At 43.5% G+C, this 63,653-nt stretch overlaps 1 protein-coding gene across 2 annotated transcripts; it reads right to left on the minus strand.

Annotated features, from left to right (window-relative positions):
- Positions 1-22,340: 22,340 nt before the first annotated feature.
- Positions 22,341-58,403, minus strand: SCARA3 (scavenger receptor class A member 3). 2 transcript variants are annotated; one of them, XM_077291797.1, is made up of 7 exons: positions 58,182-58,403; positions 45,163-45,237; positions 43,708-43,827; positions 42,831-42,929; positions 36,636-37,679; positions 24,358-28,242; positions 22,341-23,229 (listed from the first exon to the last, which is right to left on the minus strand). In XM_077291797.1, the coding sequence occupies exons 1-6, from the start codon at positions 58,186-58,188 to the stop codon at positions 27,788-27,790; spliced, it is 1,800 nt and encodes a 599-aa protein (XP_077147912.1). In that variant the 5' UTR covers positions 58,189-58,403; the 3' UTR covers positions 22,341-23,229; positions 24,358-27,787. The 2 variants fall into 2 exon arrangements, with proteins under 2 accessions (XP_077147912.1, XP_077147913.1); XM_077291798.1 differs by having other exon boundaries at positions 45,163-45,219; positions 58,182-58,375.
- Positions 58,404-63,653: the final 5,250 nt, after the last annotated feature.

Consider the following 63,653-nt stretch of genomic DNA (forward strand, 5'->3'; position numbering starts at 1 on the left):
GGACAGGAGGAGTGGTGCTGTGCAGTGTATATATACAGGACAGGAGGAGTGGTACTGTGCAGTGTATATACAGGACAGGAGGAGTGGTACTGTGCAGTGTATATATACAGGACAGGAGGAGTGGTACTGTGCAGTGTATATATACAGGAGGAGTGGTACTGTGCAGTGTATATATACAGGACAGGAGGAGTGCTACCGTGCAATGTATATATACAGGACAGGAGGGGAGTGGTACTGTGCAGTGTATATATACAGGACAGGAGGGGAGTGGTACTGTGCAGTGTATATATACAGGACAGGAGGAGTGGTACTGTGCAGTGTATATATACAGGACAGGAGGAGTGGTGCTGTGCAGTGTATATATACAGGACAGGAGGAGTGGTGCTGTGCAGTGTATATATACAGGACAGGAGGAGTGGTACTGTGCAGTGTATATATACAGGACAGGAGGAGTGGTACTGTGTAGTGTATATATACAGGACAGGAGGAGTGGTACTGTGCAGTGTATATACAGGACAGGAGGAGTGGTACTGTGCAGTGTATATACAGGACAGGAGGAGTGGTACTGTGCAGTGTATATATACAGGACAGGAGGAATGGTACTGTACAGTGTATATATACAGGACAGGAGGAGTGGTACTGTGCAGTGTATATATACAGGACAGGAGGAGTGGTACTGTGCAGTGTATATACAGGACAGGAGGAGTGGTACTGTGCAGTGTATATATACAGGACAGGAGGAGGAGTATTGTACAGTGTACATATACAGGAGTGGTACTGTGCAGTGTATATATACAGGACAAGAGGAGTGGTACTTTGCAGTGTATATATACAGGACAGGAGGAGTGGTACTGTGCAGTGTATATATACAGGACAGGAGGAGTGGTGCTGTGCAGTGTATATATACAGGACAGGAGGAGTGGTACTGTGCAGTGTATATACAGGACAGGAGGAGTGGTACTGTGCAGTGTATATATACAGGACAGGAGGAGTGGTACTGTGCAGTGTATATATACAGGAGGAGTGGTACTGTGCAGTGTATATATACAGGACAGGAGGAGTGCTACCGTGCAATGTATATATACAGGACAGGAGGGGAGTGGTACTGTGCAGTGTATATATACAGGACAGGAGGGGAGTGGTACTGTGCAGTGTATATATACAGGACAGGAGGAGTGGTACTGTGCAGTGTATATATACAGGACAGGAGGAGTGGTGCTGTGCAGTGTATATATACAGGACAGGAGGAGTGGTGCTGTGCAGTGTATATATACAGGACAGGAGGAGTGGTACTGTGCAGTGTATATATACAGGACAGGAGGAGTGGTACTGTGTAGTGTATATATACAGGACAGGAGGAGTGGTACTGTGCAGTGTATATACAGGACAGGAGGAGTGGTACTGTGCAGTGTATATACAGGACAGGAGGAGTGGTACTGTGCAGTGTATATATACAGGACAGGAGGAATGGTACTGTACAGTGTATATATACAGGACAGGAGGAGTGGTACTGTGCAGTGTATATATACAGGACAGGAGGAGTGGTACTGTGCAGTGTATATACAGGACAGGAGGAGTGGTACTGTGCAGTGTATATATACAGGACAGGAGGAGTGGTACTGTGCAGTGTATATACAGGACAGGAGGAGTGGTACTGTGCAGTGTATATATACAGGACAGGAGGAGTGGTACTGTGCAGTGTATATATACAGGACAGGAGGAGTGGTACTGTGCAGTGTATATATACAGGACAGGAGGAGTGGTACTGTGCAGTGTATATACAGGACAGGAGGAGTGGTACTGTGCAGTGTATATATACAGGACAAGAGGAGTGGTACTGTGTAGTGTATATATATACAGGACAGGAGGAGTGGTACTTTGCAGTGTATATATACAGATACTTAGATTTACAGATTTACACCACGCAGGCAATATATATATATCATAACTGAGCAGCACCAAATCTTTAAGGGGTTGTCCGCTACTAGGACAACCCCTAAATGTTTGGCCCTGATAAAATTATAAAGCCTACACTTGCCTCCCGTGCCAGCGTCCAGGATCAAGCAGCTCATCCTGGACTTCCTCTTCATGTTCAGTTTGTCTGAAGGCAGAGACAGTGACACCAGCGCTGATTGGCGCCGGGCATCACGTGTCACAACACATCACAGCCACTGTGGGAACGGCGCTGGCAAAGGAGGTGAGTATAGGCTTTAGTTTAAGAAGAGGTTGTCCTAGTGGGAGACAATCCCTTAAAGCAGTGGACGCTTTATTGGCCCATGTGGCAACATTTCAGTTCCATATCAGAGAAATGCTCTGTTATTGATCCGAAACATTGCCATTTGGGCCAATAAAGAGTCCGCACTTTTTTCACGATTAATCAGAGTGGTGTGTGTCTGTGTATGTATGGGTATAATATACACACACACACATAGACACACACTCATACACTCACACACACATTACATAGGTGAAACTGCGACTATGGTATGTACATTATATAGGTTATACCACTGTAATATACTGCGTCCGCTGTGTATAGCCCATATAGGGCAGCTACAGAGAGTGTGTGTGTGTGTGTCTGTGTGTATATATGCATACACACACACTGCGGCTGGCCTATATGGGCTATACACAGCGGTCGCAGTATATTACAGTGGTATAACCTATATAACGTACATACCGTAGTCGCAGTTTCACCTATGTAATGTATATAGACTGCTGTACATACATTATATAGGTGATACTGCTACTGCGGTATATAATGGCAGTATCACTTATACTGTATATACAACAGTCAATATACATTAGACAGGTCAAACTGCAAATGCTGCATATACAATATATAGGTGATACTATGATTGCAGTGTATAGTTCCAGTATATATATACAGCAGTATCACTTATATAACGTATATACACATCAGCTGCAGTATCACCTATATAATGGATCGGATGCCGGCCGGGGATTGGTGAGGAGAGCGCTGTTCTCTTACACTGGTCCTGGCCAGCGTCAGACACAGTGAGGCTCGGGCGTCTGTGCACGCAGTGGCGGCCTTTTCAATCTTCTGCACAGGCCCAGGTGCATGTGCTTTCCTGTTTTCCCTCACTGACAAAGGCCGCAGCTACATACGCAAGCATGAATGAGGGCTGCCATGGCCTTGGTCAGCGTGGGCACCGAGAGAGTGCGCACAAGGGCCTGTGCAGAGGATTTGAGGGGCGGGCGACCCATTTTGTAGCTCAGAGTGCTCCAGGCCCTTGATAGTTGTATACTATGGGCACAGATACACAACATTATATACACTGGATGGATCCATCCTGCACCTGGCCCTGGACATACATGCACTGTATATATACAGGGCCATGTATACAGCATGTGATGTCCAGTCACCAGGTTCAGGCGTGATCACTCCAGTGCTGGATTCTGCAGACAGTCTCTGGTCACTCTCAGTATAGGGAGATTTATTGCAGGAGACTGAACTTTCCTGGAGCCGATGACCTGGCACTGACAGGGTGACCCTGAAAGTTCAGACTCCTGCAATAAATCTGTGAGCATCAGCAGAGCGCCCGCTAATACTATAGAGGGACCGGCCCTGGACTTATCGGGAGGTGAGCAGCAGCGTCCATCTCCTCACCGCACACAGAGCTGAAGCTCCCCCTGATGTCTGAGTCATCCACCAGATCCTCTCCTGCAGGTAAATGCAGCCATGTTCCCTCTTCAGGAGGCCGCACACAGGGAGCAGGAGGGGGCGTGTCAGCTCCACTGGGAGTGTGATGATGCAGCTGGCCGGACATAGAGAACAGCGCCGGCCAGCAGCAGCCCGAATCGCTGCTAAGTGACCGGCCCGGGGGGCACACGCCCCTTTGCCACCCGGCCCAGCCCGCGCCTGGCGCCGCGCTACCCCGCATTATTAAAAAAAAAAAAAAAAAAAAAACCACCTTGCTCAGGCGCCGCCCCCCCGCATCCTCCCGCGGCCCTGATTACCGGAACGCTGGCAGATAGAAATTTTAGTAAACGGCTGCCCCGTACCGGGTCGTACCGGCTGAATCCCACCCCTGCATACACCCCAAAACAGCATGCACCAATCTCCAGCAGCAACAACGACCTCTAACTCAGCACAGTGACTTCAAGGAGCTGGGAAATAAAACTTTCACTGGTGAGGAAGACAAGGTCTGACCAGATTTTATAGGGAGAGATAATAACCAGTTCCGGAGATGGAGCTACAACTTTCTAACCAATAAAGAAAGGGTCATTAACCTCTTCAGCACCAAAGGAAACAAAATCCATTCACTATGAAGCACAAACGCCCAGACTAAGTGGAAGATCTACGATTCACAATACGTAGTGATTTTCTAACCCCAGATCTCCCAGGAGGACGTGACCCACTCGTGACACATCATTCATAGTCCTTCTTAGGTCCGTTTATTTGATTGAACATTGACACAACCTCCTACCTTTATGAACATTTAGACATTATCCTTGTCTAGAACTAATAGCAGGGAGAGGCACCGAGGTAATAGAAAATTGTTAGAAAGTTTCTGGATTTGAAATTAAAACTGCAAATAAATCTATATATGTAACTAGCTATTGAACCCGTTCTACGCCCGGGTGGCGAGCATTTATATTGGAATATGGTCTCCATCCTGGTATGTGCTGCTCCCATCCTGTCATATGCTGCTCCATCCTGCGCCCCCATTCTGTCATGTGCTGCTCCACCGTGTCATGTGCTGCTCCATCCTGTGCCCCCATCCTGTCATGTGCTGCTCCACCGTGTCATGTGCTGCTCCATCCTGCATCCCCATCCTGTCATGTGCTACTCCACCGTGTCATGTGCTGCTCCATCCTGTCATGTGCTGCTCCACCGTGTCATGTGCTGCTCCATCCTGCGCCCCCATCCTGTCATGTGCCACTCCACCGTGTCATGTGCTGCTCCATCCTCATCCCCATCCTGTCATGTGCTCCCATCCTGCGCCCCCATCCTATCACGTGCTGCTCCATCCTGCGCCCCCATCAGTGCGGGCGGCTGTGCTGAGTGCGGGCGGCTGTGCTGAGTGCGGGCGGCTGTGCTGAGTGCGGGCGGCTGTATGTGGCTGTGCTGAGTGCGGGCGGCTGTATGTGACGTGGCTGTGCTGGGTGCGGGCGGCTGTGCTGGGTGCGGCAGCTGTGCTGGGTGCAGCGGCTGTGCTGGGTGCAGCGGCTGTGCGTGGCTGTAGGCGGCTGTGCGTGGCTGTGCTGGGTGCGGCGGCTGTGCGTGGCTGTGGGCGGCTGTGCTGGGTGCGGCGGCTGTCCGTGGCTGTAGGCGGCTGTGCGTGGCTGTGCTGGGTGCGGAGGCTGTGCGTGGCTGTGGCGGCTGTGCGTGGCTGTGCTGGGTGCGGCAGCTGTGCTGGGTGCGGCGGATGTGCTGGGTGCGGCGGCTGTGCTGGGTGCGGCGGCTGTGGGTGGCTGTGCTGGGTGCAGCGGCTGTGCTGGGTGCGGCGGCTGTGCGTGGCTGTGGGCGGCTGTGCTGGGTGCGGCGGCTGTGCTGGGTGCGGCGGCTGTCCGTGGCTGTGGGCGGCTGTGCGTGGCTGTGGGAGGCTGTGCTGGGTGCGGCGGCTGTGCATGGCTGTGCTGGGTGCGGCGGATGTGCTGGGTGCGGCGGCTGTGGGTGGCTGTGCTGGGTGCGGCGGCTGTGCGTGGCTGTGCTGGGTGCGGCGGCTGTGGTCGGCTGTGCTGGGTGCGGCGGCTGTGCGTGGCTGTGGGCGGCTGTGCTGGGTGCGGCGGCTGTGGTCGGCTGTGCTGGGTGCGGCGGCTGTGCGTGGCTGTGGGCGGCTGTGCTGGGTGCGGCGGCTGTGCGTGGCTGTGGGCGGCTGTGCTGGGTGCGGCGGCTGTGCGTGGCTGTGGTCGGCTGTGCTGGGTGCGGCGGCTGTGCGTGGCTGTGGGCGGCTGTGCTGGGTGCGGCGGCTGTGTGTGGCTGTGGGCGGCTGTGCTGGGTGCGGCGGCTGTGCTGGGTGCGGCGGCTGTCCGTGGCTGTGGGCGGCTGTGCGTGGCTGTGGGAGGCTGTGCTGGGTGCGGCGGCTGTGCGTGGCTGTAGGCGGCTGTGCGTGGCTGTGGCGGCTGTGCGTGGCTGTGCTGGGTGCGGCGGATGTGCTGGGTGCGGCGGCTGTGCTGGGTGCGGCGGCTGTGCGTGGCTGTGCTGGGTGCGGCGGCTGTGGTCGGCTGTGCTGGGTGCGGCGGCTGTGCGTGGCTATGGGTGGCTGTGGGCGGCTGTGCTGGGTGCGGCGGCTGTGCGTGGCTGTGGTCGGCTGTGCTGGGTGCGGCAGCTGTGCGTGGCTGTGGGCGGCTGTGCGTCGCTGTGGGCGGCTGTGCTGGGTGCGGCGGCTGTGCGTGGCTGTGGTCGGCTGTGCTGGGTGCGGCGGCTGTGCGTGGCTGTGGGCGGCTGTGCTGGGTGCGGCGGCTGTGGTCGGCTGTGCTGGGTGCGGCGGCTGTGCGTGGCTGTGGGCGGCTGTGCGTGGCTGTGGGCGGCTGTGCTGGGTGCGGCGGCTGTGCGTGGCTGTGGTCGGCTGTGCTGGGTGCGGCGGCTGTGCGTGGCTGTGGGCGGCTGTGCGTGGCTGTGGGCGGCTGTGCTGGGTGCGGCGGCTGTGCGTGGCTGTGGTCGGCTGTGCTGGGTGCGGCGGCTGTGCGTGGCTATGGGTGGCTGTGCGTGGCTGTGGGCGGCTGTGCTGGGTGCGGCGGCTGTGCGTGGCTGTGGGCGGCTGTGCGTGGCTGTGGGCGGCTGTGCTGGGTGCGGCGGCTGTGCGTGGCTGTGGTCGGCTGTGCTGGGTGCGGCGGCTGTGCGTGGCTATGGGTGGCTGTGCGTGGCTGTGGGCGGCTGTGCTGGGTGCGGCGGCTGTGCGTGGCTGTGGGCGCCTGTGCGTGGCTGTGGGCGCCTGTGCGTGGCTATGGTCGGCTGTGCTGGGTGCGGCGGCTGTGCGTTGCTGTGGGCGGCTGTGCTGGGTGCGGCCATTTTCTTGGTGCTGCTCCCGGAGTCGGCGCCTGCGCAGTCCGCGCTTTCCGGCGCCATTTTCTTGAAGACACTGCAATGTGTCTTCAAGAAAATGGCGCCGGAAAGCGCGGACTGCGCAGGCGCCGATTCCGGGAGCAGGGGGACAGTCACGGCCCGGAAGCGCGTCGGTGGAACGGGTCAGGTAAGTATACTCACCCTCCGCCTCCTGGCTCGTCCCTGCTTGTCCGGTGGAGATCGCGGTGTGCGTTCAGCGCTTACGCATACCGCGATCTCCTGGGAGCGTCGCTCTGTGCGGTCCAGACTGCGCCGGCGCTTGCGCTTGCGCAGTCTATAGAGGCTTCGGACAGAGTGACGCTCCCAGCGTTATATTATAGATTGTCAAAGGTCCACTTTCTTCTGTTTGTCTGTCTGTCCCGGAAATCCTGCGTCGCTGATTGGTCGAGGTCGGCTGGGCGCGACCAATCAGCGACAGGCACAGTCCGGCCGCGAATTGGCCCTTCCCTACTCCCCTCCAGTCAGTGCTCCCTCCATACTCCCCTCCAGTCCGCGCCCACATAGCATTTTAGCAGTCCGTTAACGCTGCCATTAACCCTGTAAGTGTGACCAACTTTTTACTATTGATGCTGACCAAGCAGCATCAATAGTAAAAAGATATAATGTTAAAAATAATAATTAAAAAAAAATAATTATATTCTCACCTTCCGGCGCCTTTCCCGCTCCTCGCGACGCTTCGGTCCCAAGAATGCATTGCGGCAATGACACCAGATGATGTAGCGGTCTCACGAAAGCAGTACATCATCATGTGTTACTGGGAATGGAGCGTCGCGAGGAGCATCGCTAACAGCCTGGGCTGGATCCGGGGGCCGCTGGAAAGTGAGTATATAACTATTTTTCATTTTAATTCTTTTTTTAACAGGGATATGGTGCCCACATTGCTATATACTATGTGGGCTGTGTTATATACTGCGTGGGCTGTGCTATATACTACGTGTGCTCTGCTATATACTACGTGGCTGTGCTATACACTATGTGGGCTGTGCTATATACTGCATGGGCTGTGCTATATACTGCATGGGCTGTGCTATATACTACGTGGGCTCTGCTATATACTACGTGGCTGTGCTATATACTATGTGGGCTGTGCTATATACTACGTGGCTGTGCAATATACTACGTGGCTGTGCAATATACTATGTGGCTGTGCAATATACTACGTGGCTGTGCTATATACTACGTGGCTGTGCTATATACTATGTGGCTGTGTTATATACTACATAGCTGTGCTATATACTACGTGGCTGTGCTATATACTACGTGGCTGTGCTATATACTATGTGGCTGTGTTATATACTACGTGGCTGTGCTATATACTATGTGGCTGTGTTATATACTACATAGCTGTGCTATATACTACGTGGCTGTCCTATATACTCCGTGGCTGTGCTATATACTACGTGGGCTGTGTTATATACTGTGTGGGCTGTGCTATATACTACATGGGCTCTGCTATATACTACGTGGCTGTGCTATACACTATGTGGGCTGTGCTATATACTGCATGGGCTGTGCTATATACTACGTGGGCTCTGCTATATACTATGAAGCTGTGCTATATACTATGTGGGCTGTGCAATATACTACGTGGCTATGCAATATACTACGTGGCTGTGTTATATACTACGTAGCTGTGCTATATACTACGTGGCTGTGCTATATACTACGTGGCTGTGCTATATACTACGTGGCTGTGCAATATACTATGTGGCTGTGCTATATACTATGTGGCTGTGTTATATACTACGTAGCTGTGCTATATACTACGTGGCTGTGCTATATACTCCGTGGCTGTGCTATATACTACGTGGGCTGTGTTATATACTACGTGGGCTGTGAGACTCTTTCGCCCGGGGCCCTCAAAAACCTGGAGCTGGCCCTGGCTTCACTGATTGGTCGCGCCCGGCCGGCAGTGAACAATCAGCAACAGACGCAGTCCGGCCACGAATGGGATTTGAACCACGCTTCGCTAATTGGTCGTGCCCGGCCGGCCGAATCCTGTGTATTCATTGCATTATTCTGAAATCTTCATAAACAAACTACATATATATTCTAGAATACCCAATGCGTTAGAATTGGGCCACCATCTAGTATTTTTATAAAGGTATATTATGAGGTTCCCAAAAGGGAATCTGTCCCCACAGCCTCCCATATTGCCACAATTCAACTTTCAAACCCAATTCCTGATTTTAAATAATCATAAAATAATAGAATGTTAGAGATGGAAGGTCATCGTGTCCAACCCCCTGCTCAATGCAGGATTCACTAAACCATCTCAGACAGATGTCTGTCCAGCCTCTGTTTGACAACTTCCATTGAAGGAGAACTCACCACCTCCCGTGGCAACCTGTTTCACTCATTGATCACCCTCACTGTCAAAATGTTTTTCTTATATCTAATCTGTATCTTCTCCCTTTCAGGTTCATTCCATTGCTCATGTTTCCATGTGCAAATGAGAATAAAGATGATCCCTCTACACTGTGACAGCCCTTGGACCAAATAATGGAAACACCTGGAAACATCAACAAAAGTTAGTCTAATCTGGTGTAGGTCCACCTTTTGCGGCGATTACAGCCTCAATTCTCCGAGGTATGGATTCATACAAGGAGTGAATTGTTTCCAAAGGAATTTTAGCCCATTCTGCAATTAAAACACCCTCCAGATCTTTGAGCGACAATGGCGGCCGAAAATCGACGTCTAACTTGAATATCTGAAATCGACCATAAATTCTCAATAATGTTGAGGTCTGGGGATTGTGGGGGCCAGATGAGATGCTAAACTTCATTAGAATGTTCCTCGTGCCACGCTTTAACGATTCTAGCTGTATGAATTGGTGCATTATCATCCTGAGAGATGGCATCCCCTCCGGGAACAGTGCTTGAACCATGGGATGCACTTGGTCGCCCAAAATGCCTAAATAATCTCGGCTGTTAATTCTTCCATGAAGGGATCATTGGCCCAGAGGATCTCCACGAAATAGCACCCCAGATCACCACAGAACCTCCGCCATGTTTTAAGGTTGGGAGAAGGCAGTCTGGATGGAACGCTTCTTTCGGCTGTCTCCAAACGTACACTCGGCCGGAGGTCGGAAATAGGGTAAACGATGATTCCTCTGAGAATATCACATGTTTCCACTGCTCGAGGGACCAATTCTGGAGGTTTCTACACCACTCTAAACGCTTGGAAAAATTTGTCATTGAGAGCAGCGGTTTTCTAATTTCAGCTCTTCCGTGGAATCCAGATTTGTGCAACTCCCGACGAACAGTTTTCATGGAAACTGAGTTCTGTAGGTGTTCATTGAGCTCAGCAGTGATTTTCGGAGCCGTGGTCTTGTGATCATCTCTCACAATTTGCTTTAGAGTCCAACGGTCTCTCTCAGTCAACTTTGCCTTTTCGGCCGGACCTGTGCTTTGCTGCGGACATTTTTCCTTCTCTTTCAAACGCAGTCATTTTTTTGGAGACAGTACCTCTTGACACCCCAAGCATTCAGGCACTTTCTGTTACACTAGCGTCTGCCATACGAGCACCAACAATTTGGCCTCTTTGAAAATCCGAGAGGTCTGCCATTGGTATCAGGTTCTCATCAATGTTCTTACAATTCTGCAAAACACGCAGTTAATTTACATACACATATCACATAACACAAATAATCAACTACAAATCATTACCATATGTCACGGTTTGCATGTTTATAACATGTTCGAAGATTATGATGCCAAAACGTTAGGTGTTTCCATTATTTGGTCCAACGCCTGTATGTAGACAGCGTTTAAGTTGACTCTTCGCCTTCTTTTTTACAAGCTAAATATTCCAAAATCCTTTAACCGTTCCTTGCAGGACATACACTGCCGTCTGCTCATCATTATAGCTCTTCTCTTAACTTGCTCCAGTTTTTTGATGTCTATTTTAAAATGTTGTGCCCAGAACTGGACAACAGTATTCCAGATGAGGCCTGACCAATGAGGTATAGAGGTGGATAATTACTTCACACGATCTAGACTCTGTGCTTCTCTTAATACGTCCTAGAACTGTGTTTGCGATTTTTGCTGCTGCATCACACTGTTGACTCATGTGCAGTCTGTGATCTATTAGTATACCCATGTCTTTTTCACACGTGCTGTTGCTTAGTTCTTTTCCTCCCATTCTGTGATTTAATTTTGGTTTTTCTTGCCCAGATGTAGAATCTTGCATTTCTCACTGTTAAATACCATTCTATTAGTTGCTGACCATTGTTGAATATTATCTACATCCTTATCTAGATCCTTCTTTCTCTGTCTTCTCCATTGTTAGCTATCCCTACTAGCTTTGGATCGTCTGCAAATGTGATTCATTTACCTTCAGTTTTCTTATATAGATCATTCATAAAAATGTTGAAAAACACTGGGGCCAGTGCAGAGTGGTAGCCACTTGAAACACTTTTCCAACTGGATGTGCAACCATTTATTACTACATTACTACTCTTTGAGTATAATCACTAAGCCAGTTATCAATCCACCTAACAGTTGCCTTGTCAATCCCATACGTGGTAATTTTTTTCAATAAGGATAGTATGAGATACTTTATCAAATGTTTTGCTGAAGTTGAGATATACAATATCGACTGCATTTCCCTGATCCACCCAGTCAGTGATTCCATCATAGAAGGAAATTAGATTACTCTGGCATGACTTGTTTGCTACAAACCCATGCTGGCTCTGGTTAATTACTGTATTCTTATCCAAGTACTTAAATACATGCTGTTTAATAATTTGTTCAATGTTCTTTCCTGGTATAGATGAAGCGGGTCTCAGGGCTGGTGCTGTGGGCCTGCTGCTTCTCTTCACCCTTACACCCCACTAACTATAGTGTCCATTTCCCTCAATGATGTGCTGTGTACTCACGCTCAGGCCCAAGGCCTCTGCTGCATCCAGGTCCATGGGTCCAGTCACACACACATCAGGAGTCACTTTTTTCTTTTGAGCAAAGTTCATGTTGCTGGATAGTTCAGATACAGTATGCAGTATCGGGCACAGCACCCTCCAATTGTGCTTCTATTGACACAGCACTGTCTGCCCGGATTGTCTCTATCACAACAGACTCTGCTGGTCCTAGGGACTCCCCATCCTACAAAGCAGCTTCTCTGAGACTAGCCACTATTCCCGCTTGCCTTTCCCCCTCAGACCTCTTCAGCATCAAAGAGAATAGGGCACACATTTCAATGCCCATTCTGAGCCACAGGCCCCAGATCTCACAGAGATCTCCACAAGACTTCTGGAGTGTCTTCATGCTGCCAGAACAATAAGTGCTTGTGGTGACCGCTGCAGACTATACTCAAACTTCCACTTGAACCCCTCACTCTCTTAGACACTCACTCTAGCTCTTACTATGACTGACTAATCCAGGAAATGCCTTTTCATTTTAAACTGACCCTGCCTCCTCCCATGCTGGGCTGGTCCCAGACATATTAACATTGACCTGTCCTACTGTACCTACAGTAACTGTCTATCTCTAGTCTAAACACACCTTCTTATTCTGCCCACAACTGTATTTTTCCCCAACAATTACCTTGCACATTAATCACATAACATTAGTGTCTATAAGATTTTATACAATATTTCACATTTCTATAAAAACATACAATAAAACCCCAGTTATGCATATATAATATAATCACATGTCCAAACATTCTGTAACAGTTGTCTTACAAGAGAACAGGCACATGACCATCCATTTTACCCCCTTAAATAGAAGTAAGGCTCACTGGCCTGTAATATCCTGGATCCATCTTCTTACCTTTTTTGAAGATAGGGGCAACATTCGCTCTTCTCCAATCTTCTGGGATTTCTCCTGTTCTCCAGGATTTTTCAAAGATTCTGGTTAGTGGTTCTGCAATTTCCTCGGCTAACTCTTTCAGCACCCAAGGATGTAATTCATCTGGACCAGGAGATTTAAATTCATGTAAATTAGCTGAGTTCCCTCACCATCTCTCTGTTTATGGATAGAGTGGGTTCTTTTATTCCTTCGATGGCACCATGAAGATCAGTTGATGTTACAATTGCTTTCTTAGAAAACGCAGATGAAAACTAGGAATTTAAAAGTTTGGCCTTCTCAACATCATTTTTGACCAATTCTCCCTTTTCAAGCTGTAAAAATCCTATAGCATTTTTGACTTTTTTTTTGCTTTTGACATACCGGTCTCCCTTGCAAGCCTCACTTCATTACTGTCTTTAGCTTCTCTAACGCTTGCCCTGCATAAATAATATCTTTGATGTCCCAGGCACATCATTATATGTGAACCAAAGCAACTTATATAGTGTGGATCGCAGTGTGCTAATTAGGTAGGAGAAAGACGTTGTGTAATCCAGAGGAGTTCTGCTTCAGATTCTTTAACCATGTTCCCCAAGGTGTGGTTGACATCCTCTCCACAGTCTATAATAGTGTGGCTAATGGGGAAGACGTGACTCATGCCTAGAGGGTTTGATTAAGGCATCATAGGAAAGAATAGTCTGGGTAACCAACAGAGGAGCATTGCGGCTTTACGTCTCCTCATCTCGACATGCTTAACATGTCACTCTCCACAAGGAGAAACAATACTTCTTGGACCCTGGCACACATATGGAAATGTGACTGAAACATCAAGAACATTAGTTGAAAGCAGGTGTAGGGCTTTAGATGCCACCTTTGAAGTTGAAAAATCACTTTGACATATGCCAGTTGTTTCCTTTGCTTATAAAAATTGTACTAAGTATTAGTCTGAAATCTTCATCACGTCATCCATATTTAGACAGTTTGCAACCTGATTCAAGTTTCAGAATTTTCTTCGATCAGTGCCATGGATGCACAGGTAGGGAGGAGGGGCGGGGGTCATGCATAAGTCCCACCACTGTTACCACTTGATCACAGGTGACACCAAAAGATGACACAGATCCTACCGCTGCCACCGGTTTGTCAGGGGAACACAATTCCGCTGCCTCCAATCATCAGGACAATTACGCAATTGGCTGACGAATGATGGACGAGGCCGCAGCTGCTTCCACTAATAGGCTAGTTATGGGGGAACTAACAGTGAGTGTATGGTATATTCTCCTCCAATTCCAATACATGGAATATATACAGTTGTGCTCAAAAGTTTACATACCTCAGCAGAATTTTTGCTTTCTCAATCTTTTTTAAGAGAATGAATGATAACACCAAAAATGTTCCCAACTTTTTCTTTTTCATCCTCACCTGTGACCTGTTTGCTTGTGTGCATAAAAGCTGAGCGAGTTTCTGGGGTCCAGATAGACTCTTGCATGCTTCATCCAGCCACTGACGTTTCTAGATTGTGAGTCATGGGCAAAGCAAAAGAATTGTCAACGGATCTATGGGAAACCAGGCCCCCCACTGTATACAGTGTGTGTGTGTGTGTGTATATATATATATATATATATATATATATATATATATATATATATATATATTCCCTCCAACCTGGTATTTATGTTTATGTCCCTTATTCTGATATATCTGTCCCTCATCCTGGCCCTATTGTGGTATATATACACCCCATCCTGGTATATATTTCTCTCATACCGACCCCATCATGCCATATATATCCCCCATCCTGGTATATATGTCCCTCATTCTGGTATTTATGTCCTTCATCCTGGTATACGTCTCTTATCCTGGATCCCATCCTGGTATATATATCCTCCATACAGGTATATGTCCCTTATCCTGGGCTCCATCCTGGTATATGTCTCCTGTTTTGTCACTGTTCTTTAATGTATAGAAAAAAATAAACCATTATACTCACCAGAGGCATACATAGAAGTCATGCGTGTTCATAGAAGTATAATTCACTCCCCATAGTCCTCCATAAAATTCAATGCACAGACCATAGGCCTCCATACAGTATAATGTGCCCCCATAGACCTTTGAATAGTATAATGCACCTCTCATAGTCCTTCGTATACTATAATGTGCCCTCCATAGTCTTTCATACAGTATAATGCACTGCCCATAGTCCTTCATATATAATACACAGCCCATAGTCCTCCAAATAGTATAATGCACAGCCAATAGTGATCCATTCAGTATAATGCACATCCCAGAGTCCTCCATATAGTATGATGCATAGCCCTTAGTCATCCTTTCTGTATAATGCACAGCCCTTAGTCCTCCATATAGTATGATGCACAGCCCATAGTCATCCATGTAGTATGATGCACAGCCCATAGTCATCCCTATAAATCCGCTGCCTCGGAGTAACCCTTGACTCTGCCTTGTCCTTCAAACCGCACATCCAAGCTCTCGCCACCTCCTGTGGCCTCCAGCTCAAAAATATTTCCAGAATCCGTTCTTTCCTCAACACTCACTCTACCAAAATGCTTGTGCATGCCCTAATCATCTCCCGCCTCGACTACTGCAACATCATCCTCTGTGGCCTACCTTCTAATACTCTCGCACCTCTCCAGTCCGTCCTTAACTCTGCTGCCCGACTAGTTAATCTCTCTCCTCGCTACACTCCTGCTTCCCCTCTTTGCAAATCCCTTCACTGGCTCCCAATTTCCCAGCGCATCAAGTTTAAATTACTAACACTGATCTACAAAGCCATCCATAACCTTTCTCCTCCGTATATTTCCAAACTAATCTCTCAATATCTTCCCTCACGTTATCTCCGGTCCTCCCAAGACCTCCTTCTCTCCTCCACGCTTATTCGCTCCTCACCCAATCGCCTCCAAGACTTCTCCCGAATAACCCCCATCTTCTAGAATTCTGTTCCCCAACACGTCCGGTTATCCACCACATTTGGATCCTTCAGACGGAACCTGAAAATCCACCTCTTCAAAGAAGCTTACAGCCTGTAAAGACCACATGGCCACCTCAACACCATCGGAGCTACTGCAACCCTCGATCTACTGTCTCCTTCCCCACAATCCTGTAGAATATAAGCCCGCAAGGGCAGGGTCCTCTTCCCTCTGTATCAGTCTGTAATTGTTAGTTTTGTTTACTGTAAGTGATATTTGCATTTTGATGTAACCCCTTCTCATGTACAGCACCATGGAATTAATGGTGCTATATAAATAAATAATAATAATAAAACAATAATCGTATAATGCATAGCCCATAGTCATCCTTATAGTATAATGCACAGCCCACAGTCCTCCATATAATAAAATGCACTGTCCATATTTCTCCATATGGTATAATACACCCTCCATAGTCCTCCCTATAATATAATGCACAACCCATAGTGCTCCATATAGTATAAAACACAACCCATATCTTTCACATAATATAATACACAGCACATAGTCCTTCATACAGTATAATGCACAGCCCATAGTCCATGTAGTAGTAAGGCCACCGTGTACTCTGTCAGCTGGCAGCTGACTTCAGGGTGCAAGAGATGGGAGCGCATGTCACTGCCATGAACCCCCAGTTACATACACAAAAACATCAGCTGCTTGCCTCTGATTGGCCGGCAGTGTGTATCGCCACCTATGGAGCCGACAGGTCTGTGTGCAGCAATACACTACAGCTGAATGTGCGTCTGAGAACCCACATCCATTTGAAGTATTTGCTGGTGTTGGACGACCCCTCACCCACCGGGCCTGGTCGCAGTGGTTACCATGGTAGTTACGTCCCTGCCCATTCCTTCAACAGAAAACAGCCAGCAGTGGATGTTGAGTATATAGCATAGCTGAAATTCAGCTTTTTTCATCCGAGATCGAAAATACATCTAATTTTAAATTTAGCCATGATCATGGCGTACCACTGAGTTGTCAAGGGGCCTGGCAAGTTACGAAAAATGGCCATACACACGAGATAGTTGATGTTAAACCGCTCAATTGACAGACTGCTATCTATCCCAATTCCCCCATATATGTGAGCACTTGGTTTGGCCTAGTGTTCTTGTGTTAAGAGAATGGAGAATGCCACCACCAGACAAATCTGTCTGTCCAAGTCCATGTCAGCTGTGCCTGAGAAGGTCACTCAAATTCGCCACACACAGGAGAGGCAACACAGCTGGTAGACCATCTGATGCATAGCTATCTCTCCCAACCCCTCCATGCACATGACTATTTTTCTCAGCCAAGCATTCTTCTGTTTTTAGTGGACAATGTCACCACCAGACAAATCTAGCATCAGGTGTTGAAATTCCAACTGCCCGCTCCTTCTCTTCCCCAACATAATGTTTCGGCGGAGAGTTGGGGTTACTCACGTCTCCTGGTTCCAGCACAGAGGTTTGTTTCCTTTGGTCGACTCCATCTGTGCTAGTCCATATCACATTATTGTAGTTTCCTTCCAATCAGTTCTGACATCATCAAAAAAGTCAATTTAGGGCCGGCTCAGATAGCTGTTTGCTGCCTGAGTATTCAAGACGGAAAAGACCATTATCACCTTCTTTTCCAGAAGTTTGCCTAACCTTCTACTAGACTCTGATCCAGCCATGTGTCTATTTTTCTTCCCTGCAACTCCTGTCTGCTGTCTAGCAACGGCTATTACTTCCAAGCCCAGTCCTGTCAATCCTAGTACTTATCTCAAGGTACCTGATCATTTGTTTCTGCTATTCTGGTGCTACCACATGTTTTTGACTATGTGTAACTACACCCCTGCTGGAAGATTTTGGATTTCAAATACGGTACATCTCTGTTCTTTTGTCATGTCACCACACTCCAGCTCTTAGATCCACATGAAAGTCCAACTTTGCTGCATCATCTCCTCTAGTCCGTGCCGCTCTCCATGACCTGCACCTTAAGAAAGCCCATAACATTCGCATGGCCGTTCTACCAAAAATCGGTGGGTTCGAACTACTTTCATTTAATGTTTGTGCTGGCCTTAAGTCAGTCACATTTCAGAGATTGTTTTATTGTTGTATTGTATTATACAGGCGATCAAGTCCTATAACAAGACTAAAATATATTAAAAGTTCAACGCAGCAACAACAACAAAAAAAATCAATATAAAATGCTTAACTATGGAAAAAGATGTAAAAACCCCAAAATGTAATTGTTATTGACCTCAACTGTAGAACTAACAAGTTGTATAATGGATCTCCAATGAAAAATGACCTTAAAAAAAATAAATTATAATAAAAATGATTAAAAACAGGAGAATAGTTGTTTTTCTTCTCCCCGTCCCATAAAGATTAATAAAATTTAATGAAGTCCTGGGCACTGCAAAATGGCGCCAGTGAATATTACAGTACAACTTCCTAAAAACAAGCCCTTATTGAAGTTCCCAAAAAATGATGGCTCCCTAAATGCGCTGACTCAAAGATATATATATTTTTAATCAACTCTTTCTGTTGTTCAAAGGTTGTAAAACTTAAAAATCTAAATAAATGTGGTGTCGACATAATAACTCAAAAATAATATCATGAAATTTGGTGTTTTCTTCTATTTAAAAAACAAGCCTGAGCTTGGCTCCGTCGACAAATGAAGCAGTTACGACTCTTGGGAAGTGGGGATAGAGGGACTCCTCTGTGTGGGAGACGTACGTGTGACTATTTGGAGACGTTTCGAAGGGTCAATTGAAAAGAATTTGAACAAGTCCCCAAGTTCTCAGACTGGTAATTACCCCTAATTTGGCAAAATAATATATTGGATAGAATATTGATCGATGATAGGAAATTTGTTGATTTGCTTTCCTGTAAATTTTCACAATTCACTCATCTCTAAGTTGAATCAATCGTTCTGGGCACCCAAAATGGTCTTACGATTGTAACCGAGGTTGGAGGACCAGGACCTTGGATGTATGGCCTTAAAAACAAAAGGAGATGCTTATAGGTGAAAAGTTTGCTGCTAGGATTCCATGTTTGAGGCTACTGACTTTATAGTTGATCCCAAAGGGCAACAAATCGGAGTTTATTATATAATGTTTATTGTAAAAACCCCAAACTATATCCAGCTTCTTCATGGCAGCCGAACATAAAGGATACGATCAGCTCTAGATTGCTTTATTGCCGCTTTACAAATTTGTGTACTCAGCTCCTATGCCAACCTATGTGTATGGTTGACGTTTAAAGGGAACTGACAAATATCCATGGAATGGCGAAACCTATGACTGAGAGCTTAGGCTGGGACTCATGAGAAGTCCTCAGCTCAAGCTCTGTGACCTCACCATAGAGAACATTTATGTTTTTTAATGGATGGCACTTGGATGCGGCTTTCTCTCTTGAAGAGGGCCTTGGCAAGACCTCAATCACTTTTTACACAGGGCCCTGGAGGTTTGGATTTCTTTTGCCCTTAATAATAAAGACCTTCATTTATAAACTGCATTTTGTGATTACTTGTGTTGTCTTTGTCTAATATTTACAGTTGAAACTAGAAGTTTCCATCCACTATTTTAAAAAGACACATCTGCAGGTTTTTCTCAATTTCTGGCCTGAGATCAGAATAAACCTTTCCCGTTTTAGGTCAATTGGTTTCACCATAGTTATTAATATTTGCCAAATGCCAGAATAATGAGAGAGAAGGTTTTAAGGCATTTTTTATTAATTACTGCTTCCATCCATTTCATTAGTATTTGGTGCCATTGCCCTTACACTGAATGACTTGGGTCAAATGTTTGGGACATCCTTCCTCAAGCTTCTCACAATAGTTGGTCAGAATATGGGCCTATTGCTCCTGACAAAACTGGTGTAACAGATTTGTAGGTCGCCTTTCTCGCAACAGCCTTTTTAGCTTTGCCCATAAATTTTCAGTAGGACTGTGATCAGAGCTTTGTGATGGCCGCTCCAAAACATTGACTTTGTTATCCTGAAGCCATGTTGTTACCATTTTGGCAGTATTCTTCGGGTCATTGTCGATTTGGAACACTCGTTTCCGGCCAAGCATTAACTTCCTGGCTGATGTCTTGAGATGTTGCTCCAGTATTGACACATGATCTTTTCTCATGATGCCATCTATTTTGTGAAGTACATCAGTCCCTCCTGCAGCAAAACAACCCCACAACATGATGCTGCCACCACCGTGTTTCTCAGTTTGGATGGAGTTCATAGGCTTCCAAGCATCTCCCTTTTTCCTCCAAACGTAATGATGGTCATTATGCCCAAAAAGTTCAACTTTAGTTTCATCAGACCACAGGACGTGTCTCCAAAAATGAAGGTCTTTATTCCTGTGTTTATTTGCAAACATTAAGTAATCTGGCTTTTTATGATTCTTTTGGCGTAATGGTTTCTTCCTGGGAGAGTGGCTTTTCAGCCCATGATGATACAGTAGCTGTTTCTCTGTGGATATTGACACAATCTTACCAGCTTCCACCATCATCTTCACAAGGTCTTTTGCTTTTGTCCTTGGTTTGATATGCACATGTCGGATCAAAGCACGTCCATCTCTCGGACACAGAACCCATCTCCTTCCTGAGCGGTGTGATGGCTGGACATTCCCATCTTGTTTGCACTTGTGTATAATTGTTTGTACAGATGAACGAGGCATCTTCAGGTATCTTGTAATTGTACCTAGTGATTAGCCAGACTTGTGCAAGTCCAAAATTCTCTTCCTAATATCTTGGCTGATTTATTGAGATTTTCCCATGATGCTACACAAAGAAACAGTGTGTTTCAGGTGTGCATTAAAATACATCCACAGGTGTGTCTCTAATTAACTCACATATTGCCAAAAACCTATCAGAAGCTTCCAAATACATGACATTATCATAGTCCAGAATTGTTTAAAGGCATAGTATTCTTAGTGTATGTAAACTTTTGACTTTGCAGTAAGTAATAAAATGCCTGAAAACATTCTCTCTCTCTCTCATTCTGGCATTTCTTAAATATTAATAATTTTGGTAATCCTAATGTACCTAAAGCGGGAAAGATTTATTCTGATTTCATGTCAGATATTGAGAAAAACCTGAAGATGTGTCTAATATATAGTGGATGGAAACTTCTGATTTCAACTGTACATTTGTTTGGTGATCTGAAACATTTAAGTGTGACAAATATGCAAAAGAATAGGAAATCAGAAAGGGGGCAAACACTTTTCACACCACTATAATTGATAAAATTATGATTATTCTGGATAAGTTAAAGAACAATTTATCTTCCTAATGTTGGAATCTATTGAGAGAATGATAACATCCTTAGAGAAATGCATATTCTGTCTACTATGTAAATAATTTATGTATGGATTGGTTTGGGTTTTGGGTATTGTCATAATTTGTATCAGTTGTATAAAATTATAGTTTTTTGTATAATTTTTGTATACACAGTTTTTGCATTGTTTTTATAAGTTAATTATTGTGATGTAATTTCCTTCGCCCTAATATATATATATATATCCACATCATATGGCTGTTCCATTATTGAAGCCTGGTATGGGCTGAAACTTCTTTAATTGTTTGGATTTCACTGTATTGAATAAGCAACTATTCTACACGTGAGGGCCGGGATTTCTTTCTACATTGCTGCTTTTCTCCAAGTGCACCACGATCATATGTAGTGTCGAACAGTTCTCCATTATTTCATCGGCACTCACGAGAAGTCCTCAGCTGCAGCCTTGTCGACTCACCATAGAGAAAATGTTGCGATGGAGCACCACGGCACTCGTAATATGTGAGATATGTGTTCAAGATGGGTATCCAACCCAAAATAGTCCAAAATCAGAAAAAAACTTGGCACTCTAAAGGAAATTTTGGAGTGCAAAGAAAATGTTTATTGATGTGCATTGTGCATCCATAAAGTCAAGTTGAACGTTTTCGGTCCACATCCGGACCTTCATCAGAGCAAATATATTGCATCCATCGATCACAAGCTGAGGTGAGAGTCTCTGGTCACATATTCTTCGGGTATCTTTGATGCTTGACCACCGACGGGAGTCTACCCCGACGCATGTTTCACTGATTCTTCTTCCGGAAGAATCGGTGACACATGAATCGGGATAGGATGCAGCAATCCTAACATACTATCCAGAAGACCAGAGCATCGCCGGTCAAGACCCCAGACAACATCAGTCACGGATTATCCACCCCACTTTACCAGATCAAGGAGACTCCTGTCGGTGGTCAAGCACCAAAGATACGCAAAGAATATGTGACCAGAGACTCTCACCTCAGCTCGTGATCGATGGATGCAATATATTTGTTCTGATGAAGATCCGGGTGTGGACCGAAAACGTTCAACTTGCCTTTATGGATGCACATCAATAAATATTTTCTTTGCTCACCAGAGAAAAGTTATGTTTTTTATGCATCTTAAAGATGGCCTTAGTAGGAACTCAATAAGTTGCATGTGTGGGGGTGAAGACACATAGGGGAATGCCCACTGAGCACTGAACCCGCAGCTCCGCGAGAAACATTTTGGTAGTTGTAGGTGCACATACACTTAAGAAACAACACGTCCTCCTATTGTAAACAGTTTTATTCTCTTTGAATAAACATATAGATAACATGTAGATAACACATTGTAACCTACAGTAACACAGAAGCATCAGGTACATTGTGAGTGCAAACCAGTTGCACCTTTGACGTGGAGACATTTTCAGGTTTTTGATTAACTATGAAAACCTCCTCACACAAAGAATAAAAGCTTTAGGGTAAAATCTCAGCGTTACCTCATTACCGCATTTTGTACATTGCACATCGTCTTCCAGACACCGACCCCTTGTTCTCCATATAATTCTAATGTATCAAGGAGATTCTGATAGCCCATCAATCCACCCTCATACCTTACACTAGAAGTACCACGAAAGTGACCTACTACAAGAAGATGCCTGACTGTGCACGGAGATGAGCAGGAGTCTCCTTGTTTATGAATACCAGTCCCTCTATATTACACAGTGAACGTCTCATAGATGGGACCTGCCAATATAATGTCAGAAATGTTCTCCTCCCCTGCCCTTTACCCAGATCTATACTCATCTCATCCATATTTACTTTTTATCTGGACTTCACTATAACAACTGAAAGAAAACAATCACAACCAAAAACTGTGAAGATTCCACAGACATCTGGGCTGATACCTAGCAGACATGGTGCTTCTGAAGCTACGACCAGGACCAACTGTCTCTTCTCTGGTATCATACTTCTATCCGTAACCCTGCTTGTTACTTCTCCTTTATTATACTTATTTCTGATATTATACTTGTTTTTCTATGGTTCCTTGTGGTCACTGGTACCATGTTTCTCTCTTCTTTGGTGCCTTCCGCATCTCATTTTCATGCTATACATGCCTCTTCTCTAGTGCCATACTCGACTTCTCTAGTCTAGCTTATTGCTTCCCTAGTACCATACCTGTTGTGAAATTGGATTTTGGGCTCCCCCGGTGGCCACTGGTGGAATTGAACTGGTGTGCATCATCCTCTCTGTTCACCTGTTTCCATCAGGATGTGGGAGTCGCTATTTAGCCTTGCTCCTCTGTCACTTCCAGGCCGGTCAACATTGTAATCAGAAGCCTTTCTGTGCATGTTCCTGCTGCTAGACAACTCCCAGCTAAGTTGGACTTAGTCCTTGTTTGTTTTTGCATTTTGTTGAATTTGAGCAGAAAATATAGCCCTCTATACTTCCGAATTCATCCAGCTGCTTCTGTCTTCAGTCATATCATCAATAAACACTAGTGACCCAGTGCTATTGGAAGCTATTCATGCCCATGCAATCACTCTCCCTCAACCATGTTTTACAGAGGATTGTTATGGTTCTCAATGGCAAGAGAACATAGCCCAGCAAACATACGAACTAGCTCTTGGAAGGATGGAAACTAAACTGACCATGAACTAAACCTGCCGCACAACTAACAGTAGCCGGGTAGCGTAGCCTGCGTTTTATCCCTAGACGCCCAGCGCCGGCCGGAGGACTAACTAATCCTGGCAGAGGAAAATATAGTCCTGGCTCACCTCTAGAGAAATTTCCCCGAAAGGCAGACAGAGGCCCCCACAAATATTGGCAGTGATTTTTAGATGAAATGACAAACGTAGTATGAAAATAGGTTTAGCAAAATTGAGGTCCGCTTACTAGATAGCAGGAAGACAGAAAGGGCACTTTCATGGTCAGCTGAAAACCCTATCAAAATACCATCCTGAAATTACTTTAAGACTCTAGTATTAACTCATAACATCAGAGTGGCAATTTCAGATCACAAGAGCTTTCCAGACACAGAAACGAAACTACAGCTGTGAACTGGAACAAAATGCAAAAACAAACAAGGACTAAGTCCAACTTAGCTGGGAGTTGTCTAGCAGCAGGAACATGCACAGAAAGGCTTCTGATTACAATGTTGACCGGCCTGGAAGTGACAGAGGAGCAAGGCTAAATAGCGACTCCCACATCCTGATGGAAACAGGTGAACAGAGAGGATGATGCACACCAGTTCAATTCCACCAGTGGCCACCGGGGGAGCCCAAAATCCAATTTCACAACACATACCTGTTTTCTCTGGTATTATACTTGAATCTTGTTTACTATGCTTGACCCTACTTTGTTACCATGTTTCTCTACCCTGGTGGCATGCTTGTCTTCTCTGGTAACATTCTTGTCTACTTTGGTGGCATGCCTGTTTTCTCTGGTGTCATGCATGTCTTTTATGGTGTCATGCTCTTGTGTCATGCTTATCTCCTCTAGTATCATGCAAGCCTTCTTTGGTGGCATGCTTGTCTGCTCTGGTGGTATGCTTTTCTTCTCTGTTGAAATGCTTGTCTTTTCTGGTATCATGCTTGTCTTCTCTCGTATCATGCTTGTCTTGTCTGTTGACATGCTTGTCTTCTCTGGCGTCATACTTGTCTTTTTCGGTATAACGCTTGTCTACTCTAATGTCATGCCTGTTTTCCTGGTGTCATGCTTGTCTTTTATGGTGTCATGCTCTTGTGTCATGCTTATCTCCTCTAGTACCATGTAAGCCTTCTCTGGTGGCACGCTTGTCTGCTCTGGTGGCATGCTTTTCTTCTTTGTTGAAATGCTTGTCTTTTCTGGTATCATGCTTGTCTTCTCTGGTGTCATACTTGTCTTTTTCTGTATAACGCTTGTCTACTCTAATGTCATGCCTGGTTGCTCTGGTGTCATGCTTGTCTTTTCTGGTGTCATGCTCTTGTGTCATACTTGTTTTCTTTAGTATAACACTTGTCTACTATGGTGTCAAGCCGGTTTTCTCTGGTGTCATGCTTGTCTTCTCTGGTGAAATGCTTGTCTTCTCTGGTATCAGGTTTGTCTTCATTGGTGTCATACTTGTCTTCCCTGAAACCATGCTTGTCTACTTTGGGGTCATGCCTGTTTTCTCTTGTGTCGTGCTCTTCTGACATGCTTGCCTCTTCATTGTCTTCTTTGGGGTCAAACTTGTCTTTTCCCTCGTACTATGCTTGCCTCCTCTGTTATTATGCTTTTATTTCCCTAGTACAATACTTATCTCTTCTCTGGTATCAAACTTGACTCTTCTCTGGTACTACACTTGTCTTCTCCAGCAGCACCCTTATGTTTTCAGCACCCAACTTGTCTTCTCTTACTGTACCTCTACCTTCTCTGGTACTATCCTTGTCTTATCTGGCACTATCACTGTATTCTCTGTCTTTTCTAGTTGTACAGTAGTCTTTTTTACTCCATGCTTTTATTTTCTGACACCCTAGTTGTCTTCCCGGGCACCATGTCTCTACCTTCTTTAGTTCTGCACTTGTCATCCCTGACACTGTATCTATATTATCTAACACCCCACTTGATTTCTGTGGCACCAGCCTTACATTTTCTGATTCCCTACTTGACTTCTCTGGCACCAGACATGATTTTTCTTGTCAGGTGCAGTATGTGACACTATAGTATTCGAGCATTAGTCTTGACTTCCACTTGATATTAGACATTTCCTTGATAGAACACTCTAGTTCCCTCCATTACCATATTCCCAAGTGTCATTGTTGATTGTTTTTTTTTTTACTACTTTTTGTTTTTTGGTCTCATGCCTTTTCTTTTGTATTATAGCATTCATCTTTGCTCATATTTACCCTTTTCTTGTTAACTCATACTACATTTTCTTTTTTTGGGTCCTTCATTTAGAACTCGTACAGTAGAAATTCTTCTTCAATGGACTATACAGAACTCAATTCAAGAGCACTCAGCCAGCAAGTGCAGATAAACAAATAGATATTTTCTAACTGTGCCTGAAAATGCAAAACGGAAGCTGCAAAAAGGATCCTCTATGTGAGATAAATATTAAACCAAATTTCCACAGAAATGCAAATGTGGGAATGTGAAGGGAACGCTGCGTGAAACGCTGATACGATGTGTTGTGACCAGTGCACGGTCTGGGGGGGTGGAGCGTGACACAGGAAATCTCTCTAAATCTTGTCTAAATCCTTGAGTAATGCTCCGCCTCCCAGACGTTTCACTAAACTAATTCAATTTTGCCTCCTCTTTTCTTACAGGAGTATTCTAACTTCCCAACAGCTGGGTGTCAGCTGATCTCTAGAACTAGGGCTCTGAAGAGGCCCGTGTAAGTGGAGCGGTGATCGTTTGTGCCCTCGCTTTGCTCGGTTGGTCTTCGAAACTCCCATAAAAATAGATGGAGTGGCAGTCGGCACGATCAACCACCGCTTCATTCACACTGGGGTCTTCAGAGCCCTAGTTCTGTGGATCGGTGTTGAACCCATGGGTAGTACCCCTAGAGATTGAGAAGTTATCTCCTATCCAATGGACAGGGGATAGCTTCCAAACCTGAGAATACACCTTTATTTTGTTGATACTAAAACTACAGAAATTCTATTTTCTATGGGGATGTCACACAGGGGACGTTCTGCAGAGGTTCCAGGAGTGATGGTCATACCTTCAAGATCACTCATTGGCGAAAACACGAAGAAAGAAGGTCCGAAACCCCAAGATTATGAGCACATGTAAGTATTACTTTTACTATGGTCACCCTGTCTAATGATTGTGTCACCTCTCATTATCGCACAGTAATTTCTCCACCAGTCACATCCAAAGCTACATTCCAAATTCTGCAATGTGTAACACAGGAATTTACGGGAAATCAAAAGAGAAACTCCAGTTTCCACTTCCATTTTCCTCCATGCCCCCTCTAACTTGCTTTCTGGAGGAGAATGATCCATCTTTTAGCCGCCATCTTGACTACAATAAAGTGGAAAGTTGTACTATCTACATGTCTCCTAATGCCTTCCCGAGCCTCACATGATGGTGGTCAGGTCTCACCCATCAGTACATTCTATATTAAAGGTCACATTAAATTCTGATCATGATGCTCCAGACACATTGTAGGTCCAAGGCACAGGAGAGGTTACGGACTACGGCGGTGCAGTAGTATGTCATAGGCAACAAACAAGCCCAGCCCGGTGCAAGGAAGGGTAGAGACAGATGACTGCCAACGGCCTTCCAACATCTGTGGGAAGCAGGAAACAGCCTGGAAACTCAGTGGTGATTTATGTATTTTGATTATACCTTTAAACTATTAGGTCACATGTCTGTCAATGAAGTGTACTCTCTTTCCAAGGTCAATCAGCAGAATTCAGAAAGCAGCTCTGGATGTGGCTCCAAGACAGAACCTAAGAAGGATACTTTTTATGAGGCTTGAATTTCTAAGTCAACCTATAAAAAACTGGAGATCTTCTAGATGGACGGGCAGCTGGAAGGTTGGTCCCGATAAGTAAAGTCTTATGACGTTGATAACGGATGAGAATAATGAGTGTGCTTTACAAAAATATATCCGTATTTTATACGATTTGGTAGAATTATGCGGAAAAAGAGTTCCATTCCGGTCAGTCTTCTATCTCCATGACCAACGTGTTGTGATCTACATCATCGAGTCAAGACTTTCCACCATTCATGGGTCATTCTGTGTTCATCAAGATTTTTGGAAATACATTCATTTTGATAAAGCAGATTTTCCTTTTGGCCCAGGGAGTCCAGGCACCCCAGGAGGACCTGGAATACCCATTTCTCCTTTCAGTCCCATTGGTCCATCATCACCTTTTACTCCAGTTGGTCCTGTAAATCCTGGGAGTCCGTCCAAGCCTTGTGGTCCTATCTCACCAGGAGGGCCATCCAGTCCAGGAGGACCAAGATCACCTTTAATTCCCTTTTGACCTTTTGGACCTGGTGGGCCCATACTGCCTTTTTCACCTTTAATTCCTGAGCTTCCCTTAATTCCAATAGAGCCTTTTTCTCCAATAGGTCCAGTATCACCAATAAGCCCTCTTGGTCCTTGAGCACCTGGAGCACCTGTTTCACCCGTGTCACCTTTTTTCCCCTTGAGACCTAAAGGTCCTTTTCCTCCAATATCGCCTTTAAGTCCTCTTGGACCTGGAGGGCCTGGTGCACCTGAAAGAGTAATTCATCTAATATTAATAATTTCTTCAAAAATATTTTGTTATTTAATGCACAGTTCAAAAAACAAATGAATATAACATCAAGCAGCTTTATTGTTGTACATAAGGGGCAGTATTATGGTAGATATATTCTTGTACATAGGGGGCAGTATTATAGTATTTATATTTTGTACATAGGAGCAGTATTATAGTAGTTATATTCCTGTACATAGGTGGAAGTATTATAGTAGTTATATTCTTGTACATAGGGGGCAGTATTATAGTAGTTATATTCTTGAACATAGGGGGCAGTATTATAGTAGTTATATTCTTGAACATAGGGGACAGTATTATAGTAGCTATATTCTTGTACATAGGAGCAGTATTATAGTAGTTATATTCTTGTACATAGGAACAGTATTATACCAGTTATATTCTTGTACATAGGGGACAGTATTATAGTAGTTATATTGTTGTACACAGGTCAGTATTATAGTAGTTATATTCTTGTATATAGGGGGAAGTATTATAGTAGTTATAATCTTGTACATAGGGGGCTGTATTATAGTAGTTGTATTCTTGCACATAGGGGGCAGTATTATAGTAGTTATTTTATTGTACATAGGGGCAGTATTATAGTAGTTATATTCTTGTACATAGGAGCAGTATTATAGTAGTTATATTCTTGTATATAGGGGGCCGTATTATAGTAGTTATATTCTTGAACATAGGGGCAGTATTATAGTAGTTATATTCTTGTACATAGGAGCAGTATTATAGTAGTTATATTATTGAACATAGGAGCAGTATTATAGTTGTTATATTCTTGTACAAAGGAGCAGTATTATAGTAGTTATATTATTGTACATAGGGGCAGTATTATAGTAGTTATATTCTTGTATATAGGGGGCAGTATTATATTAGTTATATTCTTGTACATAGGGGCAGTATTATAGTAGTTATATTCTTGTACATAGGAGCAGTATTATAGTAGTTATATTCCTGTACATAGGTGGAAGTATTATAGTAGTTATATTCTTGTACATAGGGGGCAGTATTATAGTAGTTATATTCTTGAACATAGGGGGCAGTATTATAGTAGTTATATTCTTGAACATAGGGGACAGTATTATAGTAGCTATATTCTTGTACATAGGAGCAGTATTATAGTAGTTATATTCTTGTACATAGGAACAGTATTATACCAGTTATATTCTTGTACATAGGGGACAGTATTATAGTAGTTATATTGTTGTACACAGGTCAGTATTATAGTAGTTATATTCTTGTATATAGGGGGAAGTATTATAGTAGTTATAATCTTGTACATAGGGGGCTGTATTATAGTAGTTGTATTCTTGCACATAGGGGGCAGTATTATAGTAGTTATTTTATTGTACATAGGGGCAGTATTATAGTAGTTATATTCTTGTACATAGGAGCAGTATTATAGTAGTTATATTCTTGTATATAGGGGGCCGTATTATAGTAGTTATATTCTTGAACATAGGGGCAGTATTATAGTAGTTATATTCTTGTACATAGGAGCAGTATTATAGTAGTTATATTATTGAACATAGGAGCAGTATTATAGTTGTTATATTCTTGTACAAAGGAGCAGTATTATAGTAGTTATATTATTGTACATAGGGGCAGTATTATAGTAGTTATATTCTTGTATATAGGGGGCAGTATTATATTAGTTATATTCTTGTACATAGGGGCAGTATTATAGTAGTTATATTCTTGTACATAGGGGCAGTATTATAGTAGTTATATTCTTGTATATAGGGGGCAGTATTATAGTAGTTATATTCTTGTACAAAGGGGCAGTATTATAGTAGTTATATTCTTGTATATAGGAGCAGTATTATAGTAGTTATATTCTTGTATATAGGAGCAGTATTATAGTAGCTATATACTTGTATAAAGGGGGCAGTATTATAGTAGTTATATTCTTGTACATACGAGCAGTATTATAGTAGTTATATTCTTGTACATAGGAGCAGTATTATAGTAGTTATATTCTTGTATAAAGGGGCAGTATTATAGTAGTTATATTCTTGTACATAGGAGCAGTATTATAGTAGTTATATTCTTATATATAGGGGCAGTATTATAGTAGTTATATTCTTGTACATAGGAGCAGTATTATAGTACTTATATTCTTGTACATAGGAGCAGTATTATAGTAGTTATATTCTTGTATATAGAAGCAGTATTATAGTAGTTATATTCTTGTATATAGGAGCAGTATTATAGTAGCTATATACTTGTATAAAGGGGGCAGTATTATAGTAGTTATATTCTTGTACATACGAGCAGTATTATAGTAGTTATATTCTTGTACATAGGAGCAGTATTATAGTAGTTATATTCTTGTATAAAGGGGCAGTATTATAGTAGTTATATTCTTGTACATAGGAGCAGTATTATAGTAGTTATATTCTTATATATAGGGGCAGTATTATAGTAGTTATATTCTTGTACATAGGAGCAGTATTATAGTACTTATATTCTTGTACATAGGAGCAGTATTATAGTAGTTATATTCTTGTATATAGAAGCAGTATTATAGTAGTTATATTCTTGTATATAGGAGCAGTATTATAGTAGCTATATACTTGTATAAAGGGGGCAGTATTATAGTAGTTATATTCTTGTACATACGAGCAGTATTATAGTAGTTATATTCTTGTACATAGGAGCAGTATTATAGTAGTTATATTCTTGTATAAAGGGGCAGTATTATAGTAGTTATATTCTTGTACATAGGAGCAGTATTATAGTAGTTATATTCTTATATATAGGGGCAGTATTATAGTAGTTATATTCTTGTACATAGGAGCAGTATTATAGTAGTTATATTCTTATATATAGGGGCAGTATTATAGTAGTTATATTCTTGTACATAGGAGCAGTATTATAGTAGTTATATTCTTGTATATAGGGGCAGTATTATAGTAGTTATATTCTTGTACATAGGAGCAGTATTATAGTAGTTATATTCTTGTATATAGGGGCAGTATTATAGTAGTTATATTCTTGTACATAGGAGCAGTATTATAGTAGTTATATTCTTGTACATAGGGGACAGTATTATAGTAGTTATATTCTTGTACATAGGAGCAGTATTATAGTAGTTATATTCTTGTATAAAGGGGCAGTATTATAGTAGTTATATTCTTGTACATAGGAGCAGTATTATAGTAGTTATATTCTTATATATAGGGGCAGTATTATAGTAGTTATATTCTTGTACATAGGAGCAGTATTATAGTACTTATATTCTTGTACATAGGAGCAGTATTATAGTAGTTATATTCTTGTACATAGGGGCAGTATTATAGTAGTTATATTCTTGTACATAGGAGCAGTATTATAGTAGTTATATTCTTGTACATAGGAGCAGTATTATAGTAGTTATATTCTTGTACATAGGGGCAGTATTATAGTAGTTATATTCTTGTACATAGGGGCAGTATTATAGTAGTTATATTCTTGTACATAGGGGCAGTATTATAGTAGTTATATTCTTGTACATAGCGGCAGTATTATAGTAGTTATATTCTTGTACATAGGAACAGTATTATAGTAGTTATATTCTTGTACATAGGGGCAGTATTATAGTAGTTATATTCTTGTACATAGGGGCAGTATTATAGTACTTATATTCTTGTACATAGGAGCAGTATTATAGTAGTTATATTCTTGTACATAGGGGCAGTATTATAGTAGTTATATTCTTGTACATAGGAGCAGTATTATAGTAGTTATATTCTTGTACATAGGAGCAGTATTATAGTAGTTATATTCTTGTACATAGGGGCAGTATTATAGTAGTTATATTCTTGTACATAGGGGCAGTATTATAGTAGTTATATTCTTGTACATAGGAGCAGTATTATAGTACTTATATTCTTGTACATAGGAGCAGTATTATAGTAGTTATATTCTTGTACATAGGGGCAGTATTATAGTAGTTATATTCTTGTACATAGGAGCAGTATTATAGTAGTTATATTCTTGTACATAGGAGCAGTATTATAGTAGTTATATTCTTGTACATAGGGGCAGTATTATAGTAGTTATATTCTTGTACATAGGGGCAGTATTATAGTAGTTATATTCTTGTACATAGGGGCAGTATTATAGTAGTTATATTCTTGTACATAGGGGCAGTATTATAGTAGTTATATTCTTGTACATAGGGGCAGTATTATAGTAGTTATATTCTTGTACATAGGGGCAGTATTATAGTAGTTATATTCTTGTACATAGAGGCAGTATTATAGTAGTTATATTCTTGTACATAGGGGCAGTATTATAGTAGTTATATTATTGTACGTAGAACTATCCTTGTTTTGCTGTTATGGAAATGTCAGTTAAATGCATACATTTTATTACATTTCATGTGTCTTGCTAGTTTGTACTATTGAGAGTTGGATAAGATTTCCTTCTGCTCTATGGATTGAATAATATCACAATATTATATATTTTCCTGTTCTCACTAATGTTTGAGGCAGAAGTGAGGAAATTTGTGAAAAATTGCTGATCTGTGTGTATTTTTTCTATCACATGTGATCCCAGGGGTAAATGTTATACGGAGCAGATCTGTTTCGTTGTTTTGCTCCATTACTTTCACATATTTAATCTTTGCAGAGTGGAAAACCGTCTGCAGTGTTTTCCTCGCTCTGTGCGGTGATGTCAGACTTGGCCGTCATCTTTCCCACCAGCGGTGGATGTGAGCAGAGAACGCGTTAACGACTTGTGGAGTCCTGTTCTGAGACACCCGCTCGTTTTATAAGGGATCTGTTCAGCTTCGCACTGTCATCCTTAGAAATCTCTCCTGCTCTCTTATGTTCCTCTACTCTCCGCTCCTCTCTATTTTCCTCCATTCTCCTCTCTATTTTCTTTCACTCTCCTCTCTATGCTCCTCTACTCTCTTCTCTCTATTTTCCTTCACTCTCCTCTCTATGCTCCTCCACTCTCCTCTCTATGATCCTCTCCTCTCTATTTTCCTCCACTCTACTCTCCTCTCTATGTTCCTTAACTCTCCACTGTATGTTCCTTCACTCTCCTCTCTATGATCCTCCACTCTCCTTTCCTCTCTATGTTCCTCCACTATCCTTTCTATGTTCCTCCACTCTCTTCTCTATGCTCTTCCAATCTCCTCTCCACTCTCCTCTCTATGCTCCTCCAATCTCCTCTCCTCTCCACTCTCCTCTCTATGCTCCTCCAATCTCCTCTTCCCTCTCCTCTCTATGCTCCTCCACTCCACTCTCCTCTCTATGTTCCTCCACTCTCCTCTCTATGTTCCTCCACTCTCCTCTACTCTCTATGTTCCTCCACTCTTCTCTCTATGCTCCTCCACTCTCATCTCCTTTCTATGTTCCTCTACTCTCCTCTCTATGCTCCTCCACTCTCCTCTCTATGTTCCCCCACTCTCCTCTGTATGTTCCTCCACGCTCCTTTCTATGTTCCTCCACTCTCCTCTCTATGTTCCTCCACTCTCCTCTCTCTGTTCCTCCACTCTCCTCTCTATGCTCCTCCACTCTCCTCTCTATGTTCCTCCACTCTCCTCTCCTCTGTATGTTCCTCCACTCTCCTCTCTATGTTCCTCCACTTTCCTCTCCATGTTCCTCCACTCTCCTCTCTATGTTCCTCCACTCTCCTCTCTTCTCTATGTTCCTACACTTTTCATTCCTCTCTATGTTCCTCCATGCTCTGCTCCTCTCTATGTTCCTCCACTCTCCTCTCATCTCTATGATTCTCCACTCTCCTCTTTTCTCTATCTTCCTTCATTCTCCTCTGCTCTCTATGTTCCTTTACTCTCCTCTCTATCTTCCTCCATTCTCCTCTCTATGTTCCTCCACTCTCCTCTCTATGTTCCTCCACTCTCCTCTCTATGCTCCTCCACTCTCCTCTCTATGTTCCTCCACTCTCCTCTCCTCTGTATGTTCCTCCACTCTCCTCTCTATGTTCCTCCACTTTCCTCTCCATGTTCCTCCACTCTCCTCTCTATGTTCCTCCACTCTCCTCTCTTCTCTATGTTCCTACACTTTTCATTCATCTCTATGTTCCTCCATGCTCTGCTCCTCTCTATGTTCCTCCACTCTCCTCTCATCTCTATGATTCTCCACTCTCCTCTTTTCTCTATCTTCCTTCATTCTCCTCTGCTCTCTATGTTCCTTTACTCTCCTCTCTATCTTCCTCCATTCTCCTCTCTATGTTCCTCCACTCTCCTCTCCTCTCTATATTCCTCCATTCTCCTCTCTATGTTCCTTTACTCTCATCTCCTCTCTATCTTCCTCCACTCTCCTCTTTATGTTCCTCCACTCTCCTCTCCTCTCTATCTTCCCCCATTCTCTTCTCCTCTCTATGTTCTTCCACTCTCCTCTCCTCTCTATCTTCCTCCATTCTCTTCTCCTCTCTATGTTCCTTTACTCTCATCTCCTCTCTATCTTCCTCCACTCTCCTCTTTATGTTCCTCCACTCTCCTCTCCTCTCTATCTTCCTCCATTCTCTTCTCCTCTCTATGTTCTTCCACTCTCCTCTCCTCTCTATCTTCCTCTATTCTCTTCTCCTCTCTATGTTCCTTTACTCTACTCTCCTCTCTATCTTCCTCTATTCTCCTCTCTATGTTCCTCCACTCTCCTCTCTATATTCCTCCATTCTTCTCTCCTCTCTATGTTCTTTTACTCTCTTCTCTATATTCCTCCATTCTCCTCTCCTCTCTATATTCCTTTACTCTCCTCTCCATCTTCCTCCATTCTCCTCTCTATGTTCCTCCACTCTCCTCTCTATATTCCTCCATTCTTCTCTCCTCTCTATGTTTCTTTTCTCTCCCCTCCTCTCTGTATTCCTCCATTCTTCTCTCCTCTCTATGTGCCTTTACTTTCCTCTCCTCTCTATATTCCTCCATTCTCCTCTCCTCTCTATGTTCCTTTACTCTCCTCTCTATCTTCCTCCATTCTCCTCTCTATGTTCCTCCACTCTCCTCTCCTCTCTATGTTCCTCCACTCTCTGGCCCTTTCTATGTTCCTCCACTCTCCTATCTTCATCCATTCTCTTATCCTCTCTATGTTCCTCCACTCACCTCTCCACTCTATCTTCCTCCATTCTCTTCTCTCTATGTTCCTTTACTCTCCTCTCTATCTTCCTCTATTCTCCTCTCTATGTTTCTCCACTCTCCTCTCCTCTCTATATTCCTCCATTCTCCTCTCCTCTCTATGTTCCTTTACTCTCCTCTCTATCTTCCTCCATTCTCCTCTCTATGTTCCTCCACTCTCCTCTCCTCTTTATGTTTCTCCACTCTCTGGCCCTTTCTATGTTCCTCCAATCTCTGCTCCTCACACTAATCTCTGACACTGATGGTTTCCTTTGTGCTGCAACTTGAGAACTTTTGGAAATCATCATAAATCCTATTTATGGACAGAGATCCAAAAACAATTGTAAAACAAGCTGTGCAACATCTGTATGTTAAAGGGGCATTCCCACTAAACTAATAAATCGTATAAAGCTGCTGATCGGTGAGGCCCTAGTTCTAGGACACCCATAAATTCTGAGAATATGCAGCTCTCGCTTGTGGGTTGTTGAGGTTGACTTAGCTCATGTCACTTGTAGGAAGAGAGGCCATAAAGTGTACAGGAGGGGGCTCACTTCAACTAGTTTTGCCTATGGGAGCACTCTCTGATTGGCACTGTATATGGGGTACCCTCTGATGTACTTTCTTTCTTTCTCCGACTGCCAGTATTTATGGGAGCTTTGTGTGGCCAGCAATTTTTAGGGCGATACTTTCTACCTGACACTATTTAGAGGGGACTTTCTCTGCTTGGTAGTGTTTATGTTGGCACCCTCTGTCTGGCCCTGTTTATAGGGGCAATCTTGGTCTCGCTAATGGGGCACTCTCTGGCACTCTTTATGGGTGCAGTCTCTAATTTGAATGGATTTGGGGGCGCCTTCTGTTTATGGGCACATTCTCTGACCTGCACAGTTCATTAGGACTCTCTCCGAATAGTATTGTTTATGGTAGCACTGAAACAGCTCTCCAACACACTGTTTATAGGAGCTGTCTACACTTGGTGCAGTAAATGGGGACATTCTCTGCTGGCAATGTTTATAGGGGTGGCTCAGTGGTTAGCACCACTGAGGTTCAGGGTTCAAATCTCATCAAAAGCAACATATGAATAATGTTCTCTGTCTGCTCCAGCAAACATGTAGCAAAGGGTTGAGCACTTGTCAATTTCCCTAGATTTTGGATGGCTTTTTTGATTCACCACTACGGTTTTTGCCTTCAGCTACTAATCTCAAACAGGCTGGTTGCCGTAAACATTATGAAGGCAATGTTTCCAGACTACCAGACTTGAAGAATCTCTTTAAGCAGAAGACCTTTAGCTTTCTTACCTTGCACGATGGTGACTTCCTGGAGGATCTCCCCATGCTTAACGTCCACCAGTTTCATTTCTTCCATGATCATTGAAAGGTTCCTAACATCAAAATCCAGGCGTGCATTCATCAGACTGAACCTCTCTCTCAGCAGATCGGTGGCCCCTTGCATGAGGCTGACGGACTTGTTCAGGTAGTACAATTCCTCAGCGTGAGAGTTAAAGCCATGAGTACAGGAGAGCCGCACGTCGTCCAGGTACTTCAACATGTTGTGCACGTGGTTGTCCGTAGCATTGATATTGGTGAATATCGTCCCGATTTCCGTTTCATGGGAAAACATCCGGCCTTCCAGGCTCTCGAAGCGCTCCACAGTCCTGTTTTGGGTGTACCTGGAATGATACTGAAGGTCTTGCATGTTTTCCTCGTGGTCATCAAGGAAAGACGTGATGTTGTCCAACTGTAGCTGAAGGCCCATGACTTGTAGGACAAGATCGTGCATGACCTCCGTGTTCATGGTAATTCGTTGGGCCGTGGCTGTGATGCTGCTTTGAATATTTCGGACCAGGTCGATGGTTTTGACCGATGTTGATTTAAATCCACCAAAAACTTTGCTATAATTTTGCCAGTCGGTGACAATTTTTTGTAAGGTGAAGGTTTCCTCATCGGTCTTCCTCTGGATAACCTGGATCCACTCCGAGGTTTGCCCGACAGTAAAATTTATCTGTTGCACTGTGGCAGTGATATCGTACCTCTCTTGGACTAAATTTTTCACTGAGGCCTCCAGCTCGGCTGCGGCAGCTTGCCACCCTTTCACCTGCGACAAGAAAAGCCCCAACGTCTGATTGATCTGTCGAAGGGAGAAGTTGCCCCTCTCTATCTGGTTGTCCATTTTGCTGTTGGCAGCTACGAGCAGCTGATGATTCTCAGACATCTTGTCCAGTTGTGTCTCCTGGGCCGAGAGCATCTTCTGGATCTCCGCCAGCTCTCCCTGAAGTTTGCTGATCTCTTGTCCCAAGTAGGTGGCGTCATGGCAGAAGGAGCAGTTTCCAACCGATTTCAGATCTAATGATCCAAAAACATCATTATCAAAATTTGCTGCTATTAAAGGACCCAGTTAATTGCCTAACTATGACCAATTAATATCTCCTAACATGATTTTTCCAGCCTCATTAGCATCTGTGGGAAGGTCTAGTATTGACTCTGTCTGAATTAAAGGAATTGTAATCTGGAGTCTATACTAAGAAAGTCTGGTCCAGGTTTGTGTTAAAGAGGTGTAGTCTGTGGCTACATTAAAAAGATTCTGAAGTCTGTTTTAGGGGACTTGATCTTGGGTTTTATTTTATTTTAGGGTCCGCAGGGGGTTTAGTCTAGGGTCTGTATTTAAAGAGTTTTCTCTGAGGTCAGTATTTAGGGGGTTTTGTCTGGGGTCTGTCTTTAGGAGGTTTGATTTGGGGTCTGTATTTAGGGGGGTTTATTTGGGGTGTGGTCTGAGGTCAGTATTTATTGGACATGGTGTGGGGTCTGTATTTAGGGTGTGTGGTCTGAGGTCAGTATTTATTGGATGTGATGTGGGGTCTGTATTTAGGGGGTGTGGTCTGAGGTCTGTATTTATTGGATGTGATGTGGGGTCTGTATTTAGGGGGTGTGGTCTGAGGTCAGTATTTATTGAATGTGATGTGGGGTCTGTAATTAGGGGGTGTGGTCTGAGGTCAGTATTTATTGGACGTGATGTGGGGTCTGTACTTAAGGGGTGTGGTCTGAGGTCAGTATTTATTGGATGTGATGTGGGGTCTGTATTTAGGGGGTGTGGTCTGAGGTCTGTATTTATTGGATGTGATGTGGGGTCTGTAATTAGGGGGTGTGGTCTGAGGTCAGTATTTATTGGACGTGATGTGGGGTCTGTACTTAGGGGGTGTGGTCTGAGGTCAGTATTTATTGGATGTGATGTGGGGTCTGTATTTAGGGGGTGTGGTCTGAGGTCTGTATTTATTGGATGTGATGTGGGGTCTGTAATTAGGGGGTGTGGTCTGAGGTCAGTATTTATTGGACGTGATGTGGGGTCTGTACTTAGGGGTGTGGTCTGAGGTCAGTATTTATTGGATGTGGTGTGGGGTCTGTAATTAGGGGGTGTGGTCTGAGGTCAGTATTTATTGGATGTGATGTGGGGTCTGTATTTAGGGGGTGTGGTCTGAGGTCTGTATTTATTGGATGTGGTGTGGGGTCTGTATTTAGGGGGTGTGGTCTGAGGTCAGTATTTATTGGACGTGGTGTGGGGTCTGTACTTAGGGGGTGTGGTCTGAGGTCAGTATTTATTGGATGTGGTGTGGGGTCTGTAATTAGGGGGTGTGGTCTGAGGTCTGTATTTATTGGACGTGGTGTGGGGTCTGTACTTAGGGGGTGTGGTCTGAGGTCTGTATTTATTGGACGTGGTGTGGGGTCTGTACTTAGGGGGTGTGGTCTGAGGTCAGTATTTATTGGACGTGGTATGGGGTCTGTACTTAGGGGGTGTGGTCTGAGGTCTGTATTTATTGGACGTGGTGTGGGGTCTGTACTTAGGGGGTGTGGTCTGAGGTTAGTATTTATTGCATGGGATGTGGGGTCTGTACTTAGGGGGTGTGGTCAGAGGTCAGTATTTATTGGATGTGATGTGGGGTCTGTATTTCGGGGGTGTGGTCTGAGGTCAGTATTTATTGGATGTGATGTGGGGTCTGTACTTAGGGGGTGTGGTCTGAGGTCTGTATTTATTGGATGTGATGTGGGGTCTGTATTTAGGGGGTGTGGTCAGAGGTCAGTATTTATTGGACGTGGTGTGGGGTCTCTATTTCGGGGGTGTGGTCTGAGGTCTGTATTTATTGGTTGTGATGTGGGGTCTGTATTTCGGGGGTGTGGTCTGAGGTCAGTATTTATTGGATGTGATGTGGGGTCTGTACTTAGGGGGTGTGGTCAGAGGTCAGTATTTATTGGACGTGGTGTGGGGTCTCTATTTCGGGGGTGTGGTTTGGGGTCTGTATTTTGGTCATTACTAGTAGGGAGCAGATCATACCATTACCTTGCGAAGTCTCTTTGGGGTTTGTTTCCTTTCTGATAATGTCTGGTTGTCATTCGTATGTAATGGATCCAGTAGTAAACACTAACGCACTTTGGTTTCCATTTTCCCTCTATTTTTGCTCCAACTGTAATGGAGCCATTTTTACTAGAGGGGTCTGTAAACACCTCCAGTATTCTGGGCCGGACCCGTTACTAAAAAATGGATCCGTAAAAGGGTTTGTCCGGTACTTTCACACTGATGAGCTATCCCTTTTTTGCACAAATCTACGCCAGTCGCTCCCTCCACCTCCACTCCTCCAGTGGTTTTTTTTTTTACCTTTTTTTATTCTTTTTGAACTTAAAAGTCAACAAATGGTTACAGACAAAAATAAAGACCGTTTTATGACATTGTGCAAAAATTCGTGCACCATTTTGGAGAATTTGGCACAAAATATGGAAACGAAAGCCAAAAGAGAAAAAAAAAAGAATAATGACTTAAACAATGCACATAATGAATCGGGGGCCTAGAATATTTTATTCTTGTTAAAAAAAAACTACATACAGTTAAATGTTGGACATTTTAGAACTTATTGTCCTCATTCAAATTTTTTTTTTTGCCATCCAGAAACAAAAAATAACTACTGAGGATGTGAACCGAGATTTAAGCAAACAGAATGTCCTCGCCGCAGTTTTGTCCCTCTGTAACATGATGATATCTGTTGACCGTAGCCGTATAATTGGGTATTTTCCTGTAGTTTGTTAACGAGCCTCATGAATCACCGCAGCTCATAAATTACCCTGGGACCTGGATGTGGAGGCTGAACCTTGGAAGTGACAGTAGGGTCAGTCCTCAGTCCCGGAACCGGTCCCATTCTGGGCAGAATCCCCATGACTGTCGCCTTAGCTTTTGTCACCCAACTTTCTTAGAGACCTGAACAGCTAATCTGTCACCGATTTATCAGTTTGGATGTAATCATTAACGAATATTAAACAGGAGGAGAGGACGCCGGTTCTTACATTGACGCTGATCTCACCGCTGAGGTCCTTCTCCCGGAAATGGACTTTAAGTAGAAACAGATTTTTGAAAAACTTTCAAAACTCCATAAAATGTGGAAAACAGCACACAGCTGACCGTGCCTGGAGACGGAGCGAGGACGCAGCGCGGCGATTACATGGCGGCTGATTTACGGCTCGACACTCATGATGCCAGAAGATTGCGGTGTAACACATGGAGGATTTACTCCTTGTTTATAACCTGCTGCTTACTATTAATTAGAACTGTTTAACGAGGATCGGATACTAATTAATAATAAGTCATTTCTTTTCTTTTCTTTTTACCTGGTGGAAATGCCGCTGTTCTCCTGAATCCAGCGATGTTTTTCTTTTGTTCCTGCGCCTCTGCGTTTCTGAGATATGACCCTGTATACAAATCTAGTCTTGTTACAAGTGGGTGTGGTCCTCAAGAAGACCCCCACTGAGGACATCTGAAGATGACGCCCACTTGGCTACATACAGGGAAAAGGAGGCCATATCTCAGGAACGGAGTGGCGCAGGAATAATAGAGAAACAACGCCGGATTCAGAAGAGAGGTATTTACAACATGTCGTATTTATGGCAAGTGACAGATCCTCTTTAAAGGGAAAGTGTCATCAAGATGGAGCTCTTTAAAAGATCAAAATTTATGGCACAGGCTCGTAGTCTCTCATGGAGATACAGAATGGGCCTGTGAACTCTAGTAGTGGTACAGCCTGGGGTTGTAGTCTCTCGTAGAGGACAAACACTGGCCACTAGACTCTTGTAGAGGTACAGCATGGGCTCGTGAATTCGCAAAAAGACACAGCACAGGCCTGTAGACTCTCGCAGAGGTACAGCACAGGCTCGTAGACTCTCGTAGAGGACAAACACATACTTGTAGACTCTGGTAGAGGACAAGTTTAGGGTTGAAGAATTTCGTAGCGGTACACAAGGGGCTCATAGACTCTAGTAGAGGAATAGCACGACCACTTAGACTCTCATAGATGACAAGCACGGGCTCGAAAACTCTTGCAGAGAACAAGCACAGGCTTTTAGGCTCTCGTACAGGTACAGCACAGGCTCGTAGACTCTCGTAGAGGTACAGGGCTGGCTTGTAGACTCTCGTACAAGTACAGCATGGGTTGTAGACTCTCGTACAGGTACAGCACAGGCTTGTAGACTCATGTAGAAGTACAGCAAGGGCTTGTAGACTCTTGTTGAGGTACAGCACAGGCTTGTAGACTCGTAGAGATACACCACGGTCTTGTAGACACTGGTAGAGGTACAGCAAAGGCTTGTAGACTCTCGTAGAGGTACAACACGAGATTGTAGACTCTGGTAGAGGTACAGCACAGACCTGTAGACTCTTGTAGAGGTACAGCATGGACTCGTAGCCTCTCGGAGAGGACAAGCACAGGCTTGTAAACTCTTGTAAAGGACAAACAAGGACTTGTAGACTCTCGTAGAGTTACAACACAGGCTTGTAGACTCTCATAGAAGTACAACACAGGATTGTAGACTCTCAGAGATAAAACACAGGCTTGTAGACTCTCATAGAGGTACAACACAGGATTGTAGACTCTCATAGAGATAAAACACAGGCTTGTAGACTCTCGTAGAGGACAAGCACAGGCTTGTAGTCTCTCGTGGAGGACAAACAAGGACTTGTAGACTCTTGTAGAGGTACAACACAGGCTTGTAGACTCTCATAGAGGTATAACACGGGATTGTAGACTCTGGTAGTAGAGGTACAGCACAGACTTGTAGACTCTCGTAGAGGTACAGCATGGACTCGTAGCCTCTCGTAGAGGACAAGCACAGGCTTGTAGACTCTCGTAGAGGTAAACACAGGCTTGTAGACTCTCGTAGAGGACAAGCACAGGCTTGTAGACTCTCATAGAGATAAAACACAGGCTTGTAGACTCTCGTAGAGGACAAGCACAGGCTTGTAGTCTCTCGTGGAGGACAAACAAGGGCTTGTAGACTCTCATAGAGGTACAACATGGGCTCGTGGACTCTCGTAGAGGTACAGCCTGAGCTTGTAGACTCTGACAAGTGTCATTTTATAGTCCTGTTATACTAAGACGTAATTTGGCCATGATCTGGAGCCTGTGCCAATGGAAGCAACGGAGCCCAACTATTCAGACTAGAGAAGAAAATCCCCATATTTACCGAGCTCCTGAAGATCCACTTGGACGGAGACAATCTTCTTCTCATATCCGGACTTTGCATAGTTGAAGTCATCGTACAGGGAATTGACTTTCCTGAAAACTGTAAATAAGACGCGGAAATTTACTCATCGCCAGACGTCAAATGCCGTCATTTCAATTTATCCAGCTAAAAATGTGTCTGTGACCATTTCATTTAAAGAGACAGCACAAATTTATGAGATTTTGTTTCCCACAATTAATGCAGAAAGTTTTAAGCTTTTTTTAAAAGTCATGGAATCACCACTCACAAACGGTATTTCTCTGCTCATTCTATGCCCATGAATATAAAGATGTAGGTACAGTAAAGACTGACACCCAAAGTGCAGTAGACATAATAACGCAGGCTCATAGGGCACTTATAATTAGTAAATGGGCCACAAGCCCCATAGGGTGGTCACACATTATACGAGTCCAGACATTTATCAGTGTGCACAAGCCAGGCCACCCAATTGAGTAATGTACCGAATTCTACCCAAACTATGTCTGAATTTATGAGCGTCAACATATTCTACAGAACATGCAGATACTGTAACTTGGATGTCCTCCATTGCTCCTCAGACTAAAGGGGTTGTCTACTTGTCCAGATGATCTGATGTCACTGGTGAAAGTAGGCACGAAGTATTCGCTATATGGCACCCATTCACATCCATGCATTAGGGATCCACTATCGACTGAGACAATCATCTGGTCGTCCTATAATTTGGTCAACGATGGGGAAACCCATACAGAGGATGGCTTCTTTATTACATATGTGGAAAGGGTCATGTTAAGAGGGTAACTCCCATAAGTTATCAATCAGTGCAGCATTAATATCACTAAGTATATGGTCACCTACTCACCCAATGACGCTAACACGATGACCGCGATGATGAGGATCACCACAAAGACGTAGAGAACCCTCACTGAGTTCTGAAGGGACAGGTTCTTCTGACATTTGGCACAGTTGTTCCTGGTCCTACCTACAATAATAAGATCACAGACAGGTTTGACCATCACTTCAGTCAAGGGATTCATGCTCCCGCCAACCCGATTTCTTAAAAAAAGTTAGTGTTAGATGAGCAGTGGCACGACGGGTGCTTGTTTAGATAGTCTGGTTGAAGGTCTTTCTCTTACGACACAAGATTCGGCTGACTAGCCCATTTTACCACTTTCGGTAACCTTCATCTTGCTCGGCTATCAGAGTGGTGGGTGAGGTATTACAATTCCCACGTGCACAGACCTCAGATTGAGCTGCCCTATAGAGTTAGACTTGTCAGGCACATTGTACTCCTCCATCTTCCTGCACCACAAAATACACTGGCCTTGCTTTTGCAGGAAGGAGACAATTGGGGCATAAACTTGTGACCTTGTACCTGACTCTTGGTTCCTGAACCTAACCTTATTCCTGTAGCCCTGTATCTGATGTGCATCATGTACACCATAACCTAAGATCCTTTTATCAAGAGCCCGCTGAGACCTGTATAGTATGGATGGTAGTGATTCTAGAGCCACAGCTGTGATATCTTCTCCATACATCCAGAACCTTTGAATCTGTGACGTCATACCTTGAAGATGTGCCAACAAGACCCCGCTCCTTCCACTGTACCCAAATTTTGTCAGCCTCATGGACCCGGCCTGAATCCTGGGTCATATTTATATGATTATCTCAGTACGTTAACATTTTTTTTAAACACATCCAATTGTGGAAATTATTATTATTCCAAGATCCATTCATTAAAATGTACTTTGGTCATGGGACAAACCCTTTAAGGAGAACATTTGGGATTTGCTGATAACATAAGAACTTTATCTCTGAAGACTCGTCTCGGCCGACTTGTTTGCTCGCTCAGCTCAGCATCTGCCCTTATGACAATCTCCTCCTGTGGTTTGGCATTGTGGCCGAGCCGCATCATAACGCTTTCCATGAAGAGCAGCCGAAATACAAAGTTTAGACAAGGCATCTGAAGTTCAGCGACCACTGATTTCCCTTCCGGCAAGTCAACACCGCAGTCCAAATGAGATCGGTAAGGAGTTTGGTACTACTATGTGGAGATCTGCACTTGTGCCAGCATTGGGGGACACTTTGGGCTAATTTTTGCCAAGTACGAGCTCAAACTGGGCATCTCGATGTGTTGTTTGGCACCACTAATGGTTCACTTTGTTGTTCTTGTGTCACTGAGTCACACTCCATCCTCGATCACGGAACACTCTTTGATGACTGGTTTGTTAGATCGGAAGTAGACCTGTGTCTTTGGCTATCTTCTGGAAGAAGGAGAAGACAATCAATTGTGCCATGTTCTCCGAGGTTTCCTTACCATTCTGCCTGTGTCTAGACGAGGGCATGTCATCCTCTTCTTGTAGGAGCTGCTCGTCTGAAAGACAAAAGAAGTCTGTCTCCGTTTATAGCAAATCGACACAACCCTAAAAAGTTACGTAAAAAAAAAAGTTGATTCTAGATTGCTCCACTAATGGGAACCCAAGCGATCCCTAATCACTGGGGTCTCAATTATCACAGGGGATTACACTGCTCAACAAAACTGATGCGTTATCCATGTACGAAGACCACTCTAGGCTGTATCTAACAGGATAACATTGGTTCTCCTCTTTGATAATGGAAAGCCCTTGGTTACTCCAGCCTTTAGACTGGGGCCTTAGCCGCATGACCAAAGTGCAATACAATAGATTGGGGTCACTTTGTGACCCTGACCATACTGCGACCACGATAAGCAAGTCACAAGAAGTCCAACCTCATCAGATTTTTGGTGAATGGCCTCGGAATGGCAATGCGACCCCCTACTCTAGAATTGTAGAGGTGACACAAACTTTGGTCAGTTGCAGCCCAAGGCAAAAAATACTTTATTTTTGTCTTTTACTTTTTTTTTGTACCTTTTCAGAGCAATAAAACTCAGGTGTTCCGTTAAAATGTCACAGACAAAAACACAAATATTTAGGTAAAACACTTTGGGGGTAACTGGAGGAATGAACGTCTTTTTATAAAGTCACAAATAATGAATCGGCTACAAACCTATAGATTATAAAAATCACAAACATGATGGCGAAGAGACAAACAAGAAGAAAACAGACTTCAAAACAGGCACAAAAATAAAACAACTGTTTTAAAACAGGAAAAAGTAGACAAAAATAGGCGCAAAAACGAAAATAAATCGAGACCCTACTTCTTAAAGATCTGAAGACGCGTCAAAATTATCAAATGTATCTGACAGGTTGATAAGTTTAATGGAAATAATGGCCACAAAAGGAACAGTGACCTTAAAAATGCGAGACCCCTAGTATCTTGTGTGCCCCTACCAGCTTTATGACATTTCGACCTCTCACTCATTATTGTCTTAGTACCGAGGGAGACATTTGGCCATTACCCATTGAGGACAATATAGGGGTACACCCATGATGAGAGGGATTTTTGAAGCCAGTTTTGCGAAGTTGAAATTCATAAACCTTATGTAAAGAAGACCTGTCATCAGGTCAGAAGTGACCAGTTTTTGCTCGTATTTTATTCCCGCTGCTGCAACCTTAAATAATCTGTTTTTATTTTATTTTTTTAAATCTGCTATTCGGTGCCAGAGATATTGACCTTTAATTGCTAACTGTTATGCTCTTTTTCAAAAGGGATGGTTCTCCCAGGATCCTCTTGGGCGTGTATTTAGGATCACTTGATCCTCTGGGGCGTGTCTTTAGGAGTCCATAAAAAGTAGCTAAAAAAATTAATCCGAAAAATGAAACGAGCAAATTTGTCTATTTTTTGATCTGCTGACAAGTCCCCTTTAAGCCTCATTTTCATATTTTCTAGCTACAGCCATATTGCATGTCTTTTATAAAAGCAGCAAAACTGATGTAGTTTAAAAAAAAGTTGCAAAATTTGGGTCAAAAACAGCTCAAGAGAAACTTTTTTACAACAAGAAAAGTTGCAAAAACATTGATAAAGTCTCCTCATAAAGGGGTCATTCCACATCAAGTGGACCAGTTTTAAAAATCGTCCCCACTCGACCTCCGATTTTGCTGAAAATTTATAAATGCAAAATGATTTCATGGATTGGGAAACAATTCCTAATGGCCTCCAAGTCATGGTGGGCAACCATGGGGTCAAAGAGATTGAGATCCTATGTGGCTGGTGGCCATTGCTCTGGGGGCATTATAACCCCATCTGCAGCGGAGGAGACCATAAGTCCTATAGCTGTGCATTGCATCTGCTGAGTCTGATGATGACATCACACAAAAACTAAGTCTATGATGTCATAGGTGGTAGAATAGGTGAGGACATCAGTGTGGAAGGAGGACATCTATACAATGCCCAATTCCATGAGGAACTTCTGGATCTTCTCTTTGGGTTATTCCATGTCAAGTGGACCAGTGGTCCCCACTCGACCTTCTCCGATTTTGCTGAAAATTTATAAGGATGTACATGTATGTTTGAAAAGAGGTTCTGTAAATTTTTAGGGCCAGATCTCAAATACATTGGGCACTGTTGACCTTTCACTGGAGGTTCCACCAAGCCTGCGGCTTCAGCTAAGAGGATTTTGCAAACTTTGGCACATAGCCATTAGAGTTCTATACTGGCTATGATGCTTAAATTTGGCATACTAGCTCAACTTTTGCTGCTAAACACGATAACATTATTACCGGCTATGACAAAACAATATTTGGGCTGCAATTTTGTGTCAAAGTAGCTTGAAAAACGCGTCGCATAAAATTTATGCCAAACTTTGCCCCTATATAACTCAAGACCAAAAACCAATAGTAACTGGTGCTTTGCCCTGTACACCAAACATCTACATGACTTTGCATTGCCGCAATATCACGGTCAAAGCATATGTATTTGTGGAAATATTCACACCCACATATGATGAAAAACTTAAAAAAAACGAATTTTACCTATTTTTAGGTCAAATTTCTCAAAAAGGGTACCCCTAAAATATATTCATTCTGATATCATTGGAAAGAGAACATTTTTCTCTACAAGGATCATTGTTTGTTTTTTTGGAGTCTCTCAGTTTAAGAAATGAAAAATGCCACTGAACATGGTGTTATTTATTAATACGCAATGAATGGTAACTGCACTATTCAAACCCTTGCGTTGGTCCATGGTGGTTATACCACAACCAATTCCCTAAGAAATGGTATTATAATCCTATTAAGAATTGTAATAATGCTGTCTATCGAGAATTGGCAGCCCCATCGCCTAGGAGCCATGGCCGATAGCCGTGCAAGGCGAGCCTTGGGCGGTCTCTTTATCGCAGGTTCTGAAGCCTGAGGGTGGGTGTCTTTGCCTAGGATCCCAAGCCTAATATTGGGTATCTTTTGTTGGTTCCCAAGCCATGATGTTCAGTCTAAGTGGTCTGGAATTGTTGCTGAATTTGCAACATAATCGGTTCAGAGAAGCTGTATTGTCGGCCCATTGGTGTTGCAGCTGGTGCTGGAATTATTGCAATGATTGACTGCTCGGGAATCCAGCGTGTATCATTTCTCACAGGCCAGTGAAAGAAGCTAGCTGGTCCATGAGGATGCATAACATTTATTAATGCATCATGCTCATCGACTGAAATTTCAGAAATATTTCCAATCCACCAGTTCCTATCGTAAATGCAGGCAATGTATTGCCCTGGCTGGAGGTTTGCAATTGGCACAAAAGGCATTTCTGATCTGACAGATCTATCTACATGGGCAATGAAAGATGATGGGTCATTTGACACCCTTGAAATGCAAATCTTTTTGTCATCAATTGGCACAAACTGGTAATATTCTCTTGTTCCAGCAATCGTACGTCCATCTTTGAACCTTTCCTCTTGAACTACCCGTATTTTGTCAATTTTTTCTTTTGGAACAAAAAAAAACTTGATTCCATGCAGTTGCTCGTTGCAAAAGTTGAATAAATCCACCGGGGTCAGTATTTGGTTTTCAGTTGGGCGTTGAAGACTGGCACGAGCTGCCAACCTCTTTGCTGTCCCTCCAATCCCAGGGCGACTTTCCATGACTGGTACCAAAAAAATTCCATTCAGCGCTGATATTGAAATCAGCATTGTGGTGGCACAAGTTGAGAAAAATTTTGAAATGTTTGTACTGGGCTGCAGATCCATCACTGAAGTAGTGGATATGACGAATCCCATAGATGAGTCTTGAGATACCCCACAATTACTGTTAAGAAAGTGTGGACTGCAACTGTGTCATGTCGTGAGCAATCACTGATTATGCACAAGCCGATGTTCTGCGCAGCTTCACCATTTAACTCCTTGAAGTAAATTACAAATGGGTGTACTGTAGCTTGACTATTTTCCCAGTGGAAACCTTGAATGGCATCTTGAACAATAAATGAGTAATTTTCAGCAAAGTCCATAAGGATCACAAGCTCTCCAGGTCTCACATTTTCCTTCAACGATTTCAGATAGCAACTTTGATGCTTGACGATGTAGTGATGGCTACAAAGTTTAGAAATTTTCAAAACCAATTCTTCAATGAAATCTTCTATAGTCAGTTGTTTGGTATCAAGCGTGTCTCGATCAGTGTGAATCCATTGTTTGAACTCAATAATATCTTCAGGGTCACTGTTGACAAACACATTGACTAGAAATTCTTTTAAAACTTCAGGACCCGGGCATTTATCACAATGGCCAAGCATACAGTCCATGGATTCAATTCCACAGACCATTTTGCATATGAGCTCTTTGTAGTCATCATTGATTGGGCATGCTGCAAGCATTAGTTTGACATTTTGGTGAATGGTACACACAAACGGAATGTGTTCTAGCAGATCCAACGGTTACGCACCACTTTGGCCGAAGCTCACACAACTTGGAAAATCCAATTTCAGGGCCATTCCGATCCCGATAGGCTTTTTTTCTCCTGCTATTCGCACTGATACATAGTCTTTTTTACCAGGGTACATTCGACTGAATTCATCATCCTCAAAAAAATGCCTGCACCTTTTTCTTCACTTCCTCAGAAACTTTCTTGCCACACTTGATTCTAGGTAAGGCTAAGATCCCATGTTCACATTTAAGCTTTCGAGCTTGTTTGACCATTCGTTCAGAGACACCGAATTCGTCTAATATAGCCTTAATGGACCAACTTTTAGGTGCCAATGTCAAGATTTGGACCTTTTTGGACAGCAATGGGCTGACAATACAGCTTCTCTGAACCGATTATGTTGCATATTCAGCAACAATTCCAGACCACTTAGACTGAACATTATGGCTTGGGAACCAACAAAAGATACCCAATATTAGGCTTGGGATCCTAGGCAAAGACACCCACCCTCAGGCTTCGGAACCTGCGATAAAGAGACCGCCCGAGGCTCGCCTTGCACGGCTATCGGCCATGGCTCCTAGGCGATGGGGCTGCCAATTCTCGATAGACAGCATTATTACAACTCTTAATAGGATTATAATACCAATTCTTAGGGAATTGGTTGTGGTATAACCACCATGGACCAACGCAAGGGTTTGAATAGTGCAGTTACCATTCATTGCGTATTAATAAATAACACCATGTTCAGTGGCATTTTTCATTTCTTAAACTGAGAGACTCCAAAAAAACAAAAATGATCCTTGTAGAGAAAAATGTGCTCTTTCTAATGAGATCAGAATTAATATATTTTAGGGGTACCCTTTTTGAGAAATTTGACCTAAAAATAGGTAAAATTCGTTTTTCTTTAGTTTTTCATCATATGTGGGTGTGAATATTTCCACAAATACATATGCTTTGACGTGATATTGCAGCAATGCAAAGTCATGTAGATGTTTGGTGTACAGGGCAAAGCACCAGTTACTATTGGTTTTTGGTCTTGAGTTATATATGGGCAAAGTTTGGCATAAATTTTATGCGACGCGTTTTTCAAGCTACTTTGACACAAAATTGCAGCCCAAATATTGTTTTGTCATAGCCGGTAATAATGTTATCGTGTTTAGCAGCAAAAGTTGAGCTAGTATGCCAAATTTCAGCATCATAGCCAGTATAGAACTCTAATGGCTATGTGCCAAAGTTTGCAAAATCCTCTTAGCTGAAGCCGCAGGCTTGGTGGAACCTCCAGTGAAAGGTCAACAGTGCCCAATGTATTTGAGATCTGGCCCTAAAAATTTACAGAACCTCTTTTCAAACATACATGTACATCCTTATAAATTTTCAGCAAAATCGGAGAAGGTCGAGTGGGGACCACTGGTCCACGTGACATGGAATGACCCAAAGAGAAGATCCAGAAGTTGCTCATGGAATTGGGCATTGTATAGATGTCCTCCTTCCACACTGATGTCCTCACCTATTCTACCACCTATGACATCATAGACTTAGTTTTTGTGTGATGTCATCATCAGACTCAGCAGATGCAATTCACAGCTATAGGACTTATGGTCTCCTCCGCTGCAGATGGGGTTATAATGCCCCCAGAGCAATGGCCACCAGCCACATAGGATCTCAATCTCTTTGACCCCATGGTTGCCCACCATGACTTGGAGGCCATTAGGAATTGTTTCCCAATCCATGAAATCATTTTGCACGTGATATTTTTAGAGTTCAGACTAATGGTTAATTTTCAGGCCAATATTATTTTTCACTTGTCGACATCATTTTTCTGGCAGAGGCACAGGATAACATGATGGAGACTTGCGGCCAGGAATAGCGGGTGACTTCATCGGTTCTGCAGGGTGGGATTCTTTTCCAGCAAGTGTGACATCTGGGAATTGAGGATTAGATGTAACTGCGCTCCCTGTATTATTCAATAATCTGATGTTCTTACTCTATACGAGGAGAAAAGCAGAGACTGATCCCATCTGAGGGTATCTGTGGTTTCGCCAAGCACTTCATAGGTTCTTACAGCCTAGATCCCTAGATTACATAATGTCCTGACACCGGCCAACATTCTGTCACATAGGGGTAAACATGGACAGATTTGTCTTTCACCACGCGTTTCTTGGGTTCTGCGAAATTTCTGTGGAAATTACATAACAGGGTGATAGCAGCCAAAGAGCTGACAACCCAATCGGGCCAATCATATTAGGTTCTGAAGCAGTTCTTGCCCCCTCTACGGCTTTCGACTATTCTGGAAAGTCTTGTAACACTTATTTTGTTCTCATTTTTGCATGTTTTTGACCCATTTTGATGACCTCATCATCCCTTCTTTATATGAGTTCCAATACGCTAAACGAAGTTGCAGGTTAAGGTGATGCTGTAGGTCAAATGCATAGGATTCACCCTTTTCTTGACCCTTGATGTGGCCATGTCATGTTTCCTTGGGGTAATTCAGACTTCGGTCCATCTTGATCTTTAGATCCATATTTGAGGTGGTAAATGTGGGTCTAAATGGACAACCTTGACTTCCTATACACATTTTTTTTAGGTTCTTACATAATCTTTTGTGGTTGCAGCTCAACCAAGAAGGTCCTTAACATCTGTGTCTATGACATAATACCGTGATAGCTGCCAAGGTCTTGACAAACCCCCATGGCTCATCTTGGAACGGCTTATTCTTAGCACCTGCAGTTACTACAAGTCTACTTGGCCTTGATTCCTGCACTTGAGATCCTAGATTGTCAACCAAAACACTACTCGTGGAGATGTCAAGGACCTTGTGTGGTCAGTGAGGCTGACAATGACCTCTGTCTCTGATCTGGTGGAGCATTTACTTCCCAGACTTTTTTGTGATCCGTGCGGTGACCATAAATGTCATTTTCACTTTCTTCTTCCTTGGAATAATTCAGACCTAAGTCCATCAGGATCTCCAAAACTATATTTGAGGTGGTAAATGTGTGTCTGTAACATCAAATTTGTCCTCCTTCATGCATCTCTTAGATTCCTGCTTCTTATTCTGTGATTACGACCCCACCAAAAAGGTCCTTCCCTACGTTATAGTGGCCAAGGTCCTGACAAACCTGGGCGGCTAAACTTGGAATGACTTATTATAAGCACCTGCAGTCCTTTCCTTGGCCTTGGTTCCTACACTTGAGATCTAGAGGTCCCAGATTCTTAGACGATCATCATGGTCAACCAAGAGACTGCTCTCATGGAGATGGACCCTGTATGTAGGCAGTGAGGATTGGAGTCACCCATTGTATCTGGTGGTTGTTTTGTTCCTTTCACTTTACATAACCTTCTTCCTGGTCCTCATGGTGACCACCAATCTCATTGTCCCTTTTTTAACCCCTTAGGTTTTTGGAGGAGATTGTGGTGGTCAAGGTCAAGAACGGGATTGCTCATATGATGTTGGGGACAATGATAAATCCACATGGATGTTGCCCTCTATTGAAACTGAACCAAGGAGGATCCCAGACACCATCAAGCTTCTCTGCTGACCTCAGAAGTTGGGTGAGACCTGCGAGAGTTCCACCAATGAGTACTGGACATTACAACCTTGCCCAAATGTATTGCCTAAGACTTTGAAGTCCCTATAACTGGTCAGCTGGATCCCTAATGAATCACGACTGGGGCCGTCACATATGCCTAATCTGGTGCCTTAAGTGGGATCTCCTGCTTCTGTTACCTTCTCACACGGCTGGGTTCTCATGAGTTTGGACCCCAAATACATCCATGAATGAATTCAGTACTCACTAATGAAGTTTGTGATCTCCAGAAACACCCAAGACCACCAAGGTATTAACACATCCAGCTTCCTAGACCACCAGGGATAGTAACACATTCAACTTTATGGACCACCAGGGATAGTAACACATTCAACTTCATAGACCACCAGGGATAGTAACACATTCAACTTCATAGACCACCAGGGATAGTAGCACATTCAACTTCAATGACCACCAGGGATAGTAACACATCACATTCAACTTCATAGACCACCAGGGATAGTAACACATTCAACTTCATAGACCACCAGGGATAGTAGCACATTCAACTTCATAGACCACCAGGGATAGTAACACATTTAACTTCATGGACCACCAGGGATAGTAACACATTCAACTTCATAGACCACCAGGGATAGTAACACATTCAACTTCATAGACCACCAGGGATAGTAACACATTCAACTTCATGGATCACCAGGGATAGTAACACATTCAACTTCATGGACCACCAGGGATAGTAACACATTCAACTTCATAGACCACCAGGGATAGTAACACATTCAACTTCATGGATCACCAGGGATAGTAACACATTCAACTTCATAGACCACCAGGGATAGTAGCACATTCAACTTCATAGACCACCAGGGATAGTAACACATTCAACTTCATAGACCACCAGGGATAGTAGCACATTCAACTTCATAGACCACCAGGGATAGTAACACATTCAACTTCATAGACCACCAGGGATAGTAACACATTCAACTTCATGGATCACCAGGGATAGTAACACATTCAACTTCATAGACCACCAGGGATAGTAACACATTCAACTTCATAGACCACCAGGGATAGTAGCACATTCAACTTCATAGACCACCAGGGATAGTAACACATTTAACTTCATGGACCACCAGGGATAGTAACACATTCAACTTCATAGACCACCAGGGATAGTAACACATTCAACTTCATAGACCACCAGGGATAGTAACACATTCAACTTCATGGACCACCAGGGATAGTAACACATTTAACTTCATGGACCACCAGGGATAGTAACACATTCAACTTCATGGACCACCAGGGATAGTAACACATTCAACTTCATAGACCACCAGGGATAGTAACACATTCAACTTCATAGACCACCAGGGATAGTAGCACATTCAACTTCATGGACCACCAGGAATATTAACACATTCAGCTCCATAGCCCACCAGGGATATTATTAACACATCCAGTTCTCAAGACCACCAGGAATATTAACACATTCAGTCCCCTAGTCCTGCTGGGATAGTAAGAGTTTGAGGTCTCTAGACCATGGGAACCAGTAACACTTTATGCTCCACAGACTGTAAGGAATCTAAACCTTTTTACCCCTGCAGACCCCAAGGGACATTAACATCCTAGCCCTCCTTCCTCCCATCGCCCATACTGTTAGTGATATTAACCCCTAAAGTACACTACCTATCATATCACAGTTTGCCCCAGACCAGCAGGACTGTATGGCAGCATTCCGCTATCTGTTTTATGCGGTCACTTTGCGCATTATTTGAGCCCTATATTGAGACCTTATATAGACTTCATGTTCACAATTTCTTCCCAGCATGAAATGGCTGATAACAGAGAACAACAGATTTTTGGTCATCAGACCCACTTAATATACAGCCACTTTCCAATCTGCAATGGCTGATAACAGGAAACAATACACTGTATGCATCGCCCCGGTCAGTAGACACAAGTCACTTATGGACCTGGTCCAGGTCTTAATCCTTGGAGTTCCTCTCCTGCACATGTGCAGCCATAACTGCCTCTGGCAGCCCTGGAAATCTGCGTCTCTATTACTGCTTTACCGCGCCGGTGTCAGTCTTTACTGCAGCTCTCGCATTGTATTCATGAACCAGAGAGCTCAGGATGAGTAGAGCTGAGCCCTCCAGATACAAGAATACCTACAATACAGGGAAAAAAAGGAATTTTCATGGTATGACCACCATTGTAAATATTTTTAGGGCCCTCATCATCTGGCTGTCATGGCTCTCCAGACGCTCGGAAGGAGCCAGTTCCTGATCTGAGGAGGTAAGATGTCTACTTCTGGTCTCCAGCTGTTTGCTAGGTCTTGTTATTCTACAGTTTGCGGCCAATAAAGGAAAAGTGAAATCCAGGGTCCTGCGATGATGAACCGGCAGAGGATGAGTGAGACGGATTGTGAGACATCCCTTTAATGAGCCAGATTGTTAGACATCCCTTTAATTAGCCGGATTGTTAGACGTCACTTTAATAAGCTGAATTGTGAACTGTCCCTTTAATAAGCTGAATTATGAGCTGTCTCTTCAATGAGCCAGACAGTGAGGTGTCCCTGATGTGAGGTGAGAGCTGAATTGTGAATAGCTCTACCTTTCAACTTCAGCAAATGTATCTATATGAAGAGAGAAATAAGTATTTAACACCTCACCAATTTTCTAACATCTATTTCTAAAGGTGCTATTGACATGAAATTCTCGCCAGATGTCAGTAATAACCCATCCAATCCACAAGGGAAAGAAATCATCCATAGACGTCCATAAATTATGTGTAATGAGAAATGACAAAGAAAGAGAGGAGCAATAAGCCGCGGGAAGTCCTGACACCAGATGAAATCTATCAGGAATTAGAAAGCAATCCTGCCCCTTACTGACAAATAATATCATCTGCTTCACCTGATGGCTGATAAAGAGGTATCTAATTACACAAGAAACCGCTCATCATGGGGAAAACCTCTGAGCCGCCTCAAGACCTTCACAACCTTATTGTTAAAGTGCCCCTGTCAGAGGGATTGTGCACAGTAACTACAGACAGTGTCAGGTCGGCGCCGTTATACTGATTACACTGATTTCTGGTGATGAAATCCATCTTGTGGTTGTTGTTTAATCTTTATTTTCAGTTTGTGTTAATGATATGCTCGTGCAGAATTGGTGCATCTTAGAGATCCATGGCCCCTTCCTAGGCTATTAATATCAGCCCGCAGCTGTCTGCATAGCCTTTGCTGGTTATTAATTATAGGGGGACCCTATATCTTTTTTTTTTTAGCGTCCCCCTTTTAATAGTCTGTAAAGGCTAAGCATACAGCTGTGAGCTGATATTAATAGCCTGGGAAGCTCCATGGGTATTACCCCCTTCCCAGGCTATAAACATCATCCTCCAGCTGTCGGCTCTCCCTATGCTGGTTAAGAACATTATGCGGGAGCCAACGCCATTTTTTTCAGAGACATAATCTTTTATTGAAAACAACGTGTAAATGACAGAGGGAATTTCTCTATGTAAAAGCTCATGTTAAAATCGCACTGCAATCGGATGTAAATCGGATACTAGGTGTGAAAGTCGCATTGTACTCGAATGACACTCGTCCGTTTTTTCGGTCCTGGTATCGGAACTTTTTTTTTCACACAAATGGGTAAAGGCCCTAAATCTGATAGAACGGCCGACCCGATCACCGGCCCTGAATCCTATAGAAAATGTACGGAAGGAACTAAAACTCAGAGATCAAGGAAGGAGCCGCGGAAGCTTCAGGATGTGACGAGCCAAAACCGCACCTGAGCATTGCCTGCAACTAGTTTCTCCATAGCCTCGAAGCTTCATCACCAACAAATGCTTTGTACCAAGTGTTAAATACATTTCTGTAGTGTAACCAAGACATTTCCCGGAGTCATCGCTCATTATTACACAGAACTTACAGACCTGCACCTCAACAGATTTACCTAGAAAATTGGTGCCGTGTTCAATACTTATTGCACTTGCTATATATATATATATATATATATATATATATATATATATATATATATATATATATATACTGTATATACAGTATATTCACAATTGGCGGAAATGAACAGTATAATTTGTGCATCTGTCCTTCATCCAGCTACTTGTTAGCCTGCAGTGGCTGATAACAGAGAACAGTAGACTAGATGTACTCTTTATATGATATATAGATTATGCTCACAGACAGTTTCTGCTCAGCATCAAATGGCTAATAACAGAGAATAATGGGTTAAATGTACTTGTCCTACTATTAGCCTTTCCCCATTATTAACAGTCTAATAACAGAGAGACTTATTACACTCCCTGTATATATAGATCCTGTATATAGATCATCGGCAGATAACAGAGGACAATAGATGTAGCCCCCCTATACTAATCACTTTCTGCCCTGCACTGGCTGATAACAGAGGACAATAGATGTAGCCCCCCTATACTAATCACTTTCTGCCCTGCACTGGCTGATAACAGAGGACAATAGATGTAGCCCCCCTATACTAATCACTTTCTGCCCTGCACTGGCTGATAACAGAGGACAATAGATGTAGTGCCCCTATACTAATCACTTTCTGCCCTGCACTGGCTGATAACAGAGGACAATAGATGTAGTGCCCCTATACTAATCACTTTCTACCTGCACTGGCTGATAACAGAGGACAATAGATGTAGCCCCCTATACTAATCACTTTCTGCCCTGCACTGGCTGATAACAGAGGACAATAGATGTAGTCCGCTATACTAATCACTTTCTACCCTGCACTGGCTGATAACAGAGGACAATAGATGTAGTCCCCTATACTAATCACTTTCTGCCCTGCACTGGCTGATAACAGAGGACACCAGCCTGCATTCACCCCAGCAGACCGGTGGCAGCGGTGTGCCATTCCTCCTGTTGTCCGGTGCTTTCATACGGAGGTTTTGGAGTACAGCTCGCTGCAGCCCGTCGGTGCTGACTGTGGCAGCGGTACACTAGGAGATGCCAGCGGTCAGGCGATGCCCCCTACCTCTCATTGTTCCAGCACAGATCGGAGTCTCCTCTAGGACCGGACACGTCTCAGGGTCTCCTCATCTCGGCGCTGCAGACGATCGCGCCCCATTCACGTCTCCACAGGACCGGTCCCGTCAGTCAGCGCGGCGCAGCTCATGGCCACAGTGTGAGCCCGGGTGTGAGGAGCCGTGTCAGGCTCTGCCTCCTGCCGCCCTCCGGCTCCACACTCCTTCACTACAAAATGGGCTGTTCTCCAGAGCAGCGAGGGGAAATCTGACACAGGGCAGGGGGGTCGCTGCGCCCACCCAAATAATGACTGTGGGGTCCTGGAGAGGGAGGGAAGCGCCTGTACAATGTCCGACACTGCAGAAAGAGACAGGGAAAAGTGCGGTCCTCCTGTGTGCGACCTGCTGCCATAGTGTGTGACATCACTGTGTGCATTATCTCTGTACTGTGACATCACTGTGTGTATTATCTCTGTACTGTGACATCACTGTGTGCATTATCCCTGTACTGTGACATCACTGTGTGCATTATCCCTGTACTGTGACATCACTGTGTGTATTATCCCTGTACTGTGACATCACTGTGTGCATTATCCCTGTACTGTGACATCACTGTGTGTATTATCCCTGTACTGTGACATCACTGTGTGTATTATCCCTGTACTGTGACATCACTGTGTGTATCATACCTGTACTGTGACATCACTGTGTGTATTATCTCTGTACTGTGACATCACTGTGTGTATTATCCCTGTACGGTGACATCACTGTGTTTATTATCTCTGTACTGTGACATCACTGTGTATATTATCTCTGTACTGTGACATCACTGTGTGTATTATCCCTGTACTGTGACATCACTGTGTGTATTATCCCTGTACTGTGACATCACTGTGTGTATTATCCCTGTACTGTGACATCACTGTGTGTATCATACCTGTACTGTGACATCACTGTGTGTATTATCTCTGTACTGTGACATCACTGTGTGTATTATCCCTGTACGGTGACATCACTGTGTTTATTATCTCTGTACTGTGACATCACTGTGTATATTATCTCTGTACTGTGACATCACTGTGTGTATTATCCCTGTACTGTGACATCACTGTGTGTATTATCCCTGTACTGTGACATCACTGTGTGTATCATACCTGTACTGTGACATCACTGTGTGTATTATCCCTGTACTGTGACATCACTGTGTGTATTATCCCTGTACTGTGACATCACTGTGTGTATCATACCTGTACTGTGACATCACTGTGTGTATTATCCCTGTACTGTGACATCACTGTGTGTATTATCTCTGTACTGTGACATCACTGTGTTTATTATCTCTGTACTGTGACATCACTGTGTGTATTATCTCTGTACTGTGACATCACTGTGTGTATTATCCCTGTACTGTGACATCACTGTGTGTATTATCCCTGTACTGTGACATCACTGTGTGCATTATCCCTGTACTGTGACATCACTGTGTGCATTATCCCTGTACTGTGACATCACTGTGTACATTATCTCTGTACTGTGACATCACTGTGTACATTATCTCTGTACTGTGACATCACTGTGTGTATTATCCCTGTATTGTGACTTCACTGTGTGTATTATCCCTATACTGTGATATCACTGTGTGTATTATCCCTGTACTGTGACATCACTGTGTGTATTATCTCTGTACTGTGATATCACTGTGTGTATTATCCCTGTACTGTGACACCACTGTGTGTATTATCTCTGTACTGTGACATCACTGTGTGTATTATCTCTGTACAGTGACATCACTGTGTGTATTATCCCTGTACTGTGACATCACTGTGTGTATTATCTCTGTACTGTGATATCACTGTGTGTATTATCCCTGTACTGTGACACCACTGTGTGTATTATCCCTGTACTGTGACACCACTGTGTGTATTATCTCTGTACTGTGACATCACTGTGTGTATTATCTCTGTACAGTGACATCACTGTGTGTATTATCCCTGTACTGTGACATCACTATGTGCATTATCCCTGTATTGTGACTTCACTGTGTGTATTATCCCTATACTGTGACATCACTGTGTGTATTATCCCTGTACTGTGACATCACTGTGTGTATTATCCCTGTACTGTGACATCACTGTGTGTATTATCCCTGTACTGTGACATCACTGTGTGTATTATCCCTGTACTGTGACATCACTGTGTGCATTATCCCTGTACTGTGACATCACTGTGTACATTATCTCTGTACTGTGACATCACTGTGTGTATTATCCCTGTATTGTGACTTCACTGTGTGTATTATCCCTATACTGTGATATCACTGTGTGTATTATCCCTGTACTGTGACATCACTGTGTGTATTATCTCTGTACTGTGACATCACTGAGTGTATTATCCCTGTACTGTGACACCACTGTGTGTATTATCTCTGTACTGTGACATCACTGTGTGTATTATCTCTGTACAGTGACATCACTGTGTGCATTATTCCTGTACTGTGACATCACTGTGTGCATTATCCCTGTATTGTGACTTCACTGTGTGTATTATCCCTGTACTGTGACATCACTGTGTGTATTATCCCTGTACTGTGACATCACTGTGTGTATTATCCCTGTACTGTGACATCACTGTGTGTATTATCCCTGTACTGTGACATCACTGTGTGTATTATCCCTGTACTGTGACATCACTGTGTGTATTATCCCTGCACTGTGACATCACTGTGTATATTATCCCTGTACTGTCACATCACTGTGTGTATTATCTCTGTACTGTGACATCACTGTGTATTATCTCTGTACTGTGACATCACTGAGTGTATTATCCCTGTACTGTGACATCACTGTGTGTATTATCCCTGTACTGTGACATCACTGTGTGTATTATCCCTGTACTGTGACATCACTGTGTGTATTATCCCTGTACTGTGACATCACTGTGTGTATTATCCGTGTACTGTGACATCACTGTGTGTATTATCCGTGTACTGTGACATCACTGTGTGTATTATCCCTGCACTGTGACATCACTGTGTATTATCTCTGTACTGTGACATCACTGAGTGTATTATCTCTGTACTGTGACATCACTGTGTGCATTATCCCTGTACTGTGACATCACTGTGTGTATTATCCCTGTACTGTGACATTACTGTGTGTATTATCCCTGTACTGTGACATCACTGTGTATATTATCTCTGTACTGTGACATCACTGTGTGTATTATCCCTGTACTGTGACATCACTGTGTATATTATCTCTGTACTGTGACATCGCTGTGTGTATTATCCCTGTACTGTGACATCGCTGTGTGTATTATCCCTGTACTGTGACATCGCTGTGTGTATTATCCCTGTACTGTGACATCACTGTGTGTATTATCCCTGTACTGTGACATCACTGTGTGTACTATCCCTGTACTGTGACATCACTGTGTGCATTATCCCTGTACTGTGACATCACTGTGTGCATTATCCCTGTACTGTGACATCACTGTGTATTATCCCTGTACTGTGACATCACTGTGTGTATTATCCCTGTACTGTGACATCACTGTGTGTATTATCCCTGTACTGTGACATCACTGTGTACATTATCCCTGTACTGTGACATCACTGTGTGCATTATCCCTGTACTGTGACATCACTGTGTGTATTATCCCTGTACTGTGACATCACTGTATTATCTCTGTACTGTGACATCACTGTGTATTATCCCTGTACTGTGACATCGCTGTGTGCATTATCCCTGTACTGTGACATCACTGTGTGTATTGCCATCTGCACATCATCATTTTTTGTTTGTTTTTTCCAGGATGTCATAAACAGAGATTAATCAGGGAATGGCAGATTAAGGGTTAAATGGCGAAATCAAGCAAGGATTGCACAATAATAACCAAAATCTTATGCCGTTCCCCTGGAGTCCGGCTGAATCCATGTTCCTTCTCTTCATTTATCACACAAAGAATTCTGCAAAACAACAATTCGGGGGTTACTGGGGGTCAGGGTCTCCCGTGCTCCTTACATAGGACATAGGAGCTGACATTCCCCTCGGCTCTGCAGTGGCCGGGAATAAACATTTACCATCAGCGGAGTCCTGCACATCCATCCCCAGAGACCCCAGAGATCGCAGATGTCGCCCATGTGCTCTATGAATTCCCGCACAAGCCTATGCTCTGAGGTGAGCCATCATCCTGCTCCTCCTGGTTCATGAGTGTAATGCCAGAGCTGCAGTAAGGACTGACACAAGGACACGACCAAGAGTTGTACGCCACATAGAGGTGGCCTTAGAGAGTCCATTCCTTTCAGGATCATTCACAAATAACTCAAGTGTGTAGCCATGTCCTATATAACAAGAGAGTGGCCCTTAGCATCAGCAGGGCCCAAAACTCCATGATCACACTAGAATTGGTATCGTAGCCATAGAGGATTGTTTCAGTACCATTTCCAATCACTGCCAACACCCACTGGGAGTAGCACAAAGGATCAAAGACAACCAATGAGAACTATGCCCCGCCCCCGCGGAACCTGCACCAGGCATAGATAAATTGTCATTTAGAGACAATAAACCTCCAAATCAGAAAATTGATTTGTGGAATCCATCACTATCAAGAAGTTGTGGACCTGAAGTTAAAAATCACTTTAAAAATGCAGAAATAAATCATGTAGATCTCTATCGCCATCTGTCTGCAAATAAAAATAATGCAGTGCCCACAAGCAAGAAAGTAAGAAAAGTGCAAAAATCGCAAGAAACTCATGGACTTAACCAGCAGATTCACAGTCGGGAGGGATATTATTAATCCGGTGGGACACACGTGCCATCTGTCTTCACCTGGGAGTGAAAAAAAAGTTATGGAATAACTTTGTTCATAACTTTCAAGGGCACAAGTTATTATATTGCTTTATATTAATATATACAGCGTGTTGCAAAATGATTCAAATTCCAAAAAATATAGGTGAGCAAATCGATTTGAGGAAAAATCAGCAAAATGATGGCTGATCGACATAATGCTAAATGATAAAGGGCCAGGAGGGGCCCATTGTTGAGGTCATTTTTTTAGTCAGGTCATCGGTGGAGTCTTCATTGGGCCATCTTCTATTGGCAGACCACAAAGATGGCCCAATGAAGACTTCACTGATAACCGGACTTAAGAAGATGACCAAAGCAGGGCTGGTTGGCGGGACAGACAAAAGCCAGGTGAGTTTATAAATATTTTAATTAATATGTTTATTATGCTTGGGGGGATGAATACTTTTGCAATGCACTATAATTACATTTTGCTTGTCTGTAATTGACTGGTCGTCCTTGCTTCACTTTCCCTGCTTGTATTTTCGGCTCGGCCTGAGGTTACTATTGATCAGGACTGCGTTGAGTTGGGAAGTTAATGGAGGTCAGTGCCTCATTAATCATAAATGAGTGACTGTATTCATGCAGACAGTCGATTTCCAAATAACAACGGGGAAGTGGGTCACACTTTGTTACGCA

Source organism: Ranitomeya variabilis, chromosome 2, assembly GCF_051348905.1.
Source record: "Ranitomeya variabilis isolate aRanVar5 chromosome 2, aRanVar5.hap1, whole genome shotgun sequence".
Taxonomy (NCBI): Eukaryota; Metazoa; Chordata; class Amphibia; order Anura; family Dendrobatidae; genus Ranitomeya; species Ranitomeya variabilis.

Coding starts and splice junctions, on each gene's coding strand:
- SCARA3 (XM_077291797.1), bottom strand. Junction 37,680..42,830: donor AGTGGATCTTCAGGAGCTCG/GTAAATATGGGG, acceptor TTGGATCATTAG/ATCTGAAATCGGTTGGAAAC. Junction 28,243..36,635: donor GGAAGTCACCATCGTGCAAG/GTAAGAAAGCTA, acceptor TTACTCTTTCAG/GTGCACCAGGCCCTCCAGGT.